General features: G+C 47.5%; 3 protein-coding genes and 1 pseudogene across 3 annotated transcripts in view; all 4 read left to right on the forward strand.

Annotated features, from left to right (window-relative positions):
* LAIR1 (leukocyte associated immunoglobulin like receptor 1) overlaps positions 1-321 on the forward strand; it is a 7,860-nt gene extending 7,539 nt beyond the window's left edge. The window contains exon 9 of the mRNA XM_059153677.1: positions 1-321. This exon is cut by the window's left edge and continues 1,553 nt beyond it. The gene's annotated coding sequence lies outside the window, so the exon portion shown is untranslated.
* A 17,794-nt stretch (positions 322-18,115) lies between these two features.
* Positions 18,116-26,021, forward strand: LOC131818880 (leukocyte immunoglobulin-like receptor subfamily A member 5). The gene is made up of 9 exons (XM_059153654.1): positions 18,116-18,251; positions 18,407-18,442; positions 18,624-18,908; positions 19,054-19,356; positions 21,069-21,185; positions 23,437-23,479; positions 23,571-23,608; positions 23,818-23,870; positions 25,511-26,021. The coding sequence occupies exons 1-9, from the start codon at positions 18,164-18,166 to the stop codon at positions 25,655-25,657; spliced, it is 1,110 nt and encodes a 369-aa protein (XP_059009637.1). The 5' UTR covers positions 18,116-18,163; the 3' UTR covers positions 25,658-26,021.
* A 4,194-nt stretch (positions 26,022-30,215) lies between these two features.
* Positions 30,216-51,259, forward strand: LOC131817670 (leukocyte immunoglobulin-like receptor subfamily A member 5; annotated as a pseudogene).
* A 2,211-nt stretch (positions 51,260-53,470) lies between these two features.
* On the forward strand, positions 53,471-58,421 carry LOC131818879 (leukocyte immunoglobulin-like receptor subfamily A member 2). Its single transcript, XM_059153653.1, has 6 exons — positions 53,471-53,821; positions 54,042-54,077; positions 54,245-54,532; positions 54,695-54,994; positions 55,804-56,103; positions 58,080-58,421. Exons 1-6 carry the CDS (start codon positions 53,773-53,775, stop codon positions 58,241-58,243), a joined length of 1,137 nt encoding a protein of 378 aa, XP_059009636.1. The 5' UTR covers positions 53,471-53,772; the 3' UTR covers positions 58,244-58,421.
* The last annotated feature ends 11,450 nt before the right edge of the window (positions 58,422-69,871 follow it).

Genomic DNA, 69,871 nt, shown 5'->3' on the forward strand with positions numbered 1-69,871 from the left:
CCTCTCATAAAGACCCTCGTGCTCACATTGGGACCACCAGACAATCCGGGAGCGTCTCCGCTCTCCAAATCCTAAAGTCGCTGACACCAGTAAGAAACCCATTTGCCACGTGAGGTAATGTGTCAGGCAGCATGCAAATGGGCTCGTCTCCCACTAGTCTGCAAAATGCTGGATGTCTGACGGTCTAATTTCCGTGCCCCCAGAGTGACTCTGTGGAACAGAATCTGCTGTACCCTTTGTACTGGCCATGTTTCAGGTGTCTGCAAACTGGACCTCTGTCCTATGTGTGTGTCCTAAACACGACCTAAGTCACTGCGTTGACCTCCAGCCTTCCTCACTGACTCCCCTCTCCTGAGCAAAATCCTCTTTCTGGGGGTGCCCTTTTCAAACACACACCAGCTGACCCAGTGTCCACACCCAACCGCCTCCCTTATGGGGCTGTCACACTCTGGGCCACTCTCCACTTGCCCTCATCTCCCCAAGGCCAAGGAACGGACAACAGGGTCATCTTCTCCACTACAGACCCCACGGAAATTGTGGAGTCCAGCCAGTGCTAGGCCTGCTGACCCTGCCTTGCTCATTCTTCCTGTAGAAACCACACCCAAAGCTCTTGTGCACGATTTCTGCTTGTCCCTGTCCCCTGCTGCCTGACCCTGAAGCCCTGGTGCGGCCCTCCTCCTGAGGACTATAACAAACTGTCTTCCAATAGTATGATTGCTCTGTGCTCTGACTGTCCCTCACAGTTCCCATGAATACACGGGATTTTTAAATCACCCTACTGCTGAGCTGGGATCATGTTAATCTGTCTGCTTCTGCGAGAGGTTAACTTCCGTCACACACACGTCATTATGCTCCCCTAATCACACATATTCTTTTTTTTTTATTATTATTATTATTCTCAAGTTTTTGTTTAAATTCCAGTTGGTTAACATACAATATAATATTAGTTTCAGGTGTGGAATTTAGTGACTCATTACTTCCATACTATACCCAGTGCTCACCCGCAAGTGCCCGTCTTAATTCCTATCACCTATTTAACACAGCCTTCTGCCAACCTCCCCCCTCCAGCAACACTCAGTTTCTACTCTATAGAAACTGAGAAAGTCTGTTTCCTGGTTTGCCACTCTTGTGGTTTTTCCCCCCCTGACATTCATGAATAGAGCTAGAGAGTATTATGCTAAGTGATATAAGTCAGTCAGAAAAAGACAAATATCATATGATTTCCTTTTTTTAAAAAAGATTTTATTTATTTATTTGACAGAGATCACAAGTAGGCAGAGAGGCAGGCAGAGAGAGAAAGATAGGGGGAAGCAGGCTCCCCACTGAGCAGAGAGGCCAGGACCCTGGGATCATGACCTGAGCCGAAGGCAGAGACTTTAACCCACTGAGCCATCCAGGCACCCTGTACTTAAGGTTTCTTGTACTCAAGGTTAATTTCCAATCGTAGTCAAGGTTCTTCCTCTGACTGCTACCCTATACTCTGTATCTTTGTTTTCTTCGTTACGTTATGTACTGAGTTTTTCTTTTTCATGCAGGGACATATTGTCTCTCTTTCTGTCTTTTAGTTTTCAACAGTTAGGGTTCTCCAGATAAACAACCAAAAGATCCTATTACAAAGAGTGCATATAGGGGCCCCTGGGCGGCTCAGTGGGTTGAGCCTCTGCCTTTGGCTCAGGTCATGATCGCAGGGTCTTGGGATCAAGCCCCACATCAGGCTCTCTGCTCAGCAGGGAGCCTGCTTCCCTCTCTCTCTTCCTGCCTCTCTGCCTACTTGTGATCTCTGTCTGTCAAATAAATAAATAAAATCTTTTTAAAAAAAGAGTGTATATAAACATAAATACATAAATAATACACTTATATATAAAATATGTATCATACATAATATGGACATAATATGTATATATAATATACAAATACATTTATATGTATGTATAAGTAATATATAATATACAAATGTATTTTTATATATATTTAAGTATATATTTATTGTAGAAATCAGCTCATGGGTTATGGAAGCCGGAAGTCCCACCATCTGCTGCCTGCCACTCAGAGACCCAGGAGGGCTGGTGGTATAATTCAGCCCCAGTCGGCAGGCCCAAGAACCAGGTGTGACAATGTCCAGGGCAGGAGAAGATGGTGTCCTAGCTCAAGAAGAGAGAGAGTGGGAACCGACTCTCCTTCCCCTGTCTGTCTCTCCCGTCCTTCGGAGGAAGAAGGATGCCCAAATGGGAAGGCTGGACCTCTTCACTCAGGGACTGAAGCAAAGGCTAATCTTTCAGAAACCCGCTCACAGACTCGCCCAGAAGTCATCTTTTCCCAGCTCTCTGGACAGCCCTTAGCCCGGTTGGGGTGACCCCTACAAATAGCCATCACAGTCGGGGTGGCGTAGTTCCTCTTAACGTTAGTCTGACTCGTTCGCCTCTGACCTGAGCCAAGCTCTCAGCAAGGGAAGGGTGGCCAGCCTGGGCTCAGGAGAGAGGACTCCTGAGTGCTCTGCCCCATCTGGAGCAGGGACAGCTGATCAGGTGGGACACCTGCTCCAGTGAAAAGAAGTGCCGCGCGTCTAGGCAGTGAGGTCGCTGGGGAGCAGACACAGTTTAGGGGAAACTGAAAAACCCACATTTCTTCCATCTTGGGGGCTTGGTGGGAAGAGGAGGGAGAGGGTAGAAAAGCAGACGTTGTGGACTAGTCATTCCTTCTTGACCCTCCAACACCGTCAACCACAGAAGTCAAGGCTCAGGACAAGGGTGCAGGGACTTTCCCACAGGATGAATGTCCCTCATGTTCCATGGCCCCTGAGCGCCACCTAGAGGCCAAACTATGTTTAGCACTCCTGGTGGCTTAGCGTGGTAAAGCAGAGAGGGAGGGTCCACCTTGCCGGGGGGACTTCCCCCAGTTCCCCTGAGGTGTGCCCAGGGCAGGAACATTGGGAGGCCTCAGTAGACCTGTCATGGCAGGAGGAGAGATCCCACCTGGGCCAGGCTTCGTGGGGCAGGAGCGGGTGTCCAGACACATCCACTGAACCCCTGGGACAAAGGGGACATTGAGATGACCAGAAGGGCCCCCAGGTCCCCAGGGAGCACAGAAAGGCTGGGCCCTGTGACCTGGGGGCACAGACATCAGCTGAGCCTCCAGGGTTTGTGGGCGAGCAAACCCCACAGGACTGCCCCCCGACACACCCAGGGACCAGCAGGAGGGTGCAGAGGAGCTGCTCCCTCCACCTGGGACACCATCCTGGGAAAGATGGTAAAAAGATGCAGGAGTGTTTACAAAGATCGGGAGTGACTGTGCATGTATGTGTAAATGTGTGTGTGGGGTGTGTGCATGTGTCCCCCCCTTAAGAGGGGGTAGCTCCTGAGTGAGACCAGGCCACTGATAGACATAGACATTATATTTCTTTTGCTGAACACCACTGCATCTTGGTCACACATACACACACACACACACCCTAACACACACCCATGATGCCACGTTCACTTACATGTACGCTCTGTAACTTCTCCAGGTTCGAATTTCCTAATGAATGGTTTCCAACATTTCTTCGATGAAATAATGCAGCGTCTGTGCTGTCGTTATCATTGCTCCCACGGTTCTCAAGCATGTATATCATTTGTTTCTCTTTCGCAGCATGAGCAATCATCCGGAGGCCTTCCTTCAACTCCTTTTTCTCTGAAATACACCAAAGGCATGCTTGCACCATGTGGACTTCCACAGCACCCTCTCGTGGTTTGTAGCATGTCCTGCTGAGCCCTTGCCCTGTCCCCAAGTTCCTGCTCAGCTGCTAAGTACCTCCTGCTCCCTCTGGCATCACCTTCCTGCCTGGACAAGGTCACCTAAGCAGGGGTCACAGACTGGGAGGCGGTCAGTGCCAACACCTATCTCTATAGGGCTGAGTTTCAGCAGAGCGTCACCACCCTTTCCTCTTGCTTCTTTGGGAATCGAGGGTGGTTGCTTTCACATTGAAATAGAAGTGCCTTTCTGGGGAGAGTGCCCTGACCCCGGGCCCCAGGTTCCCTGCTGCAGGTGTGTGCAGGGGTCACTCTCTGTGGGAGCCACATGGCCTCTGAACCCACGGGGCTGCTCCTAGGCCGTGTCCATGGCAGAGCCCATAGCCTTCTGTTTCTTCGAGGCTGGGGAAACAGAGGTCAGGGCATCAGGCATGTGGTTTTAGGTCAAGAACCATAGAGCACATGGGCCTTGATGCCCGGAGGGATGGCAGACATAGAGATTTTGATTCTCTTGTCATGGAAAAACAGTGGTGACAGGGGCTGGGTCTGCCTTGGGCTTGTGCACTAGTTCTGGGCAGAGCCCCACATCTCTGCCCCCAGTCCAGGAGCACACCACAGACCTCTCCTCTGTTCCTATCAGACCTCACCTTGCTGACCCCAGGACCCTGAAGCAGTCCCTTCCCCAGGACTCAAGCTCTGCCAAGGAACCTACCAGGTGTCTGTGGCTCAGCCAGCCACTCTCCTGGGCTCTGACCATGAAAGGCCCAGGACTTTCCCTTGCCTACCTCCTCCTCCTGTGAAGTCAGTATGGATCTTAGAAGCCCCAGGACATGTTCAGGTCCTCAGCCTTCCTTGCTAGGGTGAGCAGTTGGTGCAGAATACCAGATGAGGCCACTGGACATATCAGAATCCAGTGGCTGCTTTCAGTCCCTTCAGGAACTGAGCCCTAGTAGAAACTGTGAAAGGAACATAGGGTTTGCTGAAATGTAAAGGCCAGTAGAACTATTGGAGAAGCTACTGAAAATCAAGGACATGCAAAAGCCCCAGTTGCTAGAGGCTTGGGAGGGAGGGGAACAGACAGGGAGGAGAGGATGCTATGACTGCGTATTGTTGTCCTGGATGGGGCTCCAAACCACCTCCCCTCATCACAGTCCCTGTGTTCAGTGTCATAAATGGACCCTGGGAGGCCCACGGGGGTCCAGATGAGAATGAGACCCCATCACAGCCCCAGCAGCGCAAGAAGTCCTGCCCACCAACGTTTGCACAAACAGAATTGTTTCTGGAGTTCTTTTGCATCCGTAAACTTCAGGGCTATTGGTTAGCACGGGAAATTTCTTTTTTAAAGATCTTATTTTTAAGTAATCTCCACAGCTAACCGGACTTGAACTATGACCCTAAGATCAATAGTCACGTGTCCTACTGACTGAGCCAGCCAAGCGCCCAGAATGGGATGTTTGACAGCATGAAAGTCCTCCCTCCCTGCCTCCTCCAGCCCCACAGCCCCGTCAGTGCCCCCTAAAGGGAGAGCCTGACCTGACCAGCTGGGAAGCAGGGGTGAGTGCGCAGAGCACAGCTCTGAGCTGCAGGATGCAGAGGGATGCAGAGACAGGAGTATCAAGTCTGAGCGGAGCACCACCTGCCCGGGAGAGCATGAGGGATACCGCTTGAGTGTTCTCCCAAGGCGCCATCTGCCTCTCTGTGCAACCCCCCTCCCCTCCCAGAATAACATGAAGTCATCGCAGAATTTCACGATTCCCCTTTTGCATCTGGGGAATGTATAGCTTGAGAACGGTCAGCCCGGTAGAACAAGCTAGCCAGAAAGGCCCGTTTCTGTGCTCCACACCATTTGTCTGTGGCTGTCTCTGTAACTATGTATCTTTCTCCTTGTCTGTCTGGTATCTGGGTATCTATGTGTATCTATCATCTCTTAGTATAACTTTGTATCCAGCCTGTATCTACTTATCCCCTGAGGGATGCATCTGCCATTATCCCCAGTCCCATCCTGTCTGCGTGTGTGTGTCTACCCACTCATCATCTGCAACCTAGCGAGTCTGTGTCCAGTCCACGTGTGTATGCATGTATGTGTGTGTACTGTCTGTGCACTTTATCCCATACCATCTACCTCTATCTCTCCCTCCCTCTCCTCTCTCCGTCTGGCTCTACAATCACCAGCTAGTACTAGGTGGGTTCCATCTGGACATGGTTCAGCCTGGTTATGTCTCTCTGTGATCCAAAAGAGGAAGGGAGAGCTGAGCCTGTGCCCGCTCCCCCACTTCCTTCCTGTGAAACTATAGACACGAGCCCGCGGAGTCCTTCCTGCTCACCACCTGACCTGCAGGGCCCTGTCCTGCCACCCCAGGATAAGGACAGGCAGACCAGACCAGAGGTGGCCCATGTCCTGCAACCCCACGTGAATCCTGGACCTCGGTGAGTGGGGAAGGCGGGGGCACAATGGGTGGAAGACTCCAGCAGGTTCTGGGCCTGCCTCAGGCAGCCTCCATCCAGGCCTGTGGCTCCCCCGGGAGGACTCTCCCTGCAGGCCCTGCTGCTCTGTGCTGGGGCCTAAGCCCATCGTGCAGGGATCACAGCCTCTGACATGCATCCCAGGCATTGGGACGGGTAAGATGGGAGCAAGGCCAGAGCAGGTGCCTGGCTAGGAGTCACCTGGGCATGGTCTGAAACCAGCTACAGGGGAGGGAAGCTCTCTCAGGGAGTTCCTGTTGACCGAGGGTGGACTGGGGACTGGCAGCACACGGACACCGCCCCCCACCCAAGGGCCCCGTGTGGCCGGCATGTTTCTCACTGGGGCTTCTCTTGCCGTGCTCTGCCTGGGCCACGTGAGCCACACGCAGGAGGGTGAGTCCTGTGCACATGCTTCCTGATCCCCTCCCCCGGGGCAGCCCTGGATGGAGTCTGGTTCCTTCTGGGAGGGACCCAAACCCCAAGGTACACAGATGCATTCTCTCTTCAGTCCTCCCTTCACAGCTGCAAATCCCTGAAGGCCTCAAGTCCAGCAGAGCCCCCAGACGGGGATTCTCACCCACTCGACCGATCCCTTGCCTCCCCTCTCCCTGCTCTCTGAGCGCCATCGGCCAGGACCAGAGAACACAGTTGTCCTTGATTCTCTCTGAGCTTGCCCCATGTCCAGTCCCTCAGATCCTGTGGGTCCTGCCTGCACGGCTTAGGTCACCCCACACCTCCCGTGGGCTCCGTCCATGCCAGACTCCTCCATCCTCATAGTCCTCCCGTCCCCACCACCCCTGCCATCCCCGCCTCCCTGGAAGCGTGGGGCCCTCCTGGGGCTGCTGCACATCTCTGGTCTCCTCCTGCAGGCTCTCCTGTCTTCCACTCTCTCCCTGCAGGTGAATTTAGAAAACACACACACAATGGTTTTACCTCCCAGCCTGCCCCCTTCAAGAACTGAACCAGGGCCCATGGGATCCCAGAACAGAGTCTTTCATCTGGCCCCATCTATCTCTAGCCATACCTGCCCTGCTCTGTCCGACTCTCTTACCTCAACACTTGGTTCTCTTTCTGTGTCTCGGACACGCCACACCCTGCAGCAAGACCCACGCCCACACGGGCTCTCCACCTCTAGCACCAGACCCCCTTACCTACTTGGGGAGGTAATTCCTGCTCCTCTCTCAGGAATCCTGTCCTCATCTGACATCAAGGAGCATCTCTGTATAGTGCAGGGATCTTGTCATGGGTCTGTGTGGCGTCAAGGCCTTTCTCCTCACACCATGTCACCTCCCCAAGCTGCTGTACCTGACAGAGAACATCTTGGCAATCTTTCTCTCTCTCACAGAAATGCATTCTCTGTGCAGTCTGGCCAGCAGTCTCGTGGTGGCCGCAGCAGGTCACCAGGCCTGCAGGCTCCCTTCCCTGCTTCACGGCGTCAGTGCATGGTCACTAGCACTAGGGTCACCTCTTGATGCAGGAGGGCTGCCAGAGCTCCAGCCATTGCACATGCTTGCAGAGTGAAAGGCAGAGATAAGGAAAAGGCTTAACTGCCACCCTTTAAGCTGCTGTCCGGGGAATCCCACCAATGAGGCTCCCCCATGTCATTTCACAGACATGGTCACAGGCCTGCACAGAGCAGATCTGGGATTCCAGGGGTTGTCTTTTGTACCTGAGGCTAGCCAGTGATGCTCTGCTTCACAAGGATGGAGATCCCAGATGTTGGAGGGCAGGAGCCGTCTGCATGACTTCCCTCCCACCTCACAGGGAAGGATAGGTTATTTCCTCAGAACGGACCCTGAGAGCCTGCTCTGCTTCCCTCTCAGGGGTCCTGCCCAGACCCTCCATCTGGGCAGAGCCAGGCCCTGTGATCCCCCGGGGGCAGCCTGTGACCATCGTGTGCCATGGACATGCTGGAGTTGAGATCTTCCACCTGGAGAAGGAGAGAAGACGCTCATATCAATGCGTGAGGAACCCACTGCCCGAGACCCAGGCCAGATTCCTCATCCCGACGGCGAGTGAAGACGCTGCTGGGCTCTATCGCCACATCTACTATAAGGTGTCAGCTGGTCTGAACACAGCCAGCAACTGCACCTGGAGGTGACAGGCGAGGTGACAGTGCTAGGCCCTCAGGTTCGCCCTGAGCTCCCAGGACCCTGCTACCTACTGTACCCTCTCTTCCAAGGCTCCCCTGCCCTCCTGCTCCGCCCCCCACAAGCCCTCTGCTTCCTCTCTCCCTCTGCACACACGTCCCTCTGGCTTCCACCCAGCATAGGTCCAGAGCCCTGGTCTCATCTGTACCCCATGAATGGTCTGGGGAGGGCACGGAGCTCGCCCTGGAGGCTGGCTGGGGAGGGGGCTTCTGGAGACTAGGTGTGCAACAGGCTCATTTTAAGAGACCACGTGCCTGGGGTGCCTGGGTGGCTCAGTGGGTTAAAGCCTCTGCCTTCGTCTCGGGTCGTGATCCCAGGGTCCTGGGATTGAGTCACACATCAGGCTCTCTGCTCATCAGGGAGCCTGCTTCCCTCTCTCTCTGCCTGCCTCTCTGCCTACTTGTGATCTCTGCCTGTCAAATAAATAAATAAAATCTTTAACAAAAGAGAGAGAGAGACCATGTGCCTTTTCACTCAGGATGGTATGAAGCTGTCCTTTCCACAGGGTCAGGGTCTGAGGGGCCCTGTCCAGGAGTCCATCCTCCACTAGGAAAGTCACATGGTCCACAGGATTCCTGACCACACCGGGGAGTGGTCTGGGGTGTGCTTGGAATGGGCTATCCCTGCCCCTCTGTGTGGTCAACTCTGGTGACATGCCAGAGTCAGGGTGCACTGGGGACAGTTGGACCCCCCCCCCCACGAGGAGGGAGGGCTGAGGATGGAAGCAAGGAAGGGAGCCCTTCCTTAAAGCTCTGTGTTTTTTCTCCTGCTTCTCTTCATTCTGCTGTGATTCCCACATACCGTGGGACAGATGCAGTGTCCAGGGAGTGGCCCCAGGATCCAGACCTGGGAGTATCCCCCTAGTTTATCCTGGGCCTCTGACACCCCCACCACTGACCTGGGGAGAATATGGGTGGCATGGTGGCCATGCCAGGTGTGGTCAGTGTCCAGGGCCCCCAAACCTGTGACCAGGTGAGGTGGCTCCAGCTCCACCGTATCTGTCTGTGGTCGGGGACCAGCTGCTTTGTACAGCCCCTCAGCTGAGTCAAAGCAGAGAACATGCCCTCCCATGCCTTCACATCTCCCTGTCCCCCCTTCCCTGGCGTCTAGTGGTCTCAGGAACAAGGGACACATGGAGAGAAAGAGAATAGATGGTGGGCGCTCTGGGAGGTAGGGGCTGGGCTGACGGGACAGACAGTCCCAGGAACTCAGGCTCTGCAATTCTGCCTGTGCACAAAATCCCCTGCAGACCTTGGCTCTCCCCACACTGAGCTCCTCCTGGGCTGGGGCGTCCATCCACCTGAGGCTCTGCGGGGAGTGGGGGATGGGGTCCCTCAGCCCTGCCCTGTTTGCAGGCAGCCTGGGTCTGGGTGGGGCAGACGTCCTCCCAGCTCCCACACTAACAGCAGGGAGGGGTGTCCTCCTGACAGGGACATGCATAGCTCCTCCTCCTTGGGGGGAAGAAATGAGGTAATGACCCTGAAAGCCCCCCAGTCCCCGGAGCAGGCAGCCCCAGACTCAGGTGTAGACCACCGATCCTTACGGCTTACAGGGAGGGGCTCTACCATCCCCACTGGCTCCACAGACCTGGCCTTAAACCCACCCATCAGAGAGTGAAAGTGAAGGCTGATATTAGTCTCAAGAGGAAAGTTCAAGTGCACCACCTCTGTCCTGTCCACCCCCAATGTGTGGAGCCCCAGGAGAAGGGGTCTTCCAGGGAGAGACCCAGAGACGGTATTGGGGAGAGAGCGGTGGGGTGGGGGGGCACATCAATGCACAGGTGCAGGTAGGGAGGCCTCTCAAACACAGTCACCTCTGTAAGACCACAGTGACCTAAACACACACTTTCCACACCCTGAAGGGCCTGTGTAGTCAACTCTGGTGACAACTCTGGTGACATGCCGGAGTCAGGGTGCACTGGGGACAGTTGGATCTCCCACGAGGAGGGAGGGCTGGGGATGGAGGCAAGGAAGGGAGCCCTTCCTTAAAGCCCTGTGTTTTTTCTCCTGTTTCTTTTCATTCTGCTGTGACTCCCACATACCGTGGGTCAGATGCAGTGTCCAGGGGGTGGCCCCAGGATCCAGACCTGGGAGTATCCCCCTGGCTAGTGTGGGCAGTGCCGGTGTGGACCTCTGCTCTGGGCCCTCAGGTCCACCCCGAGCTCCCTGGACCCTGCCACCTGTCTGTCACCTCCAGGTGCAGTTGCTGGCTGTGTTCAGACCAGCTGACACCTTATAGTAGATGTGGCGATAGAGCCCAGCAGCATCTTCACTCGCCGTCGGGATGAGGAATCTGGCCTGGGTCTCGGGCAGTGGGTTCCTCATACATTGATATGAGCGTCTTCCCTCCTTCTCTAGGTGGAAGATCTCAACCCCAGCAGGTCCCTGGCACACGATGGTCACAGGCTGCCCCCGGGGGATCACAGGGCCTGACTCTGCCCAGATGGAGGGTCTGGGCAGGACCCCTGAGAGGGAAGCAGAGCAGGCTCTCAGGGTCCGTTCTGAGGAAATAACCTATCCTTTCCTGTGAGGTGGGAGGGAAGTCATGCAGATGGCTTCTGCCCTCCAACATCTGGGCTCTCCATTCTTGTGAAGAAGAGCAGGACAGGTGTGGGGCCTGGGTGCTACACACTTTAGGGGCACAGGTCCTGGGCGGCAGACCCTTTAAGGGGGAGAAGGATCATGGGTTCCCCCATCCTTTCAAATACAGGGATCACAGGTCATGCATTCCTTAGGGGAATGTGGAGAGTGGTTCAAGCACCCTTTACAGTATGAGGATCACAGGACGCCCACACTTAGGAATATATAGATCATGGGTCGTGCATCCTGTGAGGGGATGAAGCCCTAGCCTGAGGAGGTGACAGGAGAGCAGTGGGCCAAGTCCCCACTTCATCCCTCTGACTGCCCACAGTCCCCACAGAGCCAGGCCCCCGCAGCTCAGGGCCGCAATGAGGGGCACTCCCAGGATAGCAAAGTCACCTGGGAATGTGCCCGGGAAGTGCTGGGTGGGGTCAGGTCCTGGCACCAAGGAGGGAAGGAGCTCCTGTCTCAGTGTCCTGGGATGGGCTAGGTCTTATATACCTGTGAGTGACTCTCCCATCCTTGTGCTTCCAGCCCCTGCTTCCCGGAACTACATGGTGGGGAACTGTGTGCGCATGAGCCTGGCTGGTGTGGTCTTACTGATCCTGGTGGCTATTCTGGTAGAAGCTTGGCACGGCCAGAGCAGGTCCCAATGCGGACAGAGACAAGAGGGTCCCTAGCAGACTCTAGACTCCAGGGTTCCAGGGGGGACATTCCAAGAGCTCTGAGGCTCAAGCTGGACCCCAAGGAGACCCGGCTTCTTCATAGCAGAAGGATACCCCCTTCTGCCATGCTGGGCTGTGCAGGGGTGCAGCGGCGATGGGCCCTGCCTCTCCACCGTTGGTCAGTCTGCGTGTCCCAGCTTTGCCTCCAGGCCTGATACCCATAATCTGACCACCCATGCCAGCCCCCTGTTTCCTGGGCGCCCCTCCTCTCAGGGTTCTCCGGCAGGCTCCCTGTCCCTCCAGCCCCTGTGTCCCTCTTCCTCTCCTTCCTCCTCCCACCCGATTCAGAGGCTCAGTGGGGCTCAGTTCAGGCCACTCCTCAGTGCTCACACCTCTCGCTTTGATGATGTCAGCATCTGGGGGCTTCCCCTTCACATTTCAGTGGAGAACTCCACGGTGGAGATGCCCGCCTCCCCCTCCCTTCTCCTGGAGCCCCCAATCCTGGTTGCCCTCTGGGAACCAGGAACCTGCCACTCCAGGCTGCAGGCACTCACAGCACCTGTCAGCTGCCTTACTCAGGAGGCCCCCAACTCCACCCTCCCTGCATATCCCGTTTCTCCTCTTTCCAAATGGTCTCTGCCTTGCTCCTTCTCCCACTGGCTCCTGGGCCCCACAATGTTATATCTGGAGCCCAGGGAAGGAAATGCCAATCAAAACCATGCTGACCTAGCCCCACACACTCATTAAGATGGTTTTATAGATTTAAACCTGTTTACGGGAAGGTCACAAGTGTTGGGAGGAAGTGGAGATATTTGGAACTGCTGAGCACTGGCAAGGTGGTGGGTATAATTCGGTGTGTCATTTCCTCAGAAAGTAAACAGAATTTCCCTGTGACCCAGCAGTCCCAGGGCTAGGGGCGCAGGCGGTGGGAACGGAGCCAGGGACCGGAAGCTGTGTGCACTTGGGTCCACACCGGCACTGCCCATACTAGCCAGGGCAGCCGCAGGTTCCTGAGCTGTGCAAGACAGCAGCCAGCATTGGGCACCGAGCAAGGACTCCACAAGCCATTGCAGGCTTCGAAGACGGAGGAAGGGGCCTGGTGTCCAGGAAGGGGTGGGGCCCTGCAGACACCCTCCTGTGAACCCCATGGGACCACGACAGATCTGGGACCTCTAGATGGAATGGCATAATAAACCTGAGGCTGTCGCCCCCAGTCTGTGCCCCTTCGTTGTAGCAGACATGGAACCTCAGACTCCTGGTGTCCAACACTATTCTCAGTCAGCTCCCAGACTTCTGGAAATGGATTCGAGCACCAATCTTTCCTTGTCAGCGCCCTGACATCACCCCCGGATGTGTCATCCCAAACTTAGGAGCACCCGTGCCCAAAGCCCAGCCTGGCCACATCCCGGAGTCCTGGGCTTGGTATCCTGGCATTCCAGCAGCAGATGGGGCTACACAAAGCTGGGACCCGTATCCCTGTCCTTTCCAATGCCCTGCTCCTGAGAAATTCACGCAATATTTTCCCAACTTACCCTGTGGCTCCAGTGTTGGTGGGATGTAATGTTGTCTTTAATTTTATTTATGTATATTCACATCAGAGTGTGCTTTCCTGTGTCTTACAGTGTAACTGTGTCTTGGACTGCCTAGAACATTCATAGGTTGCAAACGCTGAAACCCCCTGAAATGGTGGGTTCAGAGATGATCCACCTTGTCCATCCATTTCACACACACACACACACACACCCCACACACTGCAGGTGCGATTTTGGTCTGATTCTGCTTTTCAGAATGAATAAGTAATCCATGGAAAATTAAGTCAGAAGACACATCATGTTACTTTCAGAAGGAAGTTATCCCATTAGAGTGAAGACTGTGTACCCCACGTTCTGCTTTTCCAGGTCCTGCTGCTGTGGTAAGAAGTTGCTGCAAACACCATGCTGGAAACAGTGCGCATTCCCCACCCACGGGGTTCTCTGGCCCAGGGGTCTGGCGCAGTCCCGTGGGCTGCATGAGCACTGAGCTGGGCTGCGTTCTTCCCGTGGCTACAGGCACTAAACAAAGCACTCATTAACATCAAAAAGATCAAAGATGAATATCCAACTTTTGTAGCAACATGGATGGGACTGGAAAAGATTATGCTGAGTGAAATAAGTCAAGCAGAGAGAGTCAATTATCATATGGTTTCACTTACTTGTGGAGCATAACAAATATCATGGAGGACATGGGGAGTTGGAGAGGAGAAGGGAGTTGGGGGAAATTGGAAGGGGAGGTGAACCATGAGAGACTATGGACTCTGAAAAACAATCTGAGGGGAATGAAGTGGTGGGGGGGTGGGAGGTTGGGGTACCAGGTGGTGGGTATTACAGAGGGCACAGATTGCATGGAGCACTGGGTGTGGTGCAAAAATAATGAATACTGTTATGCTGAAAATAAATAAATTTAATTTTTAAAAAAAGATCAAAGAAAAAAATCGTAACAGAAACAAAAACAAACAAAACAAATGAAATGGAAACACACATACCAAAACCTATGTATGGGTTGCAGCAAAAGCCTTTCAGAGAGGGAAGTTTGTAGTCGTGAACGCATCTGTTAAGAAATTGCAAAGATCTCAACTACACATCCTAACTTTACACCTTGAGGGAGAGGGGAAAAAAAGAGTACACTAATACCAAAGTTAGCAGAAGTAATGAAGGAGAGTGGAAATAAATGAAATAGACACCGCCCACCTGAAAAAAAAAAAGAAAGTAAGAAAAAAAAATCAATGAATCTAAGAGTTTGTTATTTGAAAAGACAAACCAAATTGACAAATGTTTAGCTAGACCACCTAAGAAGAAAAATAAGAGAAAACGCAAATCAAATCAGAACTGAAAGAGGAAGCATTACAACTGATCCTACAGAAATATGTAGGAGTTTAAGGGACTGCTACCAACAACTCTGCACCCACAGATGAGAAAACCTGGAAGAAATGGATCAACTCTCAGCAACACACAACCTACCACAACTGAATCAGGAATAAACAGAAAATCTGAACAAACACATAAAAAGCAAGGAGACCCACCACCACAGAAAATCCCAGGACAACAGATGGCTTCATTGGCAAATTCTGTTGAATATCCAAAGAAGAATGAATGCCAATCCTTCTCAAACTCTTCCCAAAAAGTGGAAGGGGGAAAGGAACATTCTCAAACTCATTCTTCAAGGCCAGTGTTATCCTGATGCCAAAATCAGATGAAGACACTACATATTATCCTGATACTGATATTCCAAAATCAGAGGAAAACACTATTAAAAAATTAAATAGACCAAAGTTTTTAATCTTCTTTAATCTTTAATTTTCATAACTCCAGAAAATTTCCCAGACAAGTCATTCTTGCTGACCTCTTTTTCCTTTTGGTGTGTTAATTAGTCTTGAATTTGGATGTCCAAGTATTTTCCTGAGTTTAGGAAGTTCTTGGTTATCATTTCTTTACATAAGATTTCACCCCTTTTCTCTCTCTCTCTCCCTTCTCTGGAACTCAAATCATTCTTTTCTGTGGTAGATGCCGTCCAGTTTCTTTCATTAATTTTATTCATTAACTGGATTCCTCAAGTCCAGAATTTCTGTTTGGCTCTTTTGTATTTTTCTATCTCTTTGTTAAACTTCTCTTTTGGTTCAAGTGTTGTTTTTCTTTTCTCATAACTCAATGAGTTTCTCATAACCCGACCAGTGCAGCTATTTTGAAATCTTGGTCAGCTACATGGCAAAACTCCAAGTCTGAGTTCAGTTACGGGATGGCTGTCCTCATCTCTTGGTGATGACATGTGTCCTTGATATCTTGATTCTTCATGTTCCTTGGAGTTTCCCATGGCTGTTTTAGCATTTGAAGTGGGGTCACTCCACAAATCTTTAGTGGCTGTCTTCATGTGGGAGATGTTTTTCATTGGTTCTGCTGGTATCTGACACTTTCTCCAACTTTACACAGATGCACAAAGTGTGTAGGCTTGTATTTCCTTTCTGGTCCTTGCAATCTACCAGGCTGGCTGCTGGAAACTTCCGGGGTTTTTTGCCACAAGTTTCTGGTTTCTGTCTTGCCCACAGACTCCAGTTTGTCTTCAGAGCCTACATGAAGATCTGGACATGGCCTACAATGAGGTTTTCACACTTGGGGAGTGGAGGGCACCCTTGAGCGGGGCTGGGGGTGTTGGGGTCAGATCTCCCAACAGCTCAGTGACAGGCTTCCTACTGTGGTCCTGAATGCAGTCAATGGGAACCACATCTGTTTAATCCCTTGGATACTCTTATCTGCCTCTTTCCCCATCTTCTGCTCTCCCCATCTGGAGGTCCTGCTTCAATATTCTCGGTGTCTCCAACAGACCCACACAGCTGGGGAGGCCAGGCACCCACTCACTGTTCTCCCATTCCATGTTGGCTAGTTCAGCCCTCTCAACTGTGCCCTGGCCAGAGGGGTGACTTGGCAAAGATCCTCTTACCTTCTCAAATGCATCTCCATTTCCTTCATTTACAACAAAGGGTCAAAATACACATGTCATTTCTAAATATGACTGCACTCTAAAACTCAGTGGGTGTCTCTGTAAAATGTTCAATTATGTATCTCTTCAGCTGTTACAGACATCATCCTCACTTCTGTCCTTCTGACACTTAGAACACATCCTCATTCTATTCCCCAACATTGGGAATTTCCACGTCTGGTCCCTTTATGCTGCCTTCTGGAAAATCTCTCAATTCTGAACTTTAGTTTTATAAATGTCTCTTCAGGTTTGTCTTGTCCTTCATGGAATGAGTTTTTTCAATGTGTTGATTTATTGGATTTTTCATCTCTAAAATGTCTTAATTGTTTCAAGAATTGCCTAATCTTCTGTGGCACAATCCATATTCTTGCATCAAAAATTCAATATCTCCTTTCATTTTTTCAGATATTTAAATATGCTTAATTTTATTCTCTTATTTTCCTATTGATTCTATTTCCTTGTATATGATCATTTTTTATTCATCTGTAGCTTATTGTCCGTGCACTTAATCATTGTTAAGATCACTCTCTGATGTCCATTCTTGGTGGACATTCTCCTCTCATACACCTGTTCATACGAGAAGGGTTTCTCCCGGAGCTGCTCTGGGAGTCGGGCGGACCACAAGAGATAACTGCAGCTTCTCCTGGTCTGTGGTGTCCATTCCCTCAAATGTCACATCTGCTCAGGCTTGTATTAGGCAGGGATGGGTCCAATACAAGCCTCAAGCTAACAGTCACTCACAAAAGAGAAAAACTTCAATGAATCTGTTTCACACACACGTAGGGGAGGTGATTCGGAGCTGACCTGAGTCAGTGAGTGGAGAAACCCCTGTTGTTGTCCACAAACACACATTGGGGAGCACTGCAGGTTTTAGCCTTCACCCGCAGTCCTGGCCCCTTCCTGCCTCTGAGGACCCTGGCGTCCCTCTCTGTGTCCACATGGGTGGAAGCCTCTACCAGATGACCTGCTGATGGTCCTGGGAACTGACAACTGCTCAGCATTGTTCTCTGTTCTTTCTTGTGGTTCCCTGACTCTCTGGGGAGCTTTCATTTCTCAGTTCCTGCATGTGACTATTTCTATACATTTCAGAAATAGGGTCAGTAGTGCTTATTGGTACAAAGCATGTGAGGGGTCTTGACTGGATGTGAAAAACATCCACCTAGGTTAAGTCTGACCCCATAATCCTTCCATGTACAAAACCCCTCTTATCCCTCTCTGAAAACTAACAGTAATGAGTCCCCTCCCATGAACTGGGAACCAATGACCCCCACAATTATCCTAAGGAGTGGGGTTCAGGACAAGATCCAAACAAGGAAACAGACTTGGAGACAGGATGTTATTACCCTGGGAAATACAGGCAATGGAAAATGGATGAATATTTAGAGAAAGGTTAACTTTTCCTTCAAAAATCAGAGCTCCCACACTGCTGAAATAGATGTTCCCTACAGCTTACATGCAGGACTCCAGGGTGGAGAGGACGGCTCTGCCCCAGAAACAAGGGGCACTGAGGAGCCAGGAGCATCTCACAGGGATGTTCCCAAGAAGGTTGGGGAGTGTGGACAATGTCACAAGAAAATAGAGAAGTCCTTGGAGGCTGTGCAGAAAGAAAGTCTACACTCTGGGGCCAGGAGAGGGGCTGTGCTCCCTTCCATATGTGCCTGTATTTCTCCCCTGGGCTCATTACCACCATGACCTCAACGTGAGCTGATCAGAGAGGACACACATGTGTCTGTGCTGGTTTGAGCTCTAAATGGCAGCAGGAACCTGTGTCCACTGTAGCATTTCTGGGGCTTTGGGCCCCAGTCCATGGTGAGGACCCAGGGGTATGCTGAGGATGAAGGAGACACAACAGGGGGCCCTGGTGGGGGAAGGACCTGTCCTGGTCCCCTCACCTGGATGGGGCATCTCAGGAAGCCTCAGGATCCACCCCTTGCACCATCATGCACACCAGAGCAGGGCTCAGGGAAGGGGGTGTTCCCCTTCCTGTTGTCACATCTTGCTGACATGACAACCCTGTGAGAGGCAGGACTGGCCTCCACGTGGCCACACCCTATGTGTCTGTCTGTCCTATGGTCACAGTGGTCCCTTTGTCTGCACAGTGGGAACCAGAGAGAGGAGACACCATGACACTCACCCTCACAGTTCTGCTCTGTCTTGGTGAGATCTGAGGAGGGGTGGGGACACCCTAGTCTGGGAGGGACCTGCCCCACAGCCAGGCCCTGCTCTGTCTGAGGCCCCTGGCTCAGGAGGCTCATGGGAGGAGGGGTTCTGCTAGGATTCAGGGCAAGCCTCTCACAGGGACTCTCTTCCAGGGCTGAGTGTGGACTCCAGGACCAGAGTGCAGACAGGTGAGTCTGTCCCCAGGGGTCTCAGTCCCACCTCCTCACTGGAGACAGGGGTCACCCATCAGGCAGCAGGGGATGGAGAACAGGAGCTCTGGGCTGACCAAGGGGGACGTCTGGGAGTTTGGGGCAGAACAGGGACCTGGGGGTGGGGAAGGTCTGTGTCCCAGCCTCTGTTTCCTTCCAGGGACCCGCCCCAAACCTAACATCTGGGCTGAGCCAGGCTTTGTGATCCCCTGGTGGACATCTGTGACCATCTGGTGTCAGGGTGGCCTGGAGGCCCAGGAGTACCGCCTGCATAAAGAGGGAAAGTTAGAGACCTGGGACAGACAGAAGCCACTGGAGCCCGGGGACAAGGCCAAGTTCTTCATCAGATACATGAGAGTTATGCATACAGGAAGATATCGCTGTAACTATCTCAGCCTCACTGGCTGGTCAGAGCTCAGTGAACCCCTGGTGCTGGTGATGACAGGTGCGAGCCCACTCAGGGCCCCAGCCCTAGGCTCTGCCTTCAGGAAGGGGGTGGGCTCTCAGGGGTCTCCTTCTCACAGCCCAGCCTGGGGATAATGTGGGGAATCTGAGCACCATTTAACACCCACCCCCTCCTCCTCTTCTAGGATTACAGAACAAACCCCAGCTCTCAGCCCTGCCCAGTCATGTCGTGACCCCAGGAAGGAACGTGACCCTCCAGTGTGGCTCATGGTTAGGATTTGACAGGTTCGTCCTGATGAAAGAAGGAGAGAACCAGCCTTCCTGGACCATGGTCTCCCAGAGAGCCCCCGGTGGTAGGACCCATGCCCTGTTCCCTGTGGGCCCTGTGAACACCAGCCTCAGATGGACATTCAGATGCTATGGCTATTACAACACCACCTCCCAGATATGGTCGCACCCCAGTGACCCCCTGGAGCTGCTGGCCTCAGGTGAGGAGCCCAGCCCCATTGCCTCTGTGTTCCTGTGGTCAACATGACCCTGTCTGGAAGACCCCCAACATAGGATGGGAATGAGGGGCTACAGGGAGGCTTATTCACAGGGGCGTCCACCCCTCAGAGAAATGAGGACCACACTGTCCTCCCACACCTGCCCCTCCCCACACGCCCGCCACTCAGAGCTCTAGGTGCCTACAGAAGGGTTTTCGGGACCCTGGGGCAGATACACCAGGAGCCTAGAGAGGGTCTCTGCGGGAAGCTCCAGCCCTCCACCCTCCTCTTGTCTCTTTCCCTGAACCCTCTGGGGGCTCCAGGCCCCACCCCCAGGTCCCCACTACCCAGCTGATACGTCACTGGGACCTCTTTCCTCAGAAAGAGTACAGACCATCCCGGGGAGTCTGAGAGCCTCCCAGAGGACCGAAGACCCCCTGAGATACTCAGAAGCAACCTTGTGTTCCAGGGGCTAAGAGTCCAGCAGAGATGTAGGGGGGAAGGCTCCAGAGACTCTGAGGCTGGTCGATGAGAGATGGGGTGGTCATGGCAGAGGGAGAGCTAGGCGGAGAGCAGCCAGGCTGAAGGGAGGAGCAAGCTACCCTCCCTGTCCTGGGTTTACAATGTACCTGGTGGGGTCCATTGAGGGGCGGGGTCTCAGTGCTCCCTGAGATGGTGATTTGGGGTGGGTCCCTTTCCATCAGGGCCTCAGTTTCTCCATTTGTGATAGGGGAGAACCCTGGCTCAGATCTCAAGGACATGTCCTTTCGGACCTTCCAGGTTTGCTGCCTTAGGACTGCAGAATGGGAAGGTGAACAGTGAGGGCTGTAGGATGCAGGGACGGGCAGGACAGTGACGCTGGTGACGGCCCCAGAACTCCTCTGTCTGTCCTGCAGTGCTCAGCCTGGCTGTATCCAGACAGCCCTGCTGGAAAGAAATCAGAATCAAACAGAAATAAGCAAGGGCTTGACAGTTGGGCTCCACGGGATGTAAATCCCAGATCTGCCGCTTCTGGGCAGTGGGATTTCAGACAAGTCCTTTCACTGTCTGTGAAACATGTCTCCTATAGTCTCCCTCATAGGTTTGCTGAGAGGTTTAGGTGAGATCTTGGACATGAGAGCCCTGCACGGGACGGGCCCAGAGGGTGTGCGAACCCTCATGTTCCCTTCCCTCATGTGCTCGCTGAAAACTGCAGGCAGGCCCCACGTGCAAGTGTGGGGTCTGCAGGGCAGAGGACCAGTCTTGGCTGGACTTGGGGAGTGAGGAAGGCATGGAGTCCCTCCCACGCAGGGATGGTTCTGAGCACCTCAAAGCTTCTGACAATAGCAGGCGCATTCAGCTGGGGCTACAGGAGAAGGCAGGGTACATGAGGACAACAGAATGAACCATTCCAACCAAGGCAGGAGCCCAGAGCCAGAAGCAGGTGTCCACTAGGGTGGGCATTGTGAGGAGAGCACAGGGAACCCACCGTCCTGGGTTGGAATCCCAGCTCTGCCACTGACTTCCTGGCCTGGTCACCTGGGGCACCTGACTCATCTCTCTGAGCATTGGTTCCTTGTCTGTGAAACGGGTGAAGGTGGGGGTGGCATTTTCTGGTGCATGATCATTATGGAGATCAGAGGTGATGATGGCATAGACCCCACCACGGGTCTACATGCAGCAGTTGCCCAGTTAACTGACATCCTGGTCCATTCATGGTATCCCTTGTGTCCAAGGTCACAAGCACCAGAGAAGCTGGATCCCAGTGCCTGTGACCTTCTTCCTGATGCTCTTCCTCCTTCTCCTCTTCCTCCTTGTCCGACACCAGCGCCAGAAAAAATGCTGCAAGTCAAGTAAGTAGACGATGGGGAGCTCTGGTCTACCTGAGGCGCAAAACCCAACTATGAAGATGCAAAGTGGCTTCTTGGGACACACAGGAGTTGCCACAGATATGAGGGCAGGTAGCTCCCTCCCCAACACCCGGGGAGCCATGTCAGTGACGGGGGTGGGCTTCAAGGGAGGGGTCATCACCCTGCAACCAGTGGGGAGTGGGCACAGTGGCAAGGAGTGCGGGAGGATGGGTGGAAGATTAGTTGTTTTGAGCAGGTATGTAAAAATATTGGGGATCAAGGCACCGAGTTACTCAAGGTTTTCAGGGATTTATCCATGTGCAAAAGCAGTTTAAACTCTGAACTGCTCTACCGGAATTGGAAATGCCAGTGGGACCTCGTTAAAGTGCATACATGTACATTGACGGGATAATGGTAGGTGTAAGCATCTGTTGTGTCTGTGAGTATATGTATGAACACACGGGTCCCAGCTCCAACCACCAATAAAACCTAGACATGGTGACGGCACACCGATCATCCAGATTTCAGTTTTCAAATATTGCCTTCTGTTAAAAGGAATTCGGTTTCCTCTGAGAAATTCTTTATTCCAGATTGGGACAGGGAAACTAATGGAAGATGTCAGAGCATCCGAATGGGTCAGAAAGTACAAAAATTCACCAAGAGTGATGGAGCCAAGTCAGAATAACACAGAAGCCAGCTGGAAGGAATCCCCTGTGGAAAAATCTAGAATAACCTGAGCATCCAAGTATGGGATTACAATGCATCGAATAAAGCAGAAATCCATGAGTTTGTGGAGTAAATTAGTTAATGCCTGGGGGGAGAGGGGATGCATTAGAGTAGAATGCCAGCAGATCAGAAGGAGCAACGTGGAGATCGGAGACCTTTAAGAGTTCGCTCCCTGATATGAGGAAGTGGTGATGCAACATGGAGGCTTAAGTGGGTAGAAGAAGAATCAATGAAACAAGATGGGATTGGGAGGGAGACAAACCATAAGTGACTCTTAATCTCACAAAACAAACTGAGGGTTGCCGGGGGGAGGGGGTTTGGGAGAAGGGGGTGGGATTATGGACATTGGGGAGGGTATGTGATTTGGTGAGTGCTGTGAAGTGTGTAAACCTGGTGATTCACAGACCTGTACCCCTGGGGATAAAAATATATGTTTATAAAAAATAAATAATTAAAAAATAAATAAATAAATAAAATAAAATAAAATGGAATACTACTCAGCCATCAGAAAAAAAAAAAAAAAAAAAAGAGTTCGCTGCCATGATGCTGGGCCACACGGGCGAGGTTCATCGGTGGTCCTAACAATGGCCATACTGTATTTGAGAACAGCCATGGCATTGGAGGAAAACTCCAATATCTGTCTTCAAATACCAATCAGATTCTAAGGGAGGATGGAGGACTTCACTACGGGAAACCAGGCAGATGCCTCCTTGACCAGACAGTCACAGGGCTCAGTGCCAGGAGTAGGACAGGGGGATATCCCAGGCTCCAGAACTTGTTGGAGGTGATCACGGCTTTACCAACACCCTTTCCCGGGTATTCCTAAGTAGACACTGGGTAGAGCCAGGAAGAAAATAAAAGACGCCGTTTGGCAGTTGGTAAGACAGGAACCGGGAGTGTGGTTTTGGTCCACATGTTGCATAAGTGAAGATCTCCTGATCCGGGGTCCTGGGGTTGTGTAGATGAGGCTTCATATTTGTGAGAGGTGCACAAGACAGGGTGCATATATCAGAAAAACACCTACCTACCTACCTACCTATTACCTGTCCGTCCATCCATCCCTATTTCTGTCTATGTGCATGCCTATAGATGCATGAGTAAGGGACCTGCCCTTTCTTTCTCCTCTCTCTTGCAGCCCCCGTGCCCATTATCTCCAAATCCACCTCCATCTCTCTCTCTCGTTGGTAAAATACTACCAAAGCAAAAACATAGTTCAAGGTGATGCAGGAATAAAAAAGACAGTTCTTATAAATTTTCTTATGTAAAAAAATAATTACAAAAATCCTTCAGAATGAAGGATTTAATAAGAACATAGACTTTTAAAGACATTCTATCAGTTTTGTTTTTTAAGAATATGTTGAACCCTCCATGCATGTTTTGTGTGTTAGAATTTAGTTGTTTGCTCTGAATTCCAGATCAAGGGGGGTGGGTATTTAACCTTGTCAGGGCTCGGATCCTCTGAGATCCAAACATGACCCTGGGCGCCAGGTTCTGGGGCTGCTTAGAAGCTAATTCTCACTTTGTGCAGGTGCCTCACGTCCTCAAGTTGAGACCAAAACTCTGCAGAAAAGGTAATTTCTCCCCCAAAGTCCTCCCCCAACCTCCCACCTCTGCCTGCAGTGCCTTTGCAGTTGCCTACTGCCCCTGTTTTTCCTCCCTCAGCTCCAGCTCCGTGGCTCCTGTCCAGGATGAGAACAAGAGTAAGTAGGAAGGAGGGTCCTGCTGGGAGACCAGGAGGAGTCCATGGGCCAGGTTCTGGGCTTTGCATGAAAATTGCCACATCTCTGTGATCCCAGGCACATCCTGCCTCATGCTGGGCCTCAGACTCCCCATCTGAGGGTGGGAGGGGCATGTGGGACTGCAGGGTTTCAGGAATTGGGGCATAAAATAGAATGTTCTCATTCTCCAGAAGCTGAGGTGAGAGAGTCCCAGCCTGAGGAAGACATACAGATGGACAGTGAGGTGAGCCCCTGCTCCTGCCCGGGGCACCCAGCACAGCCTTGTTCATTAGCTACATCCATGGGCTGTTTCTCCACCGTCCTATCGTCCTATCCCTCAGATCGGCAACATCTAACCTCACCCTTCTTCTTGAAAGGTGATACATGCAGGCTGCTGGGACATCATGGCTCAGTGGGTTTTTCTGATACTACATGGTCCCCTCCTTCTTGGTCCCCTTATTTGGGTCCTTTGAACTGTTGGTTGTCTGTGTCTCATAATGGCAATGCTGCCAGGGATAGCTGTACAGTCTGTGCACTGCACAATAGGGACAATGGAATTTAAGACCCTACTGGTGGATTCTGAGCAATGCGCCTTTTCTTATTCACACAAAGGCACCCTGTTGAATGGTCTGTCCATGAACAGAGATCCTCAGCCTGGCTTTTGCTCTGTTTACTCTCTTCCCTCTGGTTGTGTGGATTTAGATGCAATGGAACTACACAATAATGTGCCTTGAGTGTAATGATTGTCATTCCTTTCCTAGTCCCGCAGGAAGCTCACCCGAAGATCGTGTTGACCTCACTATGAGACAACTCCCTATTTGATGTTGTCACATTTATTTAATCCCAGGTACACCTGGACCATCTCCAGGCTCATAATTCCACAATTATTTCCAGCCTCAGATATCCAAGCTCCTGGGAGCTGTCTCTGCTTGTCGGCCCAACAGGCCTTTCAATGTCCCATGGGCCAAATCTCCAATCTCCCCAGAATTTGTCTCACCCTCAATGTTCAGCACTTCCCCAAGTCCGTCTAGAGACACTTTGTTCATCACAGCTGGGAGGGGGTTTCCAATGGTCTCTAGGGGCCAGGAGTGCTACCGTACATCCCACAACATGTAGGACAGCCCCCACTCCATCCAGAGCAAAGAGGGACAGGCCAGCTGTGCCGACACTTGACACTCAGGGTGGAGGAGCTGTTGTAATGGAAGCAGGCTCTCCCCTGGCCACTCCACTGCACTTACCCCCTCGCCCAAATCAGGGCTTCCTTGTTTGTGGGCGACTCCCAGCCCCACAGCCATGAATTCCTTGAGCACAGGGTGCTGATCTGTCCTCTTCTTGGCCGATGGGCAAGTGTCCTGTCTCTTTCTGTCCATCTGTCTGTCTATGAGCATGTGGGTACAGACTGAAGTGGTTAAACCAAATCCTACAGACTGAGTTTCCCCCAACTTTAGCTCATTTATTCATTCAGGGAGGTGACAAATCCTTATGAGAAATCTATGTTTGGCAAGGCTCTGTCTTAGACTGGGTGATAGAAACACAAGCAAACCATGTCCCAACGGGGAATCCATCCAAGTGATCATTTAGGTCTTAAAATCGACCTTGGCTTCCGGGTGGACTCGTAAGTGAAGAGGGTCAAGGTGGAGGACATCTTCCCTCCTTTCTCCCCAAGCAGAGCCCTGACAGTGAGTCCACCACGGGGTGACTGTGTCCCAGGGGGAACCACTCAGCCTTCAAGGGGGAGTGGCCCCTCTTCCTTCCCTATGTCAGACGGATTGCTGGACACAATGGACAGTAAGGGGGACAGGATGGTCAGGTGGGTCCTTGCTGCTCCCGGAACCCTGGCTCCCCACCCATCACACACCTGACTCCCATTCTCCCGCCCTCCAGGCCATGGCATCTGAAGAACCCCAGGATGTGACCCACGCCCAGAGGAACAGCTTGAATCTCGGACAGGAGACAAGTGCACCCCCTTCCTCTCAGTCAACGGAGGCCCCAGCAGAGCCCAGTGAATGTGCTGCTCTGTCCATGCACTAGCCCAGGAAGGACCCAGACCCCATGTTCCCAGGAGGGGGACTGTAGAGACGCTAGGAGGCTGTGGCCCTTCCCCCCACCCCGTGGACACTCAGCTAACACTCCTTGGCCTGGGGACCTCTCATAAGGAAACAGGATATCCTGGAGCTTTAGAAATCACTTAATTCTGCTGTAGATTAAAAAAAAAATACCATCTCCATATCTTCAGACATAAAGCAAAACCCTTCTAAAAACCCATGGCTAAGAGAAGCAAACCACAAATGAAAATGTCTTTTTTTTTTTTAACGTAAATGACAATGCAAATATTCTACATTGACACACAGTTTCACTTAAATGGTCAAGTAAACGCTACAGGCCAAAGGGAAAATTATGAATGAAATTATTACAAAGAAAAGAGCGCCTGAAAATCAGCGGCTTAGGCAACATCTATAGAAGTTAGAAAAAGAACAGCAAATTTGTCCCATGGCACTGGGTGAAAATGAGCTTGGGCTGCCTTAACAAGATACCATGGACTGGGGTTTGGGGGGAGGAGAGCTGATGACACAGAAATCTATTTCTTCACAGTTCTGGAGGCTGAAGCCTGAGCCCAAGGTGCCGACAGGGCTATTGTCCTTGGAGGGCTCTCCCTGCGGCTAAAGGACGCCTGCTCACGTGGACTTTCCTCTGTGTGGCGTGTGAGCAGAGAGAGATCTCTGCTGTCTCTTCTTATCGGGTCACCACCCTCTTTAATCCGGGCACAACCCTATGATCTCATGATCATTCCTCTGTAGAGATCCCATCTCCAAACACAGCCAGCCCCGGAATTAGGTCAGCAGCACGCATTGAGCAGGGAGGCATAAACATTTCATGTCATTCCATCCCAACAGTGCTGCCCCCAAAATCTACACTCATTCCAGCATCATCGATCAATCTAAAATCCAGAGTCAATTCTGAATTATCTTGTAAGTCAGACATGGGCGAGGTTCGGGGCACAATGTCTTTGAAGGCAGAATTCCCGTGCAGGTGTGGTGAGCCCGTGACCCAGATCAGGGACGTGCCTGCCCCCAGAGGGAGTGATGGGAAAGAAGAAAAAGGGGACCGCGTTCAAAACTGAGCAAGGCAACTTGCACAGATCTGAAGGCTCTGTAATGAACAGAGCCTTGACTCGACGCCTTGCCCGCCAGGCCCTCGGGGTGCCCCCCCCCCCCATGGCTGGGGGCTGCAGGGCCCTTCTCTCTGTGAGGGCCCCACTCCCAAGGCCTCGAGCAGAGCCTGCCCAGGGGAAACCAAGCCAGTAGCCCAAACTCTGAAACCACGGGGCCGGCCCTGACATCTCTGAACGGAGTTTGGCGTCGTCCTTCCCTTTCCCTGAAAACCAGCACATGGCTGGCCGACAAGGAAGCCTACAGTCCCATCCTGATGAATCTGAGAAGTCTGACAGCTTTCACTCCTCCCTCCCATCTCATCCCCTTCCATGCCCCTGCACTGCGTTTCTGCTCCCACAAGAGCTCTCACCTTGGCTCCGCTTGCTCTCCCAAACCCTTTCCCTCATTTGTCCGAAGAATCTTGCAGGTCTCCCTTCAGAGTCTATAGCTGAACAATTCCTTCTCCAGAGTCCTCAGTCTCTCATGGTCCCTCTACGCTCTGGTTCCCACCCCACCCCACCCCCCGCCCACCACCACCACTTCATTTTTCCTTCCTTCTCCTAATGTCCTCCCTGCTCTTCCTTCTGTCCCACAAGCAAGTGAAACCATTTGATAATTGACTTCCTCTGTGTGACTTATTTCACTCAGCATAATCCCCTCCAGCTCCGTCCATGCTGAAGCAACAGCTGAGTACTCATCCTTTCTGATCAGAAACCAGTTGAGGGATTGGGGGGGTGGGGGCGGGTGAGCCGGGTGGTGGGTATTCAGGAGGACACGGATGGCAGGGAGCACTGGGTGTTACACGCAAACAATGAATCTTGGAGCACTGCAGCAGACACTGACGACGGACTGTGTGGTCACTAACTCATTACAACAAACTCATTCCTCCAATCTCCTGGCTCCTCCAGAATTTCGCTGCGAGCGCCCACACGGGAGCGCTCCAGGCACACGTCAAGCGCCACCGCCCAGCATGCCAAATTCCGCAGCTCCCTTGGCTTGCACCCCGCCGACCTCTGGACAGGGTCCATCCATGCTCTCTGCCCCTCCATCACAGGGTCCGGTTTTCTCCCTGGTGCAATGCCTCGTACCTCATTGTGGCCGAGGCCCGGCGGGGGTGGACTTCGCAGTCCGCATCTCCACCAGCAGCCCGGGGCACACGCAGCATTTCCAAACTCCTCCAGCCTCCCCCGCCTCTTTTCTGTTTGGCGGCCAAGTCTGCAGCCCTCTGCTCCGGCTTCTGTGATGAGCCTCACAGACCACAGAAGTCTCCACGAACGTGTGATGGGGGCGGGTGGGGGGGGTGTCTGGAGGGCCTCCCCACCCACCCTTGGGCTGAAGACAGTCCCGTCTTGCTGTGCGTCTTTCCCTGGTGTGACTGAGAGACACACTTGGAGCTCCCTGGACTCTCTTCTGAGGGCACTGCTCTAACCAAATCTTACAACCTCATTCTATCCTAATTGCTTCCTTAGATGCCCCGTTTCCCAGTACAGCCAGGATGGAGGCTGAGACCTCAACTTACGACTCTGGGGAAAAAAAATAAGCATCCAGTCCCATAACATTAATAAAGCCACAAACATTTATCATCGAGTATTCCCAGAGTGTGAAAAGTCCTAGCGACCCTCGATAAGAAATAGAGAAAAGACACCAAGAATGCGCATCAGTAATGAAATACGGGACATCACTACAAAAATACAGGTTTTATGGTGTCAACCTAGATAAAAGAGGTAAACCGAGGCAAGCTGGATTACGAAAGATAGAGTGCATCTTGGAAGAGCAGAGGACTTGTACTTTGGGATGTGGAAACTCGCACACGATCTACAGGCGAGTCTGTTGAGGGTTTAGGGCTGACTGTGTCTGGGAAAGAGAACAAAGAGGAGGGAGTTCAGTCTGAGACCAAGCGGACACTTCCTGGCTTGAGTCTGGGAAAAGCTCTTGGTGGATGCCCCTTGGTCAGGGATGGGTTTCCCTTTTCTCTAAAACCAGGCATTTGCAGGAAATCAGTGTCTCTGACCTTGAATATCATCAGCTACAGACACATGCATGAGACTCTGCATTGCGTGCCCTCCGGTCCCCTTCCAGACGGAGTCCTTTCAGAAGAGATGTGAGCGGACCTTAGAAGACCTTCATCCAATGTGGATAAGATGGACCAGGACCCCAGAAACAGATCTAAAACCAGCTCGGGAATAAGTAGAAAACCTGAATCACCTTTTGAGCTCTTAAATAAAGTACCTCTTAAAATGAAACTCGTCCCACGAAACTAACTCCAGATCCCACAAATCACACGGTTCATAGAACAGACACATTCCCAAACATTTTCATGGGCTCCCGTGAACACCGTGAATACTGAAAGAGAGGGATATTGCACTTCCCTCTCCCACATAGATTTACATGTAAGATAACTTTTAAAAGGGGGGAAATGGGGCACCTGGGGGGCTCAGTCTGCTGAGGTCTGACTCTTGCTTTTAGCTCAGGTCATGACCTCGGGGTCAAACATCCAGCCCCAAGTCCAGCTCAGGCTGGGCTGGGTGTGGAGTCAGCTTAGAATTCTCTCTCTCTCCTTTTCCATCTGCCCTCCCCCACCCCTCATGCGCATTCTCTCTCTCTCCAGAAAAGGAAAACACAAAAAATAAAAGTAAAAAATGGGGGGGGGGGTATCTGATTACGACATTACTGCTCAATTCACATAGGCAATGGTTGGTAGAAAAATATTTTACTAAAGATCAACTTTTTCCCAACAAATCAGGACTTTCATCTACCCATTGTCCCCTATAGCATGCAGGAAGGACCCCAAATTGGGAGGACAACTCGCTGCCAGGAACAAGGGGCACAGAGGAGCCAGGAGGATCTCAACAGATGTTCCCAAGAAGTGAGGGTATGGACAGAGTCACGGGAAAACAGAGAAGTCCTTGGAGGCTGAGACAGAAAGAAAGCCCACGCTCCAGGGCCAGGAGAGGGGCTGTGTTCCCTTCCCACTGTGCCGGTATCTCTCCTCTGGGCTCCTTGTCACCACGACCTTGACCTGAGCCATTCAGAGATGTCACATGAGTGTCTGAGCTGACACGAGCTCCCCAGCACAGCAGGAACCAACATCCCTGACAGTAGATCTGGGTCTGGGGACCTGTCCGTGGTGAGGACCCAAGGGTGTGATGGAGATAAAGGAGACCCATGGGGGAGGCCCTGGGAGGGAAGGCACTGCCCTGGTCTCCTCACCCGGATGGGCCATCTTAGGAAGCCTCAGGTTACCCCCGCTGTACCGTCATGAACACCAGCCAGGCTGGGCGTGGGGAGGAGCCGTTCCCCTTCCTGGGGACTGCTGAGGTGATAACCCTGTGACAGGCAGGACTGGCTTCCGTGCGGCCACCCCCTGTGTGTCTGTTTGTCTTGTGGTCACAGTGGTCCCTCCATCCACACAACCGGAACCAGAGAGAGGAGACACCATGACCCCCACCCTCATGGCCCTGCTCTGTCTCAGTGAGATCTGAGGATGGGAGGGGACAACCTAGTCTGGAAGGGACCCACCCCACAGACAGGCCCTGGTCTGTCAGAGACCCCAAGCTCAGGAGGCTCAAGGGGAGGAGGGGTTCTGCTAGGATTCAGGGCAAAACTCTCACAGGGACTCTCTTCCAGGGCTGAGTGTGTGCCTCAGGACCAGAGTGCAGGCATGTATGTCTGTCCCTAGGGATCCCATTCCCACCTCCTCACTGGGGACAGGGGTCACCCACCAGGCAGCAGGGGATGGAGAACAGAAGTTCTGGGCTGACCGAGGGGAATGTCTGTGGTTTTGGTGCTGAGCTGGGACCAGAGCATGGGGAAGGTCTGTGTCCCAGCCTCTGTTTCCTTCCAGGGACCCTCCCCAGACCCACCATCTGGGCTGAGCCAGGCTCTGTAATGCCTTGGGGGGACACATGTGACCATCTGGTGTCGGTGAGGCCAGAGGCCCAGGAGTACCGCCTGCATAAAGAGGGAAAGTTAGAGACCTGGGACACACGGAAGATACTGGAGCCCAGGGACAAGGCCAACTTCTCCATCACACACATGACAGATGTATATGCAGGAAGATACCGCTGTGACTATCTCAGTCCCACTGGCTGGTCAGAGTTCAGTGACCCCCTGGAGCTAGTGGTGACAGGTGCGAGTCCACTCAGGGTCCCAGCCCCAGTCTCTGCCCTCAGGAAGAGGGTGGGCTCTCAGGGGTCTCCCTCTCACACCCCTGCCTGGGGTGTGATCCACATTTAACACCACCGCCTCCTCTTAGGATCGCTGGACAAACCTCAGCTCTCAGCCCAGCCCAGCCCTGTTGTGACCTCAGGAGGGAATGTGACCCTCCAGTGTGCCTCACCCAAGTGATCCCACAGGTTTGTCCTGATGAAGGAAGAAGGCCAGCCCTCCTGGACTTTGGACTCCCAGCCAGCCCCTGTGGGGGAACCCAGACCCTGTTCCATGTGGGCCCTGTGACCCCCAGTCTCAGGTGGACATCAGATGCTATGGCTATTACAGCAACACCCCCTAGGTGTGGTAGGACCCCAGTGACCCCCTGGGCCTGCTGTCTCAGGTGAGGATCCCAGCCCTGTCCCTTCTGTGTCCTGATGATCTACTCAGGGCTCTGTTACCTGGGCTGGGATGGGAGGGAGGGACTCCAAGGAGCATCACTCAAAGGGAGATCTGCACCTCAGCTCAAAGGAGGCCAACAGAGGCCCTGCACCCCTGCTCACCTTTTGTCCCTCTTCTGAGAATAAAGGTGCCCGATGGCAGCCGGAAGGTCTTGGGGAGTCCACGGGGCAGGTATAGGAGAAGTCTAGTGAGACGGGGACTCCTGGGTCAGCCCCAAACCCCCATCCACAGGACAGGCTCAACAACAGGGCGCTCCCGGGGTCTGTTTGCTGAGAAGGAGCACACACCACCCCACGACCGTTCTGAGAGCCCCTCAAAGGATCTAACGCCCCCTCAAATACTCAGGAACAGTCTTGTGTTTCAAGGGGCTGAGAGCCCAGCAGAGACACCTGGGGCCACATGTCTCTGTGGCTAGGCCACAGGGAAGAGAGCAGGAGCAGAGACAGGGTCTCTGGGAGAAGTTCCAGGGCTACCCAGCTACTGTCCAGGATCCTCTAGAGACCCAGCGCCCTACTGCCCCCCCTCCCCATGCCCCGGGTCCACAGCTGCTGAATCACAGGCTTCTGTGCAGGGGTATAGTTTCGCCCGGTGTCTCAGGAGGAGGGCTGGGAGTCGGGTGAGTCATGGCAGGGCCATCATGGGGCTCCAGGGGCTCCAAGGCCCACAGAGGAGGGCTGGCATGGTCAGGGCAGAGGGAGAGGCTGGGGGCCCAGCAGGAGAGCAGCAGCCGGGGTAGGTGAGCAGGGAGCTCAGGAGCCTACCTCCTCCCCTCCCAGTCTTTGGATTGTGAGGAATGGCGGGGGGGGGGGGGGGGGGGGCGCTCACAGGAGGGAGGGTTCTCAGTGCCCCTGGGATGGTGATCTGGGCCAGGTCCCTGCTCCTGGGTGAGGAGTCCCTGCTGTCCCTGTTCCTTCTGAGCTGAAAAGGTGAGCTCGGTGCCCTGTGAACAGGGAAGTCTGAGACACGAGGCCTTAAGGGGTTCCCAAGGGGCGGTTCCCAGAGGCAGGTCCACCCAGGAGGGCGTGGGAATAGGCGGGACCCCCTGCCCCCGGAAGCCCGATCCCTGAGGTTTCCCGCAGGACTGAGGACGGCAAGGACCTAGATGCCAGGACGCTGAGATGCCACCCACGGACTTCCTGCTGTCTCCCGCTCAGAAGCCACGCGCTGGCTACCAGCCAGGGGCAGGGATGATGTAGCTGCTGCCCGCGAGGCCGGCCAAGGGCGTCCTGGGGCGGCGTCTGCCGGAGTTCCCCTCACTGGGAGGTGGAGCTTCTGAGAAAGGCATGCCCCCTCTGTAAAGGGGGGAAGGGGCTGCTGCAGTGATCCCATTTCTGACCTGCACCGCGCTGCCTCTGCCAGGAACTGGGATCTGGGAAGGGCTGGGAAGCCGAGGGGGATCGCTGGAGATTGGGTGCGTCAGGCCCGGGTCTCCCCAGAGATTAGAAAATCCCGCCATTGATTGAGAGTCTCAGCCCCTCCTCATTCCACACAAACTGTGCGTTTTCTCCTTAAAACTACCTGCCCCTCGTCAGCGGACCGCAACGCCTAGGCCCCCAGCCCGGTTTGGGGAACGTGTGGGAGAGAGGAGAGATAGGGGCGGATGTGCGGCACTTGAGGTCCAGGCCTGACTCGGAACCCAGGGAGGATGCGGGGACTCTGGGACAGTTACAGAGGACAGACAGACGCCTCCTTCTCAGCTCTTCTTCCCCATTTCCAAGAGACACGAGTATGCAGCCTCTGCCCTACACTGAGGAGCCGCTGAGCGCTCCCACCCCGGGCCTGGAGCGGCTCCGACCCTTTTCTGAGGGCGCAGGTGGAGCTCATTCCAGACGCTGTCCTATCTCTAGGCTGCTAGCCTGTGGCACCTCTCCACCGCGCCCTGCGCTCACCTGGGGGCCTACATGCCTCTGGGTGCTCACCGGAGACCCAGGTGGGTTCCCCCACCCCCAGGTGGGTCCGTGTGCAATTCGTGTTCACTGCATTGCGTGTGGAAACCTTCCCAGTGTCCCTGTGCCTGCTTCTCGGAACTTCTAAAGGGATCCTTGCAGATATAAATTACAAATTTAAGTTATGAGGATTTATGACTGAAAATATTCTCCCATTCACCGGGATTCGATAAAATGTATACATTCATTATAGAGAGAAAATTTTTTAAAGATTTTATTTATTTATTTGACAGATCACAAGTAGGCAGAGAGGCGGGCATAGAGAAAGGGCAAAGCAACCTCCCTGCAGAGCAGAGAGCCCGATGTGGCTCTATATCAGGACCCTGGGATCATGACCTGAGCCTAAGGCAGAGGCTTTAACTCACTGAGCCTTCCTGGCGCCCCCATTATAAAGAGAAATTTATGATGATAAAGTTTTGGGGTTTTTAAACAAAACATGCTTAGAAGTGAACTTTGTAAATGATGCAGGTGAATTCTGAAGTTTTTTTCATCAAATTGTCTACATGCAAATCTTAAAAATTGTTAAATTTTTATTCATTTATAAGTATGATTTATTTCTTTATACTTCTTTAAATTTATTTTTTATTTATTTTCAGTATAACAGTATTCATTATTTTTGCACCACACCCAGTGCTCCATGCAATCTGTGCCCTCTATAATACCCACCACCTGGTACCCCAACCTCCCACCCCCCGCCACGTCAAAACCCTCAGATTGTTTTTCAGAGTCCATAGTCTCTCATGGTTCACCTCCCCTTCCAATTTCCCTCAGCTCCCTTCTCCTCTCTAACTCCCCATGTCCTCCATGCTATTAGTTATGCTCCACAAATAAGTGAAACCATATGATAATTGACTCTCTCTGCTTGACTTATTTCACTCAGCATAATCTCTTCCAGTCCAGTCCATGTTGCAAAAAAAGTTGGGTATTCGTCCTTTCTGATGGAGGCATAATACTCCATAGTGTATAGGGACCAATCTTCCTTATCCATTTGTCTGTTGAAGGGCATCTTGGTTCCTTCCATAGTTTGGCGACCATGGCCATTGCTGCTATAAACATTGGGGTACAGATGGCCCTTCTTTTCACCACATCTGTATCTTTGGGGTAAATACCCAGGAGTGCAATTGCAGGGTCATAGGGAAGCTCTATTTTTAATTTGTTGAGGAATCTCCACACTGTTCTCCAAAGAGGCTGCACCAACTTGCATTCCCACCAACAGTGGAAGAGGGTTCCCCTTCTCCACATCCCCTCCAACACATGTTGTCTCCTGTCTTGCTAATTTTGGCCATTCTAACTGGTGTAAGGTGATATCTCAATGTGGTTTTAATTTGAATCTCCCTGAGGGCTAATGATGATGAACATTTTTTCATGTGTCTGATAGCCATTTGTATGTCTTCATGGGAGAAGTGTCTGTTCATATCTTCTGCCCATTTTTTGATATGATTATCTGTTTTGTGTGTGTTGAGTTTGAGGAGTTCTTTATAGATCCTGGATATCAACCTTTTGTCTGTACTGTCATTTGCAAATATCTTCTCCCATTCCATGTGTTGCCTCTTTGTTTTGTTGACTGTTTCCTTTGCTGGGAAGAAGCTTTTGATTTTGATGAAGTCCCAAAAGTTTATTTTCGCTTTTGTTTCCTTTGCCTTTGGAGACATATCTTGAAAGAAGTTGCTGTGGCTGATATCCAAGAGATTACTGCCTATGTTCTCCTCTAGGATTCTGATGGATTCCTGTCTCACATTGAGGTCTTTTATCCATTTTGAGTTTATCTTTGTGTACAGTGTAAGAGAATGGTCGAGTTTCATTCTTCTACAGATAGCTGTCCAGTTTTCCCAGCACCATTTATTGAAGAGACTGTCCTTTTTCCACTGTATATTATTTCCCATTTTGTCAAAGATTATTTGCCCATAGAGTTGAGGGTCCATATCTGGGCTCTCTACTCTGTTCCACTGGTCTATGTGTCTGTTTTTATGCCAGTACCATGCTGCCTTGGTGATCACAGCATTGTAGTAAAGCTTGAAATCAGGTAGCATGATGCCCCCAGTTTTATTTTTGTTTTTCAACATTTCCTTAGCAATTCGGGGTCTCTTCTGATTCCATACAAATTTTTGGATTATTTGCTGCAGCTCTTTCAAAAATACCAGTGGAATTTTGATCAGAATGGCATTAAAAGTATAGATTGCTCTAGGCAGTATAGACATTTTAACAATGTTTATGGGACGCCTGGGTGGCTCAGTTGGTTAAGTGACTGCCTTCAGCTCGGGTCATGATCCCAGAGTCTTGGGATAGAGTCCCACATCGGGCTCCTTGCTCAGTAGGGAGCCTGCTTCTCCCTTTGCCTCTGCCTGCCACTCTATCTGCCTGTGCCCACTCTCTCTGACAAATAAATAAATAAAATCTTAAAAAAAAAAAAAAGAAAAACAATGTTTATTCTTCTGATCCAAGAGCATGGAATGGTCTTCCATCATTTTGTGTCTTCTTCAATTTCTTTCATGAGTGTCCTGTAGTTCCTCAAATACAGATTCTTTACCTCTTTGGTTAGGTTTATTCCCAGGTATCTTATGGTTCTTGGTAAGATAGTAAATAGTAAATAGAATCGATTCTCTAATTTCCCTTTCTGTATTTTCATTGTTAGTATATAAGAAGGCCACTGATTTTTGTACATTGACTTTGTATCCTGCCACGTTGCTGAATTGCGGTATGAGTTCTAGTAGTTTGGGAGTGGAGTCTTTTGGGTTTTCCATATAAAGAATCATGTCATCTGTGAAGAGAGAGAGTTTGACTTCTTCATTGCCAATCTGGATACCTTTTATTTATCTTTGTTGTCTGATTGCTGTTGCTAGGACTTCTAATACTATGTTGAACAAGAGTGGTGAGAGTGGGCATCCTTGTCTTGTTCCTGATCTCAATGGGAAGGCTGCAAGCTTTTTCCCATTGAGGATGATATTTGCTGTGTGTCTTTCATAGATAGTTTTGATGAAGTTCAGGTATGCTCCCTTTATCCCTATACTTTGAAGTGTTTTAATCAGGAACGGATGCTGGATTTTGTCAAATGCTTTTTCTGCATCAATTGAGAGGACCATGTGGTTCTTCCTCTTCTCATATTAATTTGTTCTATCACATTGATTGATTTGCAAATGTTGTACCATCCTTGGAGCCCAGGGATGAATCCCACCTGGTCATGGTGGATTATCTTTTTAATGTGATGTTGGATCCTGTTTGCTAGGATCTTGTGGAGAATCTTAGCATCCATATTCATCAGTGATATTGGTCTGAAACTCTCCTTTTTGGTAGGGTCTTTGCCTGGTTTGGGGATCAGGGTAATGCTGGCTTCAGAGAAAGAGTCTGGAAGTTTTCCTTCTGCTTCAATTTTTTGAAACAGCTTCAGGAAAATAGGTGTTATTTCTTCTTTGAAAGTTTGGTAGAATTCCCCAGGGAATCCGTCAGGTCCTGGGCTCTTGTTTTTAGGGAGGTTTTTGATCACTGCTTCAATCTCATTACTAGATATTGGTCTATTCAGGTTGTCAGTTTCTTCCTGGTTCAATTTTGGGATTTATAGTTTTCCAGGAATGCATCCATTTCATCTAGATTGCTTAGCTTATTGGCATATAACTGTTGATAATAACTTCTGATGATTGTTTCTACTTCCTTGGTGTTAGTTGTGATCTCTCCCTTTTCATTCATAGTTTTATGAATTTGGGCTTTCTCTCTTTTCTTTTCCATTAGTGTAGCCAATAGTTTATCGATCTTATTGATTCTTTCAAAAAACCAGCTTCTAGTTTCACTGATATATTCTACTGTATCTCTGGTTTCTACCTCATTGATCTCAGCTCTAATCTTGATTATTTCCCTTCTTAGAAGGGAAGAACTTGATTCTCCAGTTCTTTAAGGTGTAGAGACAGCTGCGGTGTTCTGGATTTTTCAATTTTTTTGAGAGAGGCTTGGATGGCTATGTATTTCCCCCTTAGGACGGCTTTTGCTGTATCCCATAGGTTTTGAACCGAAGTGTCTTCATTCTCATGGTTTCCATGAATTGTTTCAGTTCTCCTTTGATCTCCTGGTTGATCCAAGAATTCTTAAGCAAGGTGGTCTTTAGCTTCCAGGCGTTTGAGTTCCTTTGGAAGTTTTCCTTGTGATGGAGCTCCAGTTTCAAGGCATTGTGATCTGAGAATATGCAGGGAATAATCTCAGTCTTTTGGTATCAATTGAGTCCTGATTTGTCCCCCAACTTTCCTAAGATAAAGGGGGATTAGAAATTGGTTTACCGGGGCGCCTGGGTGGCTCAGTGGGTTAAGCCGCTGCCTTCGGCTCAGGTCATGATCTCAGGGTCCTGGGATCGAGTCCCGCATCGGGCTCTCTGCTCAGCAGGGAGCCTGCTTCCTTCTCTCTCTCTCTGCCTGCCTCTCAGTGTACTTGTAATTTCTCTCTGTCAAATAAATAAATAAAATCTTTAAAAAAAAAAAAAAAGAAATTGGTTTACCTATAGGGATAGTATTGATTGGGGAAAGGGGTTTACTTTGAAGTTTAACTCTATATGAATATTAGAAAATAAAAATAAAAAGGAATAAACTAGACTAAACTAAACTAAAATTTTAAAAAAATCAAAAAATAGAAATGCAAAAGAAAAACACAGGTGTATGTATCAAAAAGTTCAGGTTGGAAGGTTATTATGGAATTTGATATACTGGACATCTCACTGTGATGGTAAATAGGTTAAAAAATTATCTTTTTTAAGATAAAAATTATCTTTTTTATCTTATCTTTATTTTTTATCTTTTAAGATAAAAATATTTTTTAATAACCTTTTGAGAAGGTTCCATGTGCACTTGAGAAGAATGAGTATTCTGTTGTTTTAGGGTGGAATGTTCGGTATATATCTATGAGGTCCATCTGGCCCAATGTGTCATTCAATGCTCTTGTTTCTTTATTAATTTTCTGCTGCGGTGATCTGTCTATTTCTGAGAGAGGCGTGTTAAGATCTCCTACTATTAATGTATTCATATCGATATGATTCTTTATCTTGATTAACAGTTTTCTTATGTAATTGGCTGCTCCCATATTGGGGGCATAGATACTTACAATTGTTAGATCATCTTGGTGGAGAGTCCCTTTAAGAATGATGTAGTGTCCTTCTGTATCTCTGGTCTTTAGTTTAAAATCTAATTTATCTGATATGAGAATTGCTACCCCAGCCTTCTTTTGAGGCCCATTGGCATGAAAGATGCTTCTCCATCCCTTCACTTTCTGTCTGGTTGTATCTTTAGGTTCAAAATGGGTCTCATGTAGACAACATATGGATGGGTCCTGTCGTTTTATCCAATCTGCAACCCTATGCCGTTTTATGGGCGCATTTAGGCCATTCACATTGAGACTGATTATTGATAGATACGTTTTTATTGACATCGTGTTACCTTTGAAGTCTTTCTTTCTGTAGATTGTCTCTATATTTCTGTTCAATGCTATTCTTAGGATTTTTTCTCTTTTATAGAACCCCCCTTAATATTTCCTGCAGTGTCGGCTTGGTGGTTGCATAGTCTTTTAAGCCTTGCCAGTCTTGGAAACTCTTTAACTCTCCATCCATTTTGAATGTCAGTCTTGCTGCATAAAGTATTCTTGGCTGCATGTTTTTCTCATTTAGTGCCTTGAATATATCTTGCCAGCCCTTTGGCATGCCAGGTCTCTGTGGACAGGTCTGACATTATTCTGATGGGCTTTCCTCTGTAAGTACGGAGCCTCTTTGTCCTAGCAGCTTTCAAGAGATTATACCTACAATTATGATTCCTCAATTTGACTATCAGGTGTCGTGATGTTTTTTTGGAATGTATAATCTTGGGTGGAGACCTTTCAGTCTCTAGTACATGAACACTGTTCCATTCAAAGATTGGGAAAATTTTCATGAAGAACTTGTTCCACTATATCTTCTAGACTTCTTTCTTTCTCCTCCCCTTCAGGGATTCCAATAATTCTGACATTGGAACGCTTCATGGCATCATTTATTTCCCTGATTCTGTTTTCGTGGTTTCTAAGCTGTTTCTTCCAGGCTTCCTCCTGATCCTTTCTCTCTGTTTGTCCTCCAGATCACTAATTCTATCTTCTGTCTCAGTTACCCTAGCTTTGAGAGAATTTAGATTAGATTGGACTCATTGAGAGCACTGTGAAGCTCATCCCTGGTAGTTTTCAGCTCAGCTCTAACATTGTGAACATCCTGTCTGGTCGCTTTCAGTTCGGCCCTAATCAATTCCGTTTGGTCATCCATGGCTTTCTCCAACCTAGCTATTGCCTGGATATTTGTTAGCCTGAATTCTCTTTCCGACATATTGTCTATGTTGATAGCTATTAGCTCTGTTGCTGAAGGTCCATCCTCTGTATTTTTCTTCTGTTGGGCATTCCTCCTCCTAGTCATTTTGGTGAGAGATGACTGAACATATGTAGCTGGATGTATCAACCGTGGTGCAGTCAAGGTGCACCCTGGAACACTTCTGAGCAATCAGGATTCCCCACCCATATGAGAGACAAAAGAAAAGAAAAAGAAAAAAAGAAGAGAGAGAGAGACAGGAAAGAAAGGGAAGATCAAAGAGAAGGTTCAGCCCAAATGGGCCCCAAGGTAAGATTTAGGAAGTATACAATCAAAGACAGACAAACACAAAGACTAATAAAAGTATATGACAAGAGGAAAAAAATATATATATATGCAAATAAAGGAAGAACCTCATCAAAAAGAACCCCAAGTATAAGATTTATATACTATCAGGACAAACACAAAAACACAGAAACACTGGCGGAAGAAAAAGATGGATGAGTGGTAATAAATTCTCAGTGTGGGTGAGGAAGTTTGTTTTGATTCCTCCTGGATGTATCTTGATATCTTTGTTAAATGACTCAACTTTCCTAAGATAAAGGGGGATTAGAAATTGGTTTACCTATAGGGATAGTATTGATTGGGGAAAGGGGTTTACTTTGAAGTTTAACTCTATATGAATATTAGAAAATAAAAATAAAAAGGAATAAACTAGACTAAACTAAACTAAAATTTTAAAAAAATCAAAAAATAGAAATGCAAAAGAAAAACACAGGTGTATGTATCAAAAAGTTCAGTTTAGAAGGTTATTATGGAATTTGATATACTGGACATCTCACTGTGATGGTAAATAAGTTAAAAAATTATCTATTAAAAAAAAAACAGAATAGTGGGAACGAGTTAAAAATAAAAGTTGTCCTATGAAGTAGTGGTGGTTGTTCTCTTGTAGTCTTCTTCTTTTTTTTTTTTTTTTCTCCTTTCTTGGTTTGTTTTTTGGGGCAGGGGACTGCCACGTGGGTTTTCATTCAATGAGGTTCCCTGAGTTAAGTCCCCCTGCCCCCCCTCAAGGAGGTGGGCTCTAAGGAAACTGGTTTTTTTCAGGCTTTTGTTCTCTGGTGGTTTTTATGTCTGTTCATTTTTTTTTTCTCTCACCTTGACCGCTTTTGATGGTTTTTGTAGTTTTAGAGGAAAACAAACTGCATCCTGGCCTCCCTCTCAGACAGAAGCCTCAGTCTGGCTGCAGAGCCCAAATAAGTTCCCAATTGGCCGCTGGCAGAGCAGGTTCCAAGTCGCGATCCCTGGGGACACAGGATCTTTTGCTTGTACCCAAAACTGCGGCCGTGGCAGCTGTCTGGGCAGCTCCAGACCACCAGAGAGGTTCCAAGCAGTGATCGCACACTGAGATTTTCCCACTGGCCCAGGCTGGGAGTGCCTGGTCTTTCCAGGTCTAAAAGCGCCCAGCTTGCGCGCACCAATTTCAGGGGAGACTGTGGGTCGCGCACGCTTTTCAGGCTCTGAGAATGGGGCGCAGGTCCAAAAGCACCAGGCTGGGCCTTCGGGCACCTCTTTCAGGGGAGAATTTGGGGCACACATCTTGGGCTCTGAAATAAAGGCGTGGGTCACAGAGCACCAGCCGGGCCTTTGTGTACCTCTTTCAGGGGAGAATGAGGGGCACATGCATCTCAGGCTGTATAGCAAGGCTTGGGCATTCTGTCCTCTGGTGAGGCACCCAGCCCCTCACAGGAGCCAGACCCCATGCGTTCTCAGGCACACTGGCGGCTTAGGAACCAAGACCTGGTTTCTCCGCTGCACTCTCTCTAGCTCAGCACCAGGGGAGGCTGTCCTGGGACCGGGGACTTAAGCCCCTGTCACTAGCTGCCCCATCCCCACAATCCCCCCCCCCCGCATTTTTTTGCTCTTTTGAAGTGCTTTCAACCAGTCTCCAAGTTAATGCTGGTCCCCAGACGCAGGGCACTCTTGCTCCTATTACGGGGCTCCTATTACGGGTATTACTTTCCAACCAGTCACCTCTGGTGGCTCCCTCCCCCTTTTGTTTATCTTCCGATATCAGTCCACTGTTCCCACTCCACTTTACCTGCCCACTGGCGTCTTCTGCCCCTGTACAGATCCAGACGTGTATAATTCTGAACTCAGGCTGATTTCATGGGTGATCGGAGTTCTGTGGTTGGTAATCAGCTCACTTTAGGGTACAGATTTAAAAGGCGCCTCCTCTTACTTCCCTGCCATCTTATCCCCCCGCTCTTTATTCTTTTTTACTTTATTTTAGGTTTTTTTAAATTAACATATAATGTAGTATTTGCTTTGGGGTACAGGTCTGTGAATCACCAATCTTACACATTTCACAGCACTCACCATAGCACATACCCTTCCCAATGTCTATAACCCAGCCACCCTATCCCTCCCACTCCCCAGCAAATCTCAGTTTGTTACTTGAGATTAAGAGTCTCTTATGGTTTGTCTCCCTACCCTGTCCCATCTTGCTTCATTTTCCCCTCCCTACCCCCGATGACCCTCTGCCCTGCTCTCAAATTCTTCATATCAGAGTACATATGATAATTGTCTTTCTCTGATTGACACATTTTGCTTACCATAATACCCTCTAGATCCATCCATGTCATTGCTAATGGCAAGAATGGGGGGGGGGGGGGTTGATGGCTGTATAGTATTGCATTGTGTATATACACCACATCTTCTTTATTGGTTCATCTTTTGATGGACAGCTAGGTTCTTTCCATAGTTCAGCTCTTGTGGACATTGCTGCTATAAACATTCAGGGACACATGCCCCTTCAGATCACTTCATTTGTATCTTTAGGGTAAATACCCAGCAGTGCGATTGCTGGGTGGTAGGGTAGCTCTGTTTTCAACTTTTGTGGTACTTCTATACTGTTTTCCAGAGTGGCTGCACCAACTTGCATGCATTCCCACCAACAGTGTAGGAGAGTTCTCCTTTCTCCGCATCCTCACCGACATTTGTCCTTTCCTGGCTTGTTAATTTAAGCCATTCTGACTGGTGTGAGGTGGTATCTTATTGTGGTTTAATTTGTATTTCCCTGATGCCGAGTGATGTGGAGCACTTTTTCATGTGTCTATTGGCCATCTGGATGTCTTCTTTGCCAAAATGTCTGTTCATGTCTTCTGCTCATTTCTTGATTGGATTCTTTGTTCTTTGGGTGTTGAGTTTAATACGTTCTTTGTAGATTTTGGACAATAGCCCTTTATCTGATATGTCATTTGCAAATATCTTTTCCCATTCTTTCAGTTGTCTTTTTGTTTTGTTGACTCTTTCCTTTGCTGTGCAAAAGCTTTTGATCTTGATGAAATCCCAATAGTTCACTTTTGCCCTTGCTTCCCTTGCTTCTGGTGATGTTTCTAGGAAGAAGTTGCTGCAGCTGAGGTTGAAGAGGTTGCCACCTGTGTTCTTCTCAAGAGTTTTGATGGATTCCTGTCTCACACTGAGGACTTTCATCCATTTTGAGTCTATTTTTGTGTGTGGTGAAAGGAAATGATCCAGTTTCATTCTTCTGCATGTGGCTGTCCAATTTTCCCAACACAATTTGCTGAAGAAACTGTCTTTTTTCCATTGGACATTCTTTCCTGCTTTGTCGAAGATTAGTTAACCATAGAGTTGAGGGTCCATTTCTGGGCTCTCTATTCTGTTCCATTGATGTATGTGTCTGTTGTTGTGCCAGTACCTTATTGTCTTGATGATTACCCCTTTGATGATTAGTTTGAAGTCTTGAATTGTGATGCTGCCAACTTTGGTTTTCTTTTTCAACATTCCTCTGGCTACCCAGGGTCCTTTCTGGTTCCATATAAATTTTACGATTATTTGATCCATTTATTTGAAAAAAATGATGGTTTTGGTAAGGATTGCATTAAATGTATAGATTAAGTAGCATAGACATTTTCACCATATTTCTTCTTCCAATGCATGAGCATGGAACATTTTTCCTTTTTTTTTTTTTTTTTTTTGCATCTACCTCTGTTTCTTTCCTGAGTCCTTTATAGTTTTCTGAGTACAGAGTCTTTGACTCTTTGCTTAGGTTTATTCCTAGGTATCTTGCTGTTTTGGGTGCAATTATAAATGCAATCAACTCCTTAATCTCTCTTTCTTTTGTCTTGCAGTTATATATATGCTGTTATATAGGCTATATATATATATATATATGTTGTTATATAGAAATGCAACTGATATATATATTATATATATATAATATATATATATATATATATATATATATGCTGTTATATAGAAATTCAACTGATTTCTGTGCATTGATTTTATATCCTGACACTTTACTGAATTCATGTATGAGTTCTAGCTGTTTTAGAACGGAGTCTTTTGGGGTTTTTTCATAAAATATATCATCTGCAAAGAGTGAGAGTTTGACTTCTTCTTTGCTGATTTGGATGGCATTTATTTCTTTTTGTTACCTGATTGCTGAGGCTAGGACTTCTAGTATTATGTTGAATAGCAGTGGTGACAGTGGACAGCCCTGCTGTGTTCCTGACCTTAGGGGAAAAGCTCTCAGTTTTTTTCCCATTGAGATTGATATACTCTGTGGTTTTTCATAGATGGCTTGATGATATTGAGGTATGTACCCTCTGTCCCTACACTGTGAAGAGTTTTGATCAGGAAGGGATGCTATATGTTGTCAGATGATTTTTCAGCATCTATTGAGAGTATGGTTCTTGTCCTTTCTTTTATTAATGTATCACATTGTATTGATACATTGTATCAATGTATCACATTGATTAATTTGTGGATGTTGAACCAACCCCACAGTCCAAGAATAAATCCGCCTTTGTCATGGTGATTAATCCTTTTAATGTACTGTTGAATCCTATTGGCTAGTATTTTGGTGAGAATTTTTGCATTTATGTTCATCAAGGATATTGTTCTGTAAGTCTCCTTTTTGATGGAGTCTTTGTCTGAATTTGGGCTCAAGGTAATCCTGGCCTTTTAAAATGAGGTTGGAATTTTACCTTCCATTTCTATTTTTTGGAACAATTTCAGGAGAATAGGTATTAATTCTTCTTAAAATGTTTGGTAGAATCCCCCTGGGAAGTGTCTGGCCCTAGGCTCTTGTTTCTTGGGAGACTTTTGGTGACTGCTTCAATCTCCTTACTGGTTAGGGGTCTGATCATGTTTTCTATTTCTTCCTCGTTCAGATTTGGGAGTTTATATGTCTCTAGGAATGCATCCATTTCTTCCAGATTGTCAAATTTGCTGGCATATAGGTGCTCATAATATGTTCTTATAATTGTTTGTGTTTCTTTGGTGTTGGTGGTGATCTCTCCTCTTTTATTCATGATTTTATTAATTTGGGTCCTTTCTCTTTTCTTTTTGATAAGTCTGGCCAGGGGTTTATCAATCTTATTAATTCTTTCAAAGAACCAACTCCTAGTTTTGGTGAATTGTTCTACTGTTCTTTTAGTTTATTTTTCATTGATTTCTGCTCTGATCTTTATTATTTCTCTTTTCCTGCTGGATATAGGCTCTCATTGCTGTTCTGTCCCCAGCTCCTTTAGGTGTGGGGTTAGGTTGTGTACTTAAGACCTTTCTTGTTTCTTGTGAAAGGCTTGTATTGCTATACACTTTCTTCTCAGGACCACCTTTGCTGTGTCCCAAAGATTTTGAATAGCTGTGTTTTCATTTTCATTTGTTTCCATGATTTTTCTTAATTCTTCCTTAATTTTCTGGTTGACCCACTCATTCTTTAGTAGGATGCTCTTTACCATCTACATATTTGAGTTCTTTCCAACTTTAATCTTGTGGCTGAGTTCTAGTTTCAAAGCATTGTGGTCTAAAAATATGCAGGGAATGATCCCAGTCTTTTGGTATCAGTTCAGACATGATTTGTGACCCAGGATATGATCTGTTCTGGAGAATGTTCCATGTGCACTAGAGAAGAATGTGTATTCTGTTGCTCTGAGATGGGATGTTCTAAACATATCTGTGTTGTCCATCTGGTCCAGTGTGTCATTTATATAAAACCTTTATTTCCTTGTTGATCTTTTGCTTGAATGATCTGTCCATTTCAGTGAGGGGGTTTTAAAGTCCCCTACTCTTATTGTATTATTGTTGTTGTATTTCTTTAATTTTGTTAAAATTGGTTTATATAATTGGCTGCTCCTATGTTGGGAGCATAGATATTTAAAATTGTTAGATCTTCTTGTTGGAGAGGTCCTTTAAGTATGATGCAGTGTCCTTCCTCATCTCTTATTATAGTCTTTTGATTGAAAATCTAATTTATCTGATAGAAGGATTGCCACCCCAGCTTTCTTTTGATGTCCATTAGCATGGTAAATTGTTTATCACGCCCTCACTTTAAATCTGGAGGTGTCTTTGGGTCTAAACTGAATTTCTTACAGACAGCATATTGAGGGTCTTTTTTTAAATCCATTGATACCCCGTGTCTTTTGATTGGGGCATTTAGCCCATTTACATTCAAGGTACCTATTGAAGGACATGAATTTAGTGCCATTGTTTTGCCTGTATGGTGACTGCTACTGTATATTGTCTCTGTTCCTTTCTGATCTGTTACTTTTAGGATCCCTCTTTGCTTAGAGGACCCCTTTCAATATTTCCAGTAGAGCTGGTTTGGTGTTTGCAAATTCTTTTAGTTTTTGTTTGTCCTGGAAGCTTTTTATTTCTTCTCCCATTTTCAGTGAAAATCTAGCCAGATATAGTATTCTTGGCTGCATTTTGTCCTGTATACTGCTCTGATTATATCATGTCCATCCTTTCTGACCTGTCTGGTCTCTATGGGTAGGTGTGCTGCCAATCTATTATTTATATCATTGTATGTTACAGACCTCTTGTCTAGAGCTGCTTTCAGGATTTTCTCTTTGTCACTGAGACTTGTAAATTATCCTATTGTTAGATGATGGTGAGTTAACCTATTTTTATTGATTTTGAGGGGGTTCTCTGTGCCTTCTGGATTTAGATACTTGTTCCCATTGCCAAACTAGGGAAATTCTCTGCTGTAATTTGCTCCAATATACCTTCTGCCTTTCTCTCTTTCTTCTTCTTCTTTGATCCCAATTATTCTAATATTGTTTCACCTTATGGTATCGCTTATCTCTTGAATTCTCCCCTTATGGTCTAGTAGATGTTTATCTCTCCTTTTCTCAGCTTCTTTATTCTCCATCATTTGGTCTTCTATATCACCAATTCTCTCTTCTGCTTCATTCATCCTAGCAGTAAGAGCATCCATTTTTTATTGTATTTCATGAATAGCTTTTAAAATTTCAACGTGGTTATATTTTAGTTCTTTTATTTCTCCAGAAAGAGATTTTATTTCTCCAGAAAGGAATTCTCTAGTATCTTCCTTGCTTTTTAAAGAAGCTAGCACCTTGATAATCATCATTCTGAACTCTAGTTCTAACATCTTACTACTGTCTGTATGGATTAGGTCCCTAGCCATTGGTACTGCGTCTTGTTCTTCCTTTATTTCTTTTTTAGATGAATTTTTCCAATTTGTCATTTTATCCAGAGAATAATAGATGAATGAGAGAACAAAATGCTAAGGGGGTAGCAAGCACCCCAAGAAAAGCATACACTAACCAAATCAGAAGAGACTCAAAAGCCAGGGGTAGAGGAAAGGAGGGGGGAAAAAACGTGCATGTGTGTGTGTGTGTGTGTGTGTGTGTGTGTGTGTGTAGACTGGTGAATAGAACAGAGCCACACACTTTATTTTGGGTGTATTTTGGTCTGTTAGAAGAAACTGCTTCCCAGAATATTAAAGAAAAAAAAAACTTACACTTATACAAAAATAAGCACAATGAAGGGATGGAATATGACTGGAAAGATGAAAATTTTAAAAGAGTCTAAAAAAAGAATTAATAAGATAAGAAATTGGTTGGAAAAAGGGGAAAAAAAGAGGAAAGAGACTGGAGGCTACAACAAAGCCATGTTCTAAATTTAGGGTATATTTTGATCTGTTGGAAGAAACTCTATCCCAAAATTTTAAAGAAAGATAAATCTATGTGTATACAAAAAATACATACAATGAAGGGATAGAACATGACTATAACAATGAAATTTTTAAATGGTTTTTAAAGAACTATTATAAAATAAAATAGTTAAAAGAGGAAAGAGGAAATTTTTAAAAAATAGAATAAGAAAAAAATAAAATTATAAAAATTTAACTTTGAAAGACTAAAGAATCAAGGGAGAAAAGCCATGAATTCTTTGTTGTTTTCCCCTAGCTTCGTAGTTCCACAGTTCTCATTCATCAGTGAACTCGGTCTTGGCTGGGTGTCCTTGCTGATCTTCTGTGGGAGGGGCCTGCTGTGGTGATTCTCAAATATCTTTGCCCAACGCAGAGTTGCACTGCCCTTGCCAACAGCCAGGCTAAGCAATCTGCTTGGGTTCATTTTTCAGAGCTTTTTTCTCTGAACACTTTCCTTAGAGCTCTGGAGGACAGGAATGAAAATGGCAGCCTCCCAATCTCCAGCCCAGAGGAGGTGAGAGTTGGCCCCTCTTCTCACTGTGCGCATGGAGAAAAGCCATCAATCCCTCCCATCTCCCTGGTCTCCAGCCTGGCCAGGCTTGAAGCTCACCCAGCCTGTGACCAAGCATTTCTATCTCTGGGGCACAGCCCTCTATGGTCTCCAAACCCAGCTGTTTCCTGCTACTCATTCCTGTGCTTCTCCTCCCCGAAGAAGGAGGGGTATCCCTGGATCTGCCACATGTGGGGTCCCTGCTTGAAGATCATGGTTTAAGGTAATCCCAAGCTGAGCGCCCCTCCTCAGCTCGGTCTCTGCCACAGGTTTCTCCCCTCCAATACCTGGGGGCTCTGCCACACTCAGACACCACAGGTCTTTTTGTGACCCCACGGGTCCTGAGCCACACTGTCCTCGCAAGGACTCCACCCACCCCACACCCTGTTTAACCTCTGGAGCAACGGCCCTCAGTGGAACAGACTTCTACAAGTTTGGATTTTGTGCTCCGCTGCTCTGTTCCCTGCAGTGTATCTTCCTCTCACCTCAGATTCACTTCCTGGCATGTCCTACCTTGCAGAAAGTGGTCGCTTTTCTGTTCCTAGAATTGCTGCTCTTCTCTTTGATCTACTGTTGAGTTTGTAGGTGTTCAGAAGGTTCGATAGCTATCTGGCTTGACTCCTGGGACCCAATATTTAGATCTCCTACTCCTCCACCATCTTGCTCCTCCCCTATTTCTTTATACTTTCTAAATAATAGCTAAGTATATATAACAGTGATATTGGTTTGGTTATATTAATTTTATATTCTATTAATGGTACAGATACTCCACCTTTGGTGCTTTACAACTGATCTCCTTGATTTACTGATAATCATTATATCAATCTCAAAAAAAAATGAAACTTACCTCTTTATTTCCAGATTGTGTACCAGTGTTATTTGCAGCAAATGCCTTATGATAATGACACCAAAGTATGATGTTAACATGAATCTAAGTGTTGCTTTAGGAAAACATCTTAATTAATAGCCAAAATGATTTAATTATTGTACATCAAACACACATGCTAAAAATCTGTATTTTTATGTATATAGCAATACTGACCTGTCTTTTCAGGTCATTTCTCTGTTACATTCAAGATTTATTAGGAAAAAGAATTATGCTTTTCTTAATACAAATTAGGAATAGAACATTTCCAGGGCTTGTACATTTCCTGACTTATTCAAATTTTATAGCACTAGTGAGATACATTTAAAATCCTTCTTGGTATTACACATTTGGATATTAACCAACCGAATGATGTTTATTCTTCATTCATATGTTCTGAATTGTATAAGCTTATTTGAAATTTTCATTGGGAGATTAATAATTAGAATTCATCTATACTTTTTTTTGTTTTTTTATGTGAAAACAGGTTAAAATAGGTTTGCAGAATTATCTAATTTTCTAATTATCTAATATTCACCAGTTTTATAACAACACTGATTTTCTCTGTTCCTTAAGGGCTTGGGGTGAGAGGGGATGCCTTTGAAGATAAAAATCAAAAATTGCTGTTCTTCCTTGAAATCTTTTGGTAGTTTCCAGAGCTCTCTGTGACTGACAGAGATAGAGAGAGATGAGGAGGAGGAGGACAGCGATGATGCTGATGATGGTAGTGATGATGAGGATGGTGATGGTGATTATGGAGATGATGGTGGTGATGGTGATATCCTACCTAGATACTTCAAATAACTAACACACTTATATGGTAGGCATTGAATTCTCTCTCTCTCTCTCAATATATTCATATCTATATATATTAATTCATATGTACATAAATATGAATATGCCTCTTCATTATATTTATGGCCAACCTCTCATTCTTGAACACTGGGTCCTGAATTATTGAAAAAAGCAAGTTCCCCTATCCAAAAGAGGTAGCTTACATGATCAGAATGAACACAGAAATTAAATAGCTCAAGTATTTCTATATTGAGAGACAATTTTACATATTGAATTTCTGAGCTAGGGGATATAGGAAGACTCTATGCCAATGGGACCCAGAAGCAAAGCCTCAATTCATAAAACATGAGGACATAGAAAGAATCCAATGAGAACAGAGGTGATCCTTCAGTAGCAGAGAAAGTGTCCATTAGGGACTCTGTATTAGTTATATCACAAGAAATGGGGCAGGTACAAGACCACAGAGCCCAGAGGACAAGTTTGAGTCCCATCAGCACCTCATTTTCCCCCATACTTTTATGGTTCTCAGAAGTGACTGATACCATCTGCCCATCACAAAGCAAAGAAGACACCAACACTGGGGAGTAGTGGATAGTATGGGGATGGCATGGATGGTTAAGCCCTGTCAAGGGGAAGCAGGTGCCCTGGGTAGACATTCAGGATCCTGGGTGATTTTCATCTGCTCTGACCTCTGTGACCTCTCTACCTTAATTCCTGCCCACCCAACTCCCAGATTACACAGTGGAGAATCTCATCCTCATGGACATGGCTGCTGTGATCCTAGTGGTCCTCGGGATTCTCCTCTTTCAGACTTGGTACAGTGAGAGAAGAGCCCAAGATGCAGTCAGGAGGCAAAAACAAGAGAGAACAATGCCACAATCAGAATAGTGGAGCCTTGGGAAGTACATCTTGTGTGCCCAGAGGTTCTGGAAGAGCATGTGGGGTGTGTGCCTTGTGAACTGTCTGCAGGTCATTGTGAGGAGGGAGAGGAATCATGGTTCCCAGTGCAGGGACAATGCATGCTCTCTTCTGCCTTTGAATTATGGACTCCCCTTTCCAACCACTTGTGAGTTGTCTTCACTGGCTCTCATCTTCCCCCAACCAGCTGACACCTGCATGGCAGACTTCAGTCCACATTGCCATACACTGCCATCCTCTGGTTCCAATTTCAGTGAACACATTTTCCCATTTTCCTCCCTTGCAATCACCATAAACCTTGAGGAACACGAGGGTCTCCTTCTTTCAGTTCAAATAATGGAGGCTGTTTGAATGGATCACAAATTGGCATCAAAAGTTGCAGCCTGAAAGGGATAATCCAGGAGATGCCCCCACACCCTCTGAGCATCCCTCAACTTCCACCAGATGGCCTGTCTGTGCTGCCTCTGAGAAAACCGTGTACAAAATGCTGGATCCTGGTGTTGGCCAGTATCTCTGCTGAAACTCCTCCCTTCATACGCAACTTCAGGGTCCCACCGTGAGGTCCCTGATGGTGAGGAACGTGCAGAACTGATGTGACAAACCAATACAAATCAACATAGAACCCATTAATGCCACTCTGAGAGCACTAAAGTTTACCCAGGTTTCCTTACATTTTATGTGAAATGATTACTTCTATTTCTCTAGGCCCAGTTTCAGCGAACTCACAAGACTGAGTGTTGAGGACTCCAGATGGGAGGTTAATAGTTACAGTGTGCTACCAGTCATGGGAGGGCCAGGAGCACACAGGCCCATGAAATTAAGAGATTCCAGATCCTTAAAAACTTGAACCCAGAAGCATGTGTCACCAAGAAATTCCACTTCTGGGCATAAGTTGTAGTTCGCAAGATAGACAGTTCTGGAGATCCCATACAACCCCGCGCCTAAAGCGAACAAGAGGGTCCTGACAAATCTGTAAAGAGGGTAGATCTTGTGTTAAGCTCTCTTATTACCACAATGAAAAGCAGGCATGAAGGAGAATTGCATCCATGTAACTGAGGAGACACTATGCAAGTGAGTTCATCCAAGGACTCACAAGGGACAAAAGGTGGTGGCAATCAAATGTCCACCAGCTAACAATGGATTAACAAGCATTAACTGTGTCCAGCTAGTAGTTTGCACAAAGCATGGAGACAGATTCTAGAAGATCTAATGCCTGGGGGACAAGAGGACATGCAGAGGCAGGAATGACTTGGGTTTTGCTGGAGAGAAGGTAGTGCTGTCCCAGAAACAGAACGTAATAGAGAGACAGTGTGTGAAGAAAACAAACATAACCCCAAGTCCAGAGCCAAGTGGTGGTTCCCTCGGTGAGTCAGTTTAGTCTAGAAACATGTTTCCCAGCCTTCTCTAGGGTCATCCATACTGGATAGCCCCAACACCTTCCTGTCAAATGAACAGAATGACATCTCCACACAGTTCTTTCCCTGAGCCCTCCTTCCATTACCTGTCCACACCACAATCAGGATCAGTGGAAGACTGGAGATGTCCTGTTAGAGCCACCACATCAGCCTTCCTTTCTTGCTTCTCCTCCAGGTCCTGACTCCCTGAGGAACTGTCTTACTCTCATAGCTCCGTACCTCCTCATCACTGCCTCTCCCCTGCACAAAACCTGCCCATCTGTCTCTACCTTACTCCAGTGACACCCAGTCTCTACATCTTACCCTCCACGGGCTGACAACCAGGCTGAGCTACCCTCTCCAGCTCCTCCCCACAAGCAAGCTCATCCCAGTTTACCACCTCCCCTCTACACACACGCACATACACACACACAGAGTCATAACCACATGTGTGTCTTCTGGGAATGTGACAGGGGAGATAATCTCAACAGAGCAGACTCCTTCCAAACCTCCTAGGCCATGAAAACAAAAAAAGAACCATCGCTGACTCTTCCTACCAACTGTGAATGTATTTGTGTTCCTGGGATTCTGTAAGAAGCTCACAAGAAACCACAAACACCACTTAGAATGGCATTCAGCTCATCAGGCAGCCAGCCAATGAAGATGAGGGTGTCATCGCTGCTGGGTACCATACCCTCCTCCACAGAACACGGCCTCCCTAGCGGTGATCTCCTCACAACAGCAATCTGTTCACACGTTACCTTACTGACAATGTTCCTGCTCCTGAAGGTAAAATCCAGGAACACATGTAGGTGTGGGAGCGGTTCCCCACTCCCTGAGGACGCAGTACCAGGAGAGTTCAGCACCTTGGGCAAGGATGACACCACTCAGCACACTTGAGCTCACCCTGTCTTGTGTTGGACTCTCTATCCCGGAGGGTCCCCACCAACTGTGACTAAGCTTGTGAGATGTCACCTGGCTCTGAGCCTCTCTGTCCTCGGTTTCTCTCTTCCTCTATGGTTTACCAAAACTATCACCTGATTTCATTTTCTCAAGGGTTTGTATTGTCTGCTGTCACTGTCACAGTCCCATGCATCCAGGGAAGGAACGAGACTGTCCTCTCACCAATGAGTCCCCAGTGCCTGGCACCATGACCGGATGTGGCCACTGCTCACTGAACAGGGGCTAATTGCCAGCGTGGTGGGAGGAAGGATGAAAATTTGCCTTGACAGAAACCCAGAAAAGGGAAGTGTCTCAGCCCACGTCACACAGCTTCTGTGTGAGACAGGGCAGAAATGGAACTGAAATGGGGCTGATTCCTTGGCTCTGCCCTCCCTCCCCCAGTTTGAGTCCTGGAACCAGTGTCTCTCTCTAGACTTGGGCTTTTTGGGGAGGAAACAGAGAGAGTGGGGTCTGGGGAGACTTGGTCAGGTCTAAAAGGTCCCAGGACCTGCTGCTCTCGGGTCACCCTTCAGGGAAAGCAGAGAGAGGCCCTGGCAGGGGCTCTTCCCCTTCCTGTGAGGCCATCCCTCTAGGACCCATGATGAGGAACACAGGGCCTGGGTTGTACCACACCCCATGCATCTGTCCATCCAGCACACACTGAGGACTTTATAAGCTGTCTGCACCGCTGGGGAACATGGGAGGCAGCACCAGGACCCCAACCCTCACTGCTCTTCTCTGCCTCGGTGAGCTTTCTAGAAAAGAAGAGGGAAGGGGTTGCCCCCCTTCCTGCCCCCAGGTATTGGTCCCTGGGAGACCTCAGGACTGGAGAGGATCAGTAGGAGCAGAACATCTGGGGGAGGCACATGCTCAGCCGCAGATGTGACCCCAGCACCCAGAGGCCCAGACCAGAACTGGAGCAGCTACATGTGGGTGTGGGAGGCACTCACAGGAACTCTCTTCCAGGGCTATGCTGGGGCCTGTGGGATGAGGCACAGATGGGTGAGTGTTCCCCCAGATCTCCTGTCTCCACCAACCACCCCTTAAGCAGCCGGGGTCACAGAGGGTCAGAGCTAATAGTGACTCATGTGGGAAGGGTCTTGGGGTGACAGGTGGGAAACTGAGAGGAGAAGGGACCCCTTGCAACCCTCCATCTGATTCCTTTCCAGGGACCCTCCCCAAACCCTCCATCTGGGCTGATCCCAGCCACATAGTCACCAAGGGGAGCCGTGTGACAATCTGGTGCCAGGTGTCTCTGCAGGCTGACGGCTACTATCTATATAAAGAGAAAGTCTCTGAGTCCTTGGAGACCTTGGAGACCTCATGGGATTCTAGCAACAAGGCCGGTTTCTCCATTAAATCCATGAGCTCACACAATGTAGGGCGATACCGGTGTGCATATCAGAGCGGGGAGAGCCGGTCACAGCTGAGTGATGACCTAACCCTGGTGATGACAGGTAAGGGCAGGAGCTGGCCCCCTCCCCCTGGGCCCCTTCTCCAGGCAGAAGGGAATGGTCTGTGGCTTCAGGGGGACCCCTTGTTCACAGCCCACAGTACGTGGGATGCATGAGATCCGTGGGGTGATGGCACCTGTAACCAGCTCCCTCCTTCTCCCTCAGGACAGTATGATGCACCCTCCCTCTCAGCAAACCCAGGCCCTGTGGTGGCCTTGGGAGGGAATGTGTCACTCTCCTGTAGCTCACTGTGGCCACGGGGGTCATTCCATCTGCTGAAGGAGCCGGGAGCTAATGTGCCCCAACACCTGGAGTGGACGTTCCATCGTGAGAGGGGGCAGGGGTTCCTCCAAGTGGGCCCCATGAACACCTCCCATGCAGGGACCTACAGATGCTACGTTTCTCCTGAGTCATACCCGTATTTGTGGTCACAGCCTAGTGACCCTCTGCACCTTCAGGTCACAGGTGAGGGGGCCCCTGCCTCACCCCACCTACCTCCTGGGCCCAGATGACTGACCTAAGCCATATGCCCAGTGGAACCCTGGGGTTGAAGGGGGGGTGAGTGACACTGTCATTCCGGGGCCAGAATGGCCAGTGAAAGAATGTGGGAGGGGCCCATGAGAGCCTCACTGCAGGCCCTGGGCCAATATGGGGAGTGCGTCCCCAGTACCACGGTCCCCTGCTGTCCCGGTGTCTACAAGGAACCCTCCCTCTCGGCCCAGCCGGGTCCCTGTCTAGAGACAGCCTGACCCTCCAGTGTCACTCAGAGACCAGCTCTGACAGATTCGCTCTGACCAAGGATGAGGAGCTCAGAGCTCCCCAGTGTCTAGAAGGGCAAACCCAGCCCCAACTTCCCTCTAGGCCCTCTTAGCCACATTCACGGGGGCTGGAATCGATGCTACTGAGAGCACAAGCTCTTATCCACCTGGTTGGCACCCAGTGCCCCTCTGTGCATCCTGATCACTGGTGAGGAGCCCCCCAGACCCAAGTCCTAACTGTCTGCTCAGGGTCTGGGACCACAGATGCCCCTGGGTGATGGGGTCCAGGGAGAGGGCCAGGAGCACAGGCTGAGGTGGGTATATAGTCTAGAGACAGGGACTGAGAAAGGGACAGTGACGGCCATGGATATAAAGGACCCACTCAAGGAGATGGGAGGTACTGAGAGGGGGTCCCACACAGAGTCCCTGGAGAGAGGATGGTGGCCCCCCAGCCTAGGGTCAAAGGCATGTGTGTGGGGGGGGCTCTTTACATTTCATGACCTTCCTCTCCTCCAGGAATATATGAGAAACCGTCCCTCTCGACCCAGCCAGGGGCCTCAGTGTCCTGGGGAGAGAATGTGACCCTGCAGTGTTGCTCGGAGTTGTGGTTTGATACCTTCCACCTCTCTAAGGAGGGGTCTCTCGCTCCTCCCCAGGTCCTTCGTCTGCAGGACACAGCAAAACCTCATCAGGTCAACTTTACACTGAGTCCCGTGACCTCAGATTTTGAGGGCACCTACCGGTGCTACAGCTCACATAGCAACAACCCCTACCTGTTGTCACAGCCCAGTGACCCCCTGGATCTCCTAGTCTCAGGTGAGGAGCCCACACCCATGTCCACTGAGGGCTTTGATGCTTGAGTCACAATCCTGCATCTGGAGAGCTCTGGGCTGGGAGGGGAAGGAGTGAACAACAAGGAGCTCAGCCACTGGGTTATCCCTCTCTGTGGGGAATGAAAAGACGGACAGGGCCATGCCCTCTCCATGTCTTACCCTGACCAGAGGGACAGAGACAGGACTAGGTGAGTGCAGGGAGGAGACAAAAGAGTATAAAAAGACAAGCTGTGACTATGGGCAGTAGGGCTGAGTGGGACAGAAGACCCAGCACAGCCCCACAGCACCCCCTTCTTCCAAGCAGGATTTGGTGTCTACACACCCTCACCCCACAGACAATCTTCATGTCTCCTAGGAACAGAATCCTCTTAGCCTAGAGGATGCACGCCTCTCCAGTCCTAGGTTGAACTAAGTTGATCCTCCGCAATTCAAACATCTATAGAGGGGTTGTTCCTGCCAGACCTGGAGATGGGGTTGGGGGAATTTGAAGAGAGTAGCCCTGTGTCTCCAGAAATATTGAGATCATGGGGGCGCACTGGGTGGTAGTGGGAGTGGAAAAGTCTAAGTAGCCCAGGTCAAGTGCAGGGAAGAGCTGGCTGTCTCTGTCTTTGGTGCTGATGTGTAGAAAGTCAGACTATCACGGCACGTGTGGAACAAGGTCCACCGTAGGTAGAGAGCATAGTAAAGGGTGACTCTCATCTTCAGGTCAGGAGTCTGGGGAGACCCTGGAATTCATATCTCGAGCTGAGTTGGATCAGCCGCTCTTGACTGAGGCACTGACAAAATTCCATTCATATCTGAGACAGTCCTCCCAGTTACCAATGTTTGAATCTATCCTCGATTTCAAAAGGCTAAACCAGATTGGAAAATTGGTACCAGTGAGTTCTCTGGAAGATGTTTCAGGAATTCCTCTTTCTTGGGACTTCTGTACTCTAAACATGCCCTTTCTCCATCAGTAACTCTTGGCATGATAGTGAAAGGAAGGAGAGATAGACTGCCCAAGATGTCAGCCAGATCAGGCCAAACTCCAAAATATCTTCCATAAGAATCCAAGTCTAGCATTCCCTCCCCAGTCCTAGAGTTACCTGGTATTCCTTGATATTCCAAGATAGATCTCTGCATGTTCGTCCATGTGTCCATCTCAGTGTCCATCTTCTTTTATCTTTGATTATGTAGATTGTTTTTCTTTTTCTTTTTCTTTTTCTTTTTCTCATCTGCCTTCATATTTAGACAACACATTGAGTGAATGATTAGCAGTGATGTGAATTATGGAAATCCTTGCTCATAGAAAAATGCCTGATGTGTGCTATATGATCCAACGTTTATTTTTATTAAGATCTGTTAGCCAACATATAAGAACATTATTAGTGTTTGGTGTAATGTTCAATGATTTATTTGTTGTGGATAACAGCCAGTGTTTGTCAGATCACATGTTATTTTCAAAAAAGGACACATGTATAGATAAAGATGGAAAGTGATGTAGAAATATATAATCCCAACTCAGGGACCAGAAGGAGTTGGCAGATGTACGGGAATGAAAAGGTGGACCCTGCTTTTCACTCCTCCATGTTCCTGGTCCTCAGGATAAAAATGAAGCTTCCCATATTTATTATTGCCTCCTAATTAAATGCAAGGTGAGACACTAGAGATACTCACTTAAGGGACTGAGATGGTATTAGCAAGTTTCAGGCACTCCCTGGAGAAGAGAAACGAGATTACTTAAGTATTTCTAGGTCTCCCCAACCACAGGCTCTGTTTTTTGCCTCTCAGGTGTAGCTGGTGCCCTCAGAGAACCATAAAACAAGCCTTCAGAATGGATGAATAAGGAGGAATTCTGAGTGATGTGGTGGGCTCACAGGGACACATTCTGTCAATAAATGCAGGAAGGTAGACGTGTAGGATGCCAGGGTCATGTCAACACGTTCTGACCACCACAATATCTTTGTCCATGGTCTCTAGGGTCAAACAGCCAAGATTACACAGTGGAGAATCTCATCCGGTTGGGGATCTCTGCCTTGATCCTGATGGTTCTCGGGGTGCTGCTCTTTCAAGCTCGGCACCGTCAGAGTAGACCCCAATATGCAGCTGGGACATCCACAAGAAAGCGAGAAGATGGACAGTGAGGTAGAACTTTGAAAACGGAATGGATGATACCAAGACTTTCTGGAAGAATATCTGTACATAAGTTGGGGAAACATTCTACTGAGAATATTCTGGGTGTTAACATGGTTCGGGTGCAGGGAAATGTCTGGGTCGGGGCTATGGTGCATCTTTGGCAATTAAATTGTGGTGATTTCTCTCCCCATCGCTTTCCAATGTGGCTTTTCCTTGACACTTTCTGGACTAGCTTCCTTCTTTCCTCAACCCTATGACTTGAGGTTAATCCCCCCAGTAGCTCTGGCTCCACCCTTTTTCTCTGGTCCAGTTTCATGGAATGCTTTTTCCTCGATTCCCTGGTGTGTGTACTCTTCAGCTCAGAACACAGATTCTGTTTTAAATACTGAACGGATGGATGCACAGCAAGTCCAGTTTGGAAAAAATACATTGAAAATCATTCTGTAAAAGAAGAATCTAGACCCACAAGACATTCCCTCTTAATCACATGATAAACGATACTGTTTCTCCAGTGGTATCATCACTTGAATGATCATCACTTGGTGTGTGAAGTGAGAACCACAAGTTGTGGGTCAACTGGCTTTAAGAAAATGCCATTTTTGCAAAAGTCCTGATTTAAGGCCTTTATTGATTTCTTTGGTGAAAATACTCGCTCTGTGGCCACCTTGAAGCTGTCTGTGGGAATACACTGAATGCAGAGTTAGCAAGTCATGATTACAGTGGTCTCTCCCACGTGAGGAGGAGCCAAATGCAGCACACCTGCCGAGAATACCCACCGATGTGCATATGTGTGTCCTTCCAACTTTGAGGTTCTGGTCACTTCCACCTCGAGTGGGATGGAGGGAGCCTCGATTTTCTCTAGATCTTGAGTATCAGCCAAAGTCGTTCTTGAATGAACGTAGCCAATACTTCACATGTTGGCATTGAGGTCCACTCAAAACATCTTCCCCATCTACCCGTTGACCCTCACCTGAGTCTGACCAAAGAATGAGCCATGTCCCAAGTGAGAGGTGGGTCTCTCAACAAATACTTAAGGACCAGAGGGTATGCAATTAAGGATTTAAAATCGGTTTATGTGACTTTCAGACCTCGTCCTTCCCCGTGAATCTGACCTGGGCTGAAAGTCATCTGAAAAGATATGGAGGCCACTTCAGAGGTAGGCCTCATCTTGGTCCCCAATGAGGGGCAGTTGGAGGAAGCACATGAGGAAGGAGTGGTTCCCCTTTCCTGTAGAATTTCTACATCAAATTCCTCATATATGACATCTTGTGACTCTCTTCTCTCTGGCCCTGTTACCCCCTCACGAGAGTCAGAAAGAAACAAAGAAGCTAGAAAACAACAAATCAGATGGCAATGGTGAGTCTTCACATAACAATATCCACTTTCAGTATAAACGGATTATCAAAACACGTAAGGGTACCTGAATGGATAAAAAAGAAGCAACACCCAACCGTTTGCTGCCGACTACACACTCACTTAAGCTTGAAGACCCAAGTCTGGCAGAAATGGAAGGGAGCTGCTGTGGAGTGAAAACACACCTTATAAACATATAAATTTAAGGTGTAAGGTGCTGATTGACAGACACTGCAAGGTGATTGCCGCCATGTCTTTAACTAACACCTCCTCATATCACATAATTACCTTTTTTTGTGTGTGTGGTGAGAACACTGAAGATCTGTTCTATAAGCAACTTTCTCAGACTTACTACAGTAGTATTAACTATCATCACAATGCTGTGCATGACATCTCCAGAACTTAGTCACCTTAAACTAAAAATTGGTAGTCTTTGGCCACCATTTCCCTGCTTCCCTCACGCACCCTGTCCCTGCTCATCACCATTCTACCATTCCTTGTGTCTGCTTCTACGAGGATGACTTCTGTAGATTCCACACATAATTAAATCATCCTGTATTTGTCTTTCTATGTCTGATTTATTTCGTTCAGTATAATGCCCTCAAGGTCCATCCTTGTTGTTGCAAACAGCAGGACTTCCTTCTTTCTTGTGACTGAATAATACTCATATGTATATATACAACATATTCTTTATCCATTCATCCATTGTTGGCCATTGATGGATATGGTTGTTTCCATATCTTGGCTATTGTGAATAAAGCTGCACTGAAGATAGGAGTGTGGACACCTCTTCAAGATCCCGTTTCCTTTCTTTTCATACATACTCGAAGTGACACTGATGGAACATCCAGCAGTTCTAGTGTTAATTTTTTGATGAAACACCATACTGTTTTTCCATCATGGCGCCACTGGTTTAAATTCTCACCAGTGGTGTACAAGATGTCCTTTTCTCCCCACGTGTGAAGATGCCCTACATTCCCTTAGCTTCCTCCTGACTTTCCAGACTTCTTTTTTTTTTTAAAGATTTTATTATTTATTTGACAGAGGGAGATACAGCGAGAGAGGGAACACAAGCAGAGGGAGTCAGAGAGGGAGAAGCAGTGCAGAGAGCCTGATGTGGGGCTCAAGACTTGGACCCTGGGATCATGACCTAAGCCAAAGGCAGATACTTAACGACTGAGGCACTCAGGTGCCCCTGACTTTTCAGACTTCTTGTTTGATGAAGATTAATGTTTTTTCCAAACAAACAAAGATAAACAAGAGAGAAACAAAACAAAATTCCCTGGCTCTTACATATATAGGGAGACTGGTGGTTGCCAGAGGGCACATGCATGAAGAGGATGAAGATTTCACCTACTCTGATGAAGGCTGAGTGCTGGGTAGAACCATTGAGCCATTCTATTGTACACCTGGCACTAATACAACACTGTGTTAATTAGACTTCAAGTTTTAAAAATCAAATTAAATCGATACCTGAAAATAAGATTTATTTATTTTCTACAATTACACTAATGATTTTTAAAGTTATGCATTGTGTTTCTAAATTTAAGTCGTACCTGCATTGTCTTCCTAGGAATTGCCATTTATAACTTTGAAAAATTTTTGAGAGAGAGGAAGTTCAGGGGTATGGTACAGAGGGAGAAGGAGAGAGAGAATCTCAAAGCCAACTCTGCACTGAATATGGAGCCCGTAACAGGGCTGGATCCCAATACACTGAGATCATGACCTGAGCCGAAATCTTGAGTTGGTGGCTTAAGTGACTGAGCCACCCAGACACAACTCTTTCAAATAATTTTTAAGTCCACCCTCCACTTTAGTAAGGAAAGAGCACGATTAAACATTAGCTGAGCTCTTGCTTCTTACTTTTTTCCCCCAAAGCTCTATTTCTGTCACCCACAAGTTTCAAAATATTTGCATTCAGCTAATAGTTTAAATCAGCTTTCTTAAATATATATGCATACGTATAAGTATGGAAATATAACCTTACAAAGCAACTTTTTTTTTGCTGCTTCTTTGCACTATCTAACATGCTTTCTTCATTAAGGATTATTTGCTTTTCTAATTGGATGTCACCATGCAGTGTTCCTTTCATTGATGTAAAGGCGGAAAATAGCTAAGAATTTGCAGCTCTGGAAATAGCCTGTTTTCATTCTTTTTGAAAACCATAGCTCAGCTCTACAGTCAACTAATCTTTGACAAATCAGAAAAAAATATCCAGTGGAAAAAAGATGGTCTCTTCAATAAATGGCGCTGGGAAAATTGGACAGCCACATGCAGAAGAGTGAAACGACTATTTTCTTATACCATACACAAAGATAAACTCAAAATGGATGAATGACCTCAATGTGAGACAGGAATCCATCAGAATCCGGGAGGAGAATATAGACAGTAAGCTCTTTGACATTGACCACAACAACTTTCAAGACAGGTCTCCAAAAGCAAGGGAAACAAAAGTAAAAAGGAACTTTAGAACTTCATTAAGATAAAAAGCTTCTGCACAGCAAAGGAAACAGTCAAGAAAACAAAGAGGCAACCCATGAAATGGGAGAAGATATTTGCAAATGACAGTACAGACAAAAAGTTGATATCCAGGATCTATAAAGAACTCCTCAAACTCAACACACACAAAAGAGATAATCATATCAAAAAATGGGCAGAAGATTTGAACAGACACTTCTCCCATGAAGACATACAAATGGCTATCAGACACATGAAAAAATGTTCATCATCACTAGCCATCAGGGAGATTCAAATTAAAACCACATTGAGATATCACCTTACACTAGTTAGAATGGCCAAAATTAGCAAGACAGGAGACAACATGTGTTGGAGTGGATGTGGAGAAAGGGGAACCCTCTTCCACTGTTGGTGGAAATGCAAGTTGGTGCAGCCTCTTTGGAGAACAGTGTGGAGATTCCTCAAGAAATTAAAAATAGAGCTTCCCTATGACCCTGCAATTGCACTCCTGGGTATTTGCCCCAAAGATACAGATGTGGCGAAAAGAAGGGCCATCTGTACCCCAATGTTTATAGCAGCAATGGCCACGTTCTCCAAACTATGGAAAGAACCAAGATGCCCTTCAACAGACGAATGGATAAGGAAGATGTGGTCCATATACACTGTGGAGTATTATGCCTCCATCAGAAAGGACGAATACCCAACTTTTTTTGCAACATGGACTGGACTGGAAGAGATTATGCTGAGTGAAATAAGTCAAGCAGAGAGAGTCAATTATCATATGGTTTCACTTATTTGTGGAGCATAACTAATAGCATGGAGGACATGGGGAGTTAGGAGAAGGGAGTTGGGGGAAATTGGAAGGGGAGGTGAACTATGAGAGACTATGGACTCTGAAAAACAATCTGAGGGTTCTGACGTGGTAAGGGGTGGGAGGTTGGAGTACCAGGTGGTGGGTATTATAGAGGGCACGGATTGCATGGAGCACTGGGTGTGGTGCAAAAATAATGAATACTGTTATGCTGAAAATAAATAAAAAATAAATTTAAAAATAAAAGAAAGGCCAAAATTGACAAGGCAAAAAACAACAAATATTGGAGAAGTTGTGGAGAAAGGGGAACCCTCCTAAGCCATTGGTGGGAAGGCAAATTCATACAGCCACTTTTGGAAACAGGGTAGAGGTTCCTCAAAAAAATTAAAAATAGAGCAACCTTATAACACAGCAATGGCACTACTGGGTATTGACCCCAAAGAGACAGATGCAGTGAAAAGAAGAACTATATGCACCCGCAATGTTCATAGCAGCAATATCCACAAATAGCCAAACTGTGGAAAGAGCCAAGATGCCCTTCAACAGAAGCATGGATAAAGAACATGTGGTCCATATTTTTGTGTCTTCTTCAATTTCTTTCATGTAAGCTTTCGATTTCTGTAGTTCCTCGAGTACATATCCTTTACCTCTTTGGTTAGGTTTATTCCCAGGTATCTTATGGTTCTTGGTGCTATAGTAAATGGAATTGATTCTCTAATTTCCCTTTCTGTATTTTCATTGTTAGTGTATAAGAAAGCCACTGATTTCTGCACATTGACTTTGTATCCTGCCACGTTACTGAATTGCTGTATGAGTTCTAGTAGTTTGGGGTTGGAGTCTTTTGGGTTTTCCATATAAAGAATCATATCACTGACGAAGAGAGAAAGTTTGACTTCTTCATTGCCAATCTAGATACCTTTTATTTCTCTTTGTTGTCTGATTGCTGTTGCTAGGACTTCTAATACTATGTTGAACAAGAGTGGTGAGTGGGCATCCTTGTCTTGTTCCTGATCTCAACGGGAAGGCTGCGAGCTTTTTCCCATTGAGGATGATATTTGCTGTGTGTCTTTCATAGATAGTTTTGATGAAGTTCAGGAATATTCCCTCTATCCCTATATTTTGAAGCATTTTAATCAGGAACAGATGCTGGATTTTGTCAAATGCTTTTTCTGCATCAATTGAGAGGACCATGTGGTTCTTCCTCTTCTCATATTAATTTGTTCTATCACATTGATTGATTTGCGCATGTTGAACCGTCCTTGTAACCCAGGGATGAATCCCACCTGGTCATGGTAGATAATCTTTTTAATGTGATGTTGGATCCTGTTTGCTAGGATCTTGTTGAGAATCTTAGCATCCATATTCATCAGTGGTATTGGTCTGAAATTCTCCTTTTTGCAGGGTCTTTGCCTGGTTTGGGGATCAGGGTAATGCGGGCTTCAGAGAAAGAGTCTGGAAGTTTCCCTTCTGCTTCAATTTTTTGAAACAGCTTCAGGAAAATAGGTGTTATTTCTTCTTTGAAAATTTGGTAGAATTCCCCAGGGAATCCATCAGGTCCTGGGCTCTTGTTTTTTGGGAGGGTTTGTTTGTTTGTTTGTTTGTTTAGAGACTTTACTCATTTTTTTAAATTTTCAGCATAACAGTATTCATTGTTTTTGCACCACACACAGTGCTCCATGCAATCCATGCCATCTATAATACCCACCACCTGGTACCCCGACCTCCCACCCCCCGCCCCTTCAAACCCCTCAGATTGTTTTTCAGAGTCCATAGTCTTTCATGGTCTCTCATGGTCCACCTCCCCTTCCAATTTCCCCCAACTCCCTTCTCCTCTCTAACTCCCCTTTCCAATTTCCCTCAACTCCCTTCTCTCTAACTCCCCTTGTCCTCCATGCTATTTGTTATGCTCCACAAATAAGTGAAACCATATGATAATTGACTCTCTCTGCTTGACTTATTTCACTCAGCATAATCTCTTCCAGTCCCGTCCATGTTGCTACAAAAGTTGGTTATTCATCCTTTCTGATGGAGGCATAATACTCCATAGTGTATATGGACCACATCTTCCTTATCCATTCGTCCGTTGAAGGGCAGCTTGGTTCTTTCCACAGTTTGGCAACTGTGGCCATTGCTGCTATAAACATTAGGGTACAGATGGCCCTTCTTTTCACTACATCTGTATCTTTGGGGTAGGTTTTTGATCACTGCTTCAATCTCATTACTAGATATCAGTCTATTCCGGTTGTCATTTCTTCCTGTTCAATTTTGGGAGTATATAGTTTTCCAGGAATGCATCCATTTCATCTAGGTTGCTTAGCTTATTGGCATATAACTGTTGATAATAACTTCTGATGATTCTTTCTATTTCCCTGGTGTTAGTTGTGATCTCTCCCTTTTCATTCATAATGTTATTAATTTGAGCTTTCTCTCTTTTCTTTTGGATTAGTGTGGCCAATGGTTTATTGATTCTTTCAAAAAACCAGCTTCTGGTTTCATTGATTCATTCTACTGTATCTCTGGTTTCTACCTCATTGATCTCTGCTCTAATCTTGATGATTTCCCTTCTTATGTGTGGAGTTGGTTTGATTTGTTTTTGATTCTCCAGTTCTTTAAGGTGTAGAGACAGCTGGTGTATTCTGGATTTTTCGAGGGAGGCTTGAATGGCTATGTATTTCCCCCTTAGGACCGCCTTTGCTGTATCCCATAGGTTTTGGACCAAAGTGTCTTCATTCTCATTGGTTTCCATGAATTGTTTCAGTTCTTCTTTGATCTCCTGGTTGATTCAGGCATTCTTAAGCAAGGTGGTCTTTTGCTTCCAGGTGTTTGAGTTCCTTCAGAACTTTTCCTTGTGATTGAGCTCCAATTTCAAAGCATTGTGATCTGAGAATATGCAGGGAATAATCTCAGTCTTTTGGTATTGGTTGAGTCCTGGTTTGTGACCCAGTATATGGTCTATTCTGGAGAAGGTTCCATGTGCACTTGAGAAGAATGAGTATTCTGTTGTTTTAGGGTGGAATGTTCGGTATATATCTATGAGGTCCATCTGGTCCAATGTGTCATTCAATGCTCTTGTTTCTTTATTGATTTTCTGCTTGGGTGATCTGTCTATTACTGAGAAAGGTGTGTTAAGATCCCCTACTATTAATGTATTCATATCAATATGACTCTTTATCTTGATAAATAGTTTTCTTATGTAATTGGCTGCTCCCATATTGGGGGCATAGATATTTACAATAGTTAGATCATCTTGGTGGATAGTCCCTTTAAGAATGATGTAGTGTCCTTCTGTATCTCTGACTACAGTCTTCAGTTTAAAATCTAATTTATCTGATATGAGAATCGCTAGCCCAGCCTTCTTTTGAGGCCCAATGGCATGAAAGATACTTCTCCATCCCTTCACTTTCAGTCTGGGTGTATCCTTAGGTTCAAAATGGGTCTCTTGCAGACAACATATGGATGGGTCCTGTTGTTTTATCCAATCTGCAACCACAGATTGTGTCATTTTATGGGCACATTCTGGCCATTCACATTGAGAGTGATTATTGATAGATACGTTTTTATTGACATCGTGTTACCTTTGAAGTCTTTCTTTCTGTACATTGTCTCTATATTTCTGTTCAATGATATTCTTAGGATTTTTCCTCTTTTATAGAACCCCCCTTAATATTTCCTGCAGTGTCAGCTTGATGGTCACATACTCTTTTAAGCCTTGCCAGTCTTGGATACTCTTTATCTCTCCATCCATTTTGAATGTCAGTCTTGCTGGATAAAGTATTCTTGGCTGCATGTTCTTCTCATTTAGTGCCCTGAATATATCTTGTCAGAACTTTCTGGCTTGCCAGGTTTCTGTGGACAGGTCTGTTATTCTGATGGGCTTTCCTCTGTAGGTAAGGAGCTTCTTTGTCCTAGCTGCCTTCAAGAGGGCCTGCCTACAATTATAATTCTTCATTCTTGCTATCAGGTGTCTCGAGGAATTTCAAGAATCTATAATCTTAAGGGGAGACCGTTCTGCCTCTAGTACATGAACGTTGGTTCCATTAGCGATATTGGGAAAATTTTCATGGAGAACTTGTTCCACTATATCTTCTAGACTTCTTTCTTTCTCCTTACCTTCAGGGATTCCAATAATTCTGATGTTGGAACGTTTCATGGCATCATTTCTTTCCCTGATTCTGTTTTCGTGGCTTCCAAGCTGTTTGTTCCAGGCTTCCTCCTGAACCGTTCTCTCTATCTGTTTGTCCTCCAGATCACTAATTCTATCTTCTGTCTCAGTTACCCTAGATTTTAGAGAATTTAGATTAGACTGGAACTCATTGAGAGCATTGTGAACATCATCCCTGGTGGCTTTCAGTTTTGCCCTAATCAATTTCGCTTGGTCATCCATGGCTTTCTCCAACCTAGCTATTGCCTGAATAATTGTTAGCCTGAATTCCCTTTCTGACATATTGTCTATGTTGATAGCCATTAGCTCTGTTGCAGAAGGCCCGTCCTCTGAATTTTTCTTCTGTTGGGCATTCCCCGTCCTAGTCATTTTGGTGAGAGATGGCTGAACATATATAGCTGGATATATCGACCATGATGCAGTCAAGGTGCACCCTGGAACACTTCTGAGCAGTAAGGAGTCCCCACTCAAATGAAAGAAAAAAGAAAGAGAGAAAAAAGAAAAGAAAAAGAAAAAAGGGGGGGGGATAAAAGAGAAGGCTCAGCCCAAATGGGCCCCAAGGTAAGATTTATAATGTATACAAACAAAAACAGACAAACAAAAAGACTGATCAAAGTAGATGACAAGAGAAAGAAAATATATAATATAATATATATATATGCAAAAAAAAAAAAAAAAAAAAAAAGAACCTCGTCAGAAAGAACCCCAAGTATAAGATTTATATACTACCAGGACAAACACAAATACACAGAAACACTGGCAGAAGTAAAAGATGAGAGAGTGGTTATAAATTCTCAGTGTGGAAGAGGAAAGTTATTTTGATTCTTCCTGGATGTATCCTGATATCTTTGTTAAAGGACTCAACTTTCCTAAGATAAAGGGGGATTAAAAATTGGTTTATCTGGGGGAGGAGTCAAGATGGCGGAGAAGTAGCAAGCTGAGACTGCTTCAGCTAGCCGGAGATCAGCTAGATAGCTTATCTAAAGATTGCAAACACCTGAAAATCCATCGGCAGATCGAAGAGAAGAAGAACAGCAATTCTGGAAACAGAAAAACAACCACTTTCTGAAAGGTAGGACCGGCGGAGAAGTGAATCCAAAGCGACGGGAAGATAGACCCCGGGGGGAGGGGCCGGCTCCCGGCAAGCGGCGGAGCAACCGCGCACAAAATCAGGACTTTTAAAAGTCTGTTCCGCGGAGGGACATCGCTCCAGAGGCTAAACCGGAGCGAAGCCCACGCGGGGTCAGCGTGGCCTCAGGTCCCGCAGGGTCACAGAAGGATCGGGGGTGTCTGAGTGTCGCAGAGCTTGCGGGTATTGGAACGGGAAAGCCGGCTACAGAGACAGAGCCGACAGTAAGCTCGCAGCTCCGTGTTACCTTGAACCGGTCGCAGGCTCGGTGAGCTCGGAGCGCGGCCGGAGGTCAGGCAGACGGGAGTAACTGGGCGCTGTTCTCTGAGGGCGCACTGAGGAGTGGGGCCCTGGGCTCTCGGCTCCTCCGGGCCGGAGACCAGGAGGCCGCCATTTGTATTCCCGTCCTCTGGAACTCTACGGAAAGCGCTCAGGGAACAAAAGCTCCTGAAAGCAAACCCGAGCGGATTACTCACCCCGGCCCCGGGTAAGGGCGGTGTAATTCCGCCTGGGGCAAAGACACTTGAAAATCACTACAACAGGCCCCTCCCCCAGAAGATCAACAAGAAATCCAGCCTAGACCAAGCTCACCTACCAAGGAGTGCGGTTTCAATACCAAGGAGAGCAGCAGAATTCCAGAGGAGGAGAAAGCCAAGCACGGAACTCATGGCTTTTTTCCTGTGATTTTTTTTAGTCTTGCAGTTAATTTAATTTTTTCTTTTTCATTTTTTTTTTTTTTTTTTCTCGCCTTCGGGTAAAATTTTTTTTTTTTTTAACTGTTACCTTTTTCTTTTTTAACGATTTTTTACTAGTTTATCTAATATATATATATATTTTTTTTACATTTTTCTTAGGTGTTTTCTTTTTTAAAAAAAAATTCTTTTCTTTTTTTTTTTCTTTCTTTTTTTTTTTTTCTTTTTTCTTTCTTCCTTTTTGAACCTCTTTTTATCCCCTTTCTCCCCACTCACGATTTTGGATCTCTTCTAATTTGGCTAAAGCATATTTTCCTGGGGTTGTTGCCACCCTTTTAGTATTTTACTTGCCCCTTCATTTACTCTTATCTGGACAAAATGACAAGACGTAAAAATTCACCACAAAAAAAAGAACAAGAGGCAGTACCGAAGGCTAGGGACCTAATCAATACAGACATCGGTAATATGTCAGATCTAGAGTTCAGAATGACAATTCTCAAGGTTCTAGCCGGGCTCGAAAAAGGCATGGAAGATATTAGAGAAACCCTCTCGAGAGATATAAAAGCCCTTTCTGGAGAAATAAAAGAACTAAAATCTAACCAAGTTGAAATCAAAAAAGCTATTAATGAGGTGCAATCAAAAATGGAGGCTCTCACTGCTAGGATAAATGAGGCAGAAGAAAGAATTAGTGATATAGAAGACCAAATGACAGAGAATAAAGAAGCTGATCAAAAGAGGGACAAACAGCTACTGGACCACGAGGGGAGAATTCGAGAAATAAGTGACACCATAAGACGAAACAACATTAGAATAATTGGGATTCCAGAAGAAGAAGAAAGTGAGAGGGGAGCAGAAGGTATACTGGAGAGAATTATTGGGGAGAATTTCCCCAATATGGCAAAGGGAACAAGCATCAAAATTCAGGAGGTTCAGAGAATGCCCCTCAAAATCAATAAGAATAGGCCCACACCCCGTCACCTAATAGTAAAATTTACAAGTCTCAATGACAAAGAGAAAATCCTGAAAGCAGCC

The sequence above is a fragment of the Mustela lutreola genome, chromosome 16, assembly GCF_030435805.1.
Source record: "Mustela lutreola isolate mMusLut2 chromosome 16, mMusLut2.pri, whole genome shotgun sequence".
Classification (NCBI taxonomy): domain Eukaryota; kingdom Metazoa; phylum Chordata; class Mammalia; order Carnivora; family Mustelidae; genus Mustela; species Mustela lutreola.

Excerpts from the sequence above, each read along its gene's own strand:
- LOC131818880 (XM_059153654.1), top strand. The coding sequence starts at position 18,164 with ATGGTCACAGTGGTCCCTTTGTCTGCACAGTGGGAACCAGAGAGAGGA. Across the intron at positions 18,443-18,623 it reads CAGGACCAGAGTGCAGACAG|GGACCCGCCCCAAACCTAAC; the intron begins GTGAGTCTGTCC and ends GTTTCCTTCCAG. Across the intron at positions 23,480-23,570 it reads ACCAAAACTCTGCAGAAAAG|CTCCAGCTCCGTGGCTCCTG; the intron begins GTAATTTCTCCC and ends TTCCTCCCTCAG.
- LOC131818879 (XM_059153653.1), top strand. The coding sequence starts at position 53,773 with ATGGGAGGCAGCACCAGGACCCCAACCCTCACTGCTCTTCTCTGCCTC. Across the intron at positions 54,533-54,694 it reads CCTAACCCTGGTGATGACAG|GACAGTATGATGCACCCTCC; the intron begins GTAAGGGCAGGA and ends CTTCTCCCTCAG. Across the intron at positions 54,995-55,803 it reads TCTGCACCTTCAGGTCACAG|GAATATATGAGAAACCGTCC; the intron begins GTGAGGGGGCCC and ends CCTCTCCTCCAG.